Source organism: Pristiophorus japonicus, unplaced genomic scaffold (assembly GCF_044704955.1).
Source record: "Pristiophorus japonicus isolate sPriJap1 unplaced genomic scaffold, sPriJap1.hap1 HAP1_SCAFFOLD_92, whole genome shotgun sequence".
Taxonomy (NCBI): Eukaryota; Metazoa; Chordata; class Chondrichthyes; family Pristiophoridae; genus Pristiophorus; species Pristiophorus japonicus.
In genome coordinates this window covers 70660-142748 of record NW_027254846.1, presented here as the reverse complement: position 1 = coordinate 142748, position 72089 = coordinate 70660, and the positions used below count along the sequence as shown (strand labels likewise).

Here is a 72089-nt window from a genome sequence, read left to right as displayed (position 1 = left end):
TTAGCAGCCAACACTTGCCACTTAGCAACCGGTCTCTTCACCCTCAGCCACTGGTCCCTTCGCCCTGAGCAATGTTTCCTCAGCCCTCAGCCACTGGTCGTTTCGCTCTTGGAGGCAAGGCACCTGGCACTTAGCAACCAGTCCTTTGGCCCTAAGCAACTGGTCCCTTGCCCCACAGCAACCAACATTGGCCCATAGCAACCAGTGCCTTGGCCCTCAGCCACCAGTCCCTTCATGCTCAGTCACCCGATCCTAAGCCCACAGACTCCGGTCGTTTCGCTTCTAGCAGCAAGGCACTTGGTGCTTACCAATCAGTCCCTTGGCCTTTGTCAACCGGTGTCTTGGCCCTTACCAACAGGTCTCTTGGCCCTTCGCAACCTGTCCCTTGGCCCTTCGCAACCAGGCCCTCGGCCAGTTGCAACAGCTCCCTCGGCCCTTAGCAACTAGTCTCTAGGCCGTTTGCAACCAGTCTCTTGGCCCTCTAATCATCAGTGCCAAGGCCTTTGGCAACCATTCACTTGGCCATTAGCACCCAATCATTAGCTCTAAGCAACCGGTCCCTTGGCCCTGAACCACCATGGCTTTGCCCTCAGCAACCAGCAGTTTTTCCCTCAGCCACCAGTCCCTTGGCCCTCAGCCACCAGTCCATTGGCCTTTACCAACAGCTCCATTGTGCCTTTACAGCTGGTCCATTGGCCCTGAGCAACCAGGCCCTTGGCACTTAGCAACCAGGCCCTTGGCCTTTAGCAACTGTTCTCTTTGCCCTCCCAACTTGTCTCTCGGCCCTTAGCAACCGATCTCTTGGCACTCTGCCACCAGTTCCTTGGTCCTCAGCCACCGATCCCTTGGGCCTTCAGCCACCGGTCCCTTGGCCCTCAGCCACCGGTCCCTTGGCCAGCTGGTCATTTGGTCTGTGGAACTGGTCATTTGGCCCTTAGCAAATCGTCATTTGGCACTTAGCAATCGGTCTCTTGGCCCTTAGCAACGGGTCACTTCAACCTGAGCAGCGGGTCCCTTGGCCCTTAGCAACTGGTCCCTTGGTGCTTAGCAACGAATACCTTTGCCTGAGGATACTGGTCCCTTGGCCCTAAGCAACAGGTCCCTTTGTCCTGAGCAACCGGTCCCTTGGCCCTCAGCCGCCGGTTCCTTCGTCCTGAGCAACAAGTCCATTCGTCCTTAGCAACTGGTTCCTTGGCCTCCAGCAACCAACATTTGGACCTTAGCAACTGGTGCTTTGGCCCTCATTGACAAGTCCCTTGACACTCAGCCGTCTGATCATTAGCCCTCTGTCACTGGTTGTTTAGCTCTTAGCATCCAGTCCCTTAGCCCTCAGCAACCTATCCCATGGCCCTCAGCAACCAGTCCCTTACCCCTCAGCAACCGGTTCCATGGCCTCAGCAACCTGTCCCTTGGCACTCAGCAACCGGTTCCATGGCCCTCAGCAACCGGTCCCATGGCCTCCGCAACCGTTCACTTGGCCCTGAACAACTGGTCCCTTGGTACTAAGCAGCCAGCCCCTAACCCTTAGCAGCCAACTCTTGCCACGTAGCAACCAGTCCCATCTCCCTGAGCAACCGTCCTTAGCCCTCAGCAACTGGTCCCTTGGCCCTCAACAACCGGTCCTTTGGTTCTCAGCAACCGGTGCCTTGGCATTTAGGAATCAGTCCCTTGGCCCTAAGCAACCGGTCCCTTGTCTCTGAGCAACCGGTGCATTGGCCCTCTGCCGCCAATCCTTTGCCCTTAGCAGCCGGTCCCTTGGCCCTTAGCCACAGGTTCTTTGGCCCTTAGAAAACGGTCCTTGGTACTTTGAAACCGGTCGCTTGGCCCTTAGCAACTGGTCACTTGGCCCCTAGCAGTCGGTCCCATGGCCATTAGCAACCGGTCTCTTGGCGATTGGCAACCGATCCCTTGGCCCTTAGCAACCAGTCTCCTGACGCAAAGCAACTTGTCTCTTGGCCCTCAGCAACCGGTCTCTAGGCCATTAGCAGCCAATTCTTGCCACTTAGCAACCAGTGGCTACTCTTCGCCCTCAGCCACTGGACTCTTCGCCCTGAGCAAGCGGACTTCAGCTCTCATCACCGGTCGTTTCGCTCTTAACATCAAGGCACTTGGCCCTTCACAAAAAGTACCTTGGCCCTTACCAACCGATCCCTTGGCCCTTAGCAACCAGGTTCTTGGCCCTTAGCAACTATCCTGTTGGTCCTTAACAACCAGTCTGTAGGCCCTTGGCAACCAGTTTTTTGGATCTCTGTCACCAGTGCCAAGGCCCTCGGCAACCGGTCACTTGGCCCTGAGCGCCCAACCCTTGGCTCTAAGAAACCAGTTCCTTGACCCTGAACCACCATTGCTTTGCCTCAGCAACCGACCGTTTTTCCCTCAGCATCCGGTTCCCTTGGCCCTCAGCCACTGGTCCCTTAGCCCTGAGCCACCAGTCTTTTTGCCCTGAGCAACTGTTCCCTTGGCCCTCAGCCACTGGTCCCTTAGCCCTGAGCCACCAGTCTTTTTGCCCTGAGCAACTGGTTCCTTGGCCCGCAGCCACTGGTCCCTTAGCCCTGAGCTACCAGTTTTTTTGCCCTGAGCAACTGGTTCCTTGGTCCACAGCAACCAACATTTGGCTTTTACAAACCTGTGCTTTGGCCCTCAGCGACAAGTCCCTTAATGCTCTGCCGCCGATCATTAGCCCTCAGTCACCGGTTGTTTTGCTCTTAGCAACCGGGCTCTTGGCCCTTATCAACCAGTCCCTTGGCCCTTATCAACCAGTCCCTTGACCCTTAGCAACTGGTCCCTTGGTGCAAAGCAACTGGTCCATTGGTCTTCAGCAACTGGCCCATTTGCCGTTAACAGCCAACACTTGCCACTTCGCAACCGGTCTCTTCGACCTCAGCCACTGGTCCCTTCGCCCTGAGCAACGTTTCCTCAGCCCTCAGCCACTGGTCGTTTCGCTCTTAGCGGCAAGGCACTTGGCACTTAGCAACCAGTCCTTTAGCCCATAGCAACCAGTCCCTTGCCCCACAGCAACCAACATTGGCCCATAGCAACCAGTGCCTTGGCCCTCAGCCACCAGTCCCTTCATGCTCAGTCACCAGATCCTAAGCCCACAGACTCCGGTCGTTTCGATCCTAGCAGCAAGTCACTTGGCGCTTACCAACCAGTCCCTTGGCCCTTACCAACAGGTCCCTTGGCCCTTAGCAACTAGTCTTTAGGCCATTAGCAACTGGTCTCTTGGCCCTCTGCCACCAGTGCAAAGACCCTCGGCAACCATTCACTTGGCCATTAGCACCCAACCATTGGATCTAAACAACCATTCCCTTGGCCTTAACCACCATGGCTTTGCCCTCAGCAACCAGTAGTTTTGCCCTCAGCCATCAGTCCCTTGGCACTCAACCACCGGTCCCTTTCACCCTCAACCACCGATCCCTTGGCCCTCAGCCACCGGTCCCTTGGCCCTCAGCCTCCGGTCTCTTTGGTCCTCAGCCACCGGTCCCTTGGCCCTTAGCAACTGGTCATTTGGCCCATAGCAACTGGTCATTTGGCCCTTAGCAACTGGTCATTTGGACCTTAGCAACTGGTTATTTGGCACCTAGCAATCAACCTCTTGGCCCTTAGCAACTGGTCCCTTGCTGCATAGCAAACAGTCCCTTTTCCCGAAGGAACACGTCTCTTGGGCCTAAGCAACAGGTCCCTTTGTCCTGTGCAACCGGTCCCTTGGCCCTCAGCAACTGGTCCCTTGGTGCATAACAAGCAGTCCCTTTGCCCGAAGGAACACGTCTCTTGGGCCTAAGCAACAGGTTCCTTTGTCCTGAACAACCGGTCCCTTGGCCCTCAGCAACTGGTCCCTTCTCCCTGAGCAACAAGCCCATTTGCCCTAAGCAACTGATTCCTTGGCCTCCAGCAACCAACACCTGGCCCTTAGCAACCGGTGCTTTGGCCCTCAGCGACAAAACCCTTGACACTCAGCCGCCAAATCCTTAGCCCTCAGTCATCGGTTGTTTGGCTCTAAGCATCCAGTCCATTGGCCCTCAGCAACCAATCCCTTGGCCTCAGGAACCGCTCACTTGGCCCTGAACAACCTATCCCTTGACACGGAGCAGCTGGTCCCTTGGGCATTAGCAGCCAACTCTTGACACGTAGCAACCGGTCCATCTCCCTGAGCAACCAGCCCTTAGCCCTCAGCAACTGGTCCATTGGCCATCAACAGCCGGTCCTTTGGTTCTCAGAAACCGGTTCCTTGGCCCGAAGGAACCGGTCCATTGGCCCTAAGGAACTAGTCCCTTGCGCGAAGGAAACGGTCCCTCGCCCTAAGGAACCGGTCCCTTGCCTGAAGCAACCAGTCGCTTGGCCTTAAGCAACATGTCCCTTCTCTCTGAGCAACGGGTGCTTTGGCCCTCAGTCACCAGTCCCTTATCCTTTAGTAACCAGTCCCTTGGCCCTTAGTAACCAATCCCTTGGAAATTAGCAACGAATCCCTTAGCCCTCAGCAACCAGTCCCTTACCCCTTAGCAACCAGTCCTTTGGCCCTTAGCAACCGGTCCCTTGGACCTTACCAACAGGTCCTTTGGCACTTTGCTTCTAGTCCCTTTTCTATTAGCAAACAGGCCTTTGGCCTTTAGCAACCAGTCCCTTAGCTCTTAGCAAACAGTCCCTTAGCAGTTAGCGACCAGACCTTTAGCCCTTTGCAACATGTCCCTTGGCACTGAGCATCCGATCCTTTGGCACTTAGGAAATGGTCCCTTGGCCATTAGCAACATGTCCCTTGGCCATTACCAAAAGGTCCTTTGGCCATTAGCACCGGTCCATTGGCCATTAGCAACCAGTCTCTTGCCGCTAAGCAACCGGTCCCTTGCCGCTAATCAACCGGTCCCTTAGCCCTTAGAAGTCAACACTTGCCACTTAGCAACAAGTCTCTTTGCCCTCAGCCACTGTTCTCTTCGCCCTGAGCATCCGGACCTCAGCTCTCAGCCATCGGTTGTTTTGCTCTTAGCAGCAAGGCACTTGGCCCTCAGCCACCGGTCACTTTACCCTCAGCCACTGGTCACTTGGGCCTCAGCCACCGGTCGCTTGGCTCTCAGCCACCGGACGCTTGGCCCTCAGCGACTAGACCCTTGGCCCTCAGACACTGGTCACTTGAGCTTCAGCCACCGTTCCATTGGCCCTCAGCAAATAGACCCTTGGCCCTCAGCCACCAGCCCCTTGGCCCTCAGCCACCGGTCCCTTGGCCCCCAGCCACCGGTCCCTTGGCCCTCAGCAACTAGTCCCTTGGTCCACAGCCACCAGTCCCTTGGCTCTCAGCGACCGGACCCTTGGCTCTCAGCGACTGGTCCCTTGGCCCTCAGCCACCGGTCCCTTGGCACTGAGCAACCGGTCACTTAGCCCTCAGCCACCGGTCCCTTGGCCCTCAGCCACCGGGTCCTTGGCCCTCAAACACCAGTCCCTTGGCAGTGAGCAACCGGTCATTTGGCCCTCATCCACCGGGTCCTTGGCCCTCAGCTATCGGTCCCTTGGCACTGAGCAACCGGTCACTTGGCTCTCAGCCACCGGTCCATTGACCCTTAGCCACCAGTCCCTTGGCCCTCAGCCACAGGGTCCTTGGCCCTCAGCCACCGGTCCCTTGGCCCTCTGCCAACAGTCTCTTGTCCCTCAGCCACCAGTCTCTTGGCCCTCAGCCACCGGTCCCTTGTCCCTCAGCCACCAGTCTTTGGCCCTCAGCCACAGGTCGCTTGACGCTCAGCCACTGGTCCCTTAGCACTCAGCCACCAGTCTCTTGGCCCTCAGCCACAGATCGCTTGACGCTCAGCCACCGGTCCCTTGTCCCTCAGCCACCAGTCCCTTTGCCCTCAGCCACCAGTCCCTTGGCACTGAGCCACCGGTCCCTTGGCCCTCAGACACCGGTCCCTTGACTCTCAGCGACGGGTCCCTTGGCCCTCAGCCACCGGTCCCTTGACCTTCAGCCACCAGTCCATTCGTCCTCAGCCACCAGTCCCTTGGCTCTCAGCGACCGCACCCAAGGCCCTCAGCCACCAGTCCCTTGGTCCTCAGCCACCAGTCCCATGGCTCTCAGCGACCGGACGCTTGGCCCTCAGCCACCGTTCCCTTGGCCCTCAGCCACCGGGTCCTTGACCCTCAGCCACCAGTCCCTTGGCCCACAGCCAACGGTCCCTTGGCCCTCAGCCACCAGTCCCTTGGCCCTCAGCCACCGGTCCCTTGGCCCTCAGCCACCAGTCCCTTGGACCTCAGCCACCGGTCACTTGGCTCTCAGCCACCGCGTCCTTGACACTCAGCCACCAGTCCCTTGGCCCTCAGCCACCAGATCCTTGACCCTCAGCCACCAGTCACTTGGCCCTCAGCCACCGGGTCCTTGACCCTCAGCCATCGGTCCCTTGACTCTCAGCAACCATTTATTTGGCCATCACAACTTGTCCCTTGGCCCTCAGCAACCGGTCATTTAGCATTTAGCACCTGGTGATTTAGCCCTCAGCAATTGTTCTTTAGGCACTTCGCAATTGGTCCCTTGGCCCTCAGCCACCGGTCCCTTGGCTCTCAGACACCGGTCCCTTGGCCCTCAGCCACCGGTCCCTTATCTCACATTCAATCCATTTGGAGTATGCATCAACAACCACTAGGAACATTTTACCCAAAAACTTGCCTGCATAGTCGACATGGACCCTGGAACACGGCTTGGAGAGCCAAGATCATAAACTTAGTGGCTCCTCCCTGGATGCATTGCTTAACTGTGAGCATGTGTTACATTTGTGCACGCAGGCCTCTAAGTTCACATCGATACCGGGCCACCACACGTGGGATCTGGCTATCACTTTCATCATTACAGTGCCTGGGTGAATACTGTGGAGATCACTGATGAAGGATGAATACGAATGCATCGGCCCGCATTCTGAGATGGGCGCTCACATTTTTTTTTTTAAATTCGTAGCCAATCGTTCCAATTCTTTGTCAAATCACAAACGCCAGAGGTCACCTTGCACATGCCAAGGATCACTCTGCGCCAATGCTCTTAGCCAAAAGGCCTAGAGCCACTGCACCGTTCCTGGAAGTACTGCAATACCAGGTTCGTGCCATGGAGGTGGATGGGTCAAGTGTTGATTGCTGTGGGCCAAGCCACCATTTGCGGAGGGCCAAGGGACTAGTTGCTTCGCGGAAGAGGCCGTTTTTTTAAGGGCCACGAGACCGGTTGCTGTGGGCAAAGTGTCCGGCTGTTAAGAACTAAGTGACTGGTGGCTGACAGTCAAGGGGCCAGTGGTCGAAGGCGAAGGGGCTGGTGGCAGAGGGTCAAGGGGCTGGTTGCTGAGGGCCTAGAGACTGGTTGTCAAGGACCTTGAGAACAGTAGCTGAAGGGTTTGGAAACAGTTCCCTAGGGACTTGGCAACGGATGCCAAGGGCCACGGGACTGGTGGCTGACGGCCAAGTTTCTGAAGGCCAAAGGACTTGTGTCTAATGGACCTGTTGCTGACGGCCAAGGGTCGGGTGCTAGGCTGCAAGGATCCGGTTGCTGAGGCCCAAAGCATCGGTTGCTGAGGGCCAAGGGACCGGTGGCTGAAGGCCAACGGACCGGTTGCCAATGCCCAACTGACCGGTTAATCAGGGCAAAAGACCGGAGGCTGAGGGCCAAGGGACTGGTGGCTATTGGCCAAGGGACCGGTGGCTGAGCATCAAGGGACCGGTGGCTGAGCGTCAAGGGACCGGTGGCTGAGTGCCAAGGGACTGGTGGCTAATGGCCAAGGGACTGGTGGCTGAGTGTCAAGCGACCGGTGGGTGAGGGCCAAGCGACCGGTGGGTGAGTGCCAAGGGACTGGTGGCTGAGTGTCAAGAGACCGGTGGCTGAGTGTCAAGAGACCGGTGGCTGAGTGTCAAGGGACTGGTGGCTAATGGCCAAGGGACTGGTGGCTGAGTGTGAAGCGACCGGTGGGTGAGGGCCAAGGGTCTGGTGGCTGAGTGTCAAGGGACTGGTGGCTGAGTGTCAAGGGACTGGTGGCTGAGTGTCAAGCGACCGGTGGCTGAGTGTCAAGGGACTGGTGGCTAATGGCCAAGGGACTGGTGGCTGAGGGCCAAGGGTCTAGTCACTGAGGACCAAGGGACCGGTTGCTGAGGCTGTGCCCACTAGTTCTAGTCTTCCCGACCAGTGGAAACAACCTCTCTGCCTCTATCTTGTCTATACCTTTCATTATTTTAAATGTTTCTGTAAGATCACCCCTCATCCTTCTGAACTCCAACGAGTAAAGACTCAGTCTACTCAATCTATTATCATAAGGTAACCCACTCATCTCCAGAATCAGCCTAGTGAATTGTCTCTGTACCCCCTCCAAAGATCGGATATCCTTCCTTCAGTAAGGTGACCAAAACTGCACGCAGTACTCCAGGTGTAGCGTCACCAATACCCTATATAGTTGAAGCAGGACCTCCCTGCTTTTGTACTCCATCCCTCTCGCAATGAAGGCCAACATTCCATTCGCCTTCCTGATTACCTGCTGCACCTGCAAATTAACTTTTTGGGATTCATGCACATGGACCCCCAGGTCCCTCTGCACCACAGCATGTTGTAATTTCTCCCCATTCAAATAATATTCCCTTTTACTGTTTTTTTTCCCCAAGGTGGATGACCTCACATTTTCGTCCATTGTATTCCATCTGCCAAACCTTAGCCCGTTCGCTTAACCTATCTCAATCACTTTGCAACCTGTCTGTGACCTTTACACAAGCCGCTTTCCCACTAATCTTTGTGCCATCTGCAAATTGTGTTACACTACATTCTGTCCCCTCTTCCAGGCCATCTATGTATATTGTAAACAGTTGTGGTCCCAGCACCGATCCCTGTGACACACCACTAACCACCGATTTCCAACCCGAAAAGTATCCATTTATCCCGACTCTCTGCTTTCTGTTAGCCAGCCAATTCTCTATCCATGCTAATACATTTCCTCTGACTCCGCGTACCTTTAGCTTCTGCAGTAACTTTTTGTGTGGCACCTTATCGAATGCCTTTTGGAAATCTAAATACACCACATCCATCGGTACACCTCTATCCACCATGCTCGTTATATCCTCAAAGGATGGCAGTAAATTAGTTAAACATGATTTCCACTTCACGAATCCATGTTGTGTCTGCTTGATTGCACTATTCCTATCTAGATGTCCCGCTAATTCTTCCTTAATGATAGCTGTAAGCATTTTCCCCACTACAGATGTCAAACTAACCAGCTTATAATTGTCTGCCCCCTTTTTTAAACAGAGGCGTTGCATTAGCTGCTTTCCAATCCGCTGGTACCTCCCCAGAGTCCAGAGAATTTCGGTAGATTATAACGAATGCATCTGCTCTCACTTCCACCATCTCTTTTAATACCCTGGGATGCATTTCATCAGGACCAGGGGACTTGTCTACCTTGAATCCCATTAGCCTGTCCAGCACTCACTCCCAAGTGATAGTTATTGTCTCAAGGTCCTCCCTTCCCACATTCCCGTGACACGCAATTTTTGGCATGGGTTTTGTGTCTTCCACTGTGAAGACCGAAGCAAAATAATAATTAAGGTATCAGCCATTTCCACATTTCCCATTATTAAATCCCCCTTCTCATCTTCTAAGGGACCAACATTAACTTTAGTCACTCTTTTCTGTTTTATGTATCCGTAAAAGCTTTTACTATCTGTTTTTATGCTAAGGGACTCGATGCTATGGGCCAAGGGACTGGTTGCTCCGGGTTAAGGGACTCGTTTCTAAGGTCCAAGGGACTGGTTGCAAAGGGCCAAGGGACTGGTTGCTAAGGGCTAAGGGACTGGTTGCTGAGGGGTAAGGGAATCGTTGCTAACGGCCAAGGGACTGGTTGCAAAGGCCCAAGGTACTGGTTGCTAAGGACCAAGGGACTGGTTATTAAGGGTTAAGTGACTGGTGGCAGAGGGCCAAAGCACCTGTTGCTCAGAGGCAAGGCACCGGTTGATAAATGCCAAGGGACTGGTTGCTAAGGGCCAAGTGCCTTGCCGCCAAGAGTGAAACGACCGGGGGCTGTGGGCTTAGGATCAGTTGACTGAGCATGAAGGGACTGGTGGCTGAGGGCCAAGGCACTGGTTGCTATGGGCCAATGTTGGTTGCTGTGGGGCAAGGGACTGGTTGCTACGGGCCAAAGGATTGGTTGCTAAGGGCCAAGTGCCTTGCCGCCAAGAGTGAAACGACCAGTGGCTGAGGGCTGAGGAAACGTAGCTCAGGGTGAAGGGACCAGTGGCTGAGGGCGAAAAGACCAGTTGCTAAGTGGCTAGTGTTGGCTTCTAATGGCAAATGGGCCTGTTGCTAATGTCCAAGGGACTGGTTGCTAAGGGCCAAAGGACTGGTTGCTAATGGCCAAGTGTTGGTTGCTGTAGGCTAAGGAACCAGTTGTCGAGAGCGAATGGACTGGTTGCTCAGGACAAAGGGACCGGTGGCTGAGGGCCAAGGGACCGGTTCCTTCCGGCAAAGGGACTGGTTGCTAAGCACCAAGGGACAAGTTGCTAAGGGCAAAGGGACTATTTGCTGAGGACAAAGGACCGGTGGCTGAGGGCCAAGGGACTAGTTGCTAAGCACCAAGGGACAAGTTGCTAAGGGCAAAGGGACTAGTTGCTAAGGGACAAGGGACCAGTTGATAACCGCCAAGTGTCTTGCAGCTAGGATCGAAATGACCGGAGGCAGTGGGCTTAGGATCGGGTGACTGAGCATGAAGGGACTGGTGGCTGAGGGCTAAGTCACTAGTTGCTCTGGGCCAATATTGGTTGCTGTGGGGCAAGGGACCGGTTGCTATGGGCCAAAGAACTGGTTGTTAAGGGACAAGTGCCTTGCCAGTAAGAGCGAAACGAACAGTGGCTGAGGGCTGAGGAAACGTTGCTCAGGGCAAAGGGATCAGTGGCTGAGGGCGAAGAGACTGGTTGATAAGTGGCAAGTGTTGGCTGATAACGGCAAATGGCCCAGTTGCTAAAGGCCAAGGGACTGGTTGCTTTGCACCAATGAACCGGTTGCTCAGGGCCAAGGGACAGGTTGCTAAGGGCCAAGGAACTGGTTGCTAAGGGCCAAGTGACTGGTTGCTAAGGGCAAAACAACCGGTGACTGAGGCCTAAGGATCAGGCGGCTGAGTGTCAAGGGACTTGTCACTGAGGGCCAAAGCACAGGATGGTAAAGACCAAATGTTGGGTGCTGTGGGCCAAGGAACCAGTTGCTAAGGGCGAAAAGACTGGTGGCTCAGGGTGAAGGGACCGGTGGCTGAGGGCCTTGGCACTGATGACAGGAGCCAAACAACCAGTTGAGAAAGGGCCTACAGACTAATTGCTAAGGGCCAACAGAACAGTTGCTTCGGGCCAAGAGCCAGGTTGCTAAGGGCCAATGGTCTTTTTGTTAAGGGGCAAGTACAATGCTGCTATGCATGAAACGACCGGTGGCTAAGGGCTAAGGATCGGGTGGCTGAGCGTGAAGGGACTGGTGGCTGAGTGCCAAGTGCCTTGCTGCTAAGAGCAAAACAACCGGTGGCTGAGAGCTGAGGTCCGGATGCTCAGGGCGAAGAGACCAGTAGCTGAGGACGAAGAATCCGGTTGCTAAGTGACAAGTGTTGACGGCTAATGGCCAAGGGACCTGTTGCTTAGAGGCAAGAGACTGGTTGCTAATGGCCAAGTGATCAGTTGCTTAGAGGCAAGAGACTGGTTGCTAATGGCCAAGGGATCAGTTGGTAATGGCCAAGGGACAGGTTGCTTAGCGGCAAGAGACTGGGTGCTAACGGCCAAAAGACCGGTTGCTAATGGCCATGGGACCCATTGCTAAGTGCCAATGGACTAGTTACTAAGTGCCAAGGGAACGGATTCTAAGTGCCAAAAGACTTGTTGCTAAGGGCTAAGGGACTGGTTGCAAATGGCCAAGGGACTGGTTGCTAAGGGCCAAAGGCCTGGTTGCTAAGGGACAAGGGACCAGTTGCAAAATGCCAAAGGACCTGTTGGTAAGGTCCAAGGGTCCGGTTGCTAAGGGCCAAGGGACTGGTTGCTAAGGGCTAAGGAACTGGTTGCTAAGGGCTAAGGGACTCATTGTTCAGGGCGAAGGGACTGGTTGCTAAGGGCCAAGGGATTGTTCCTAAGGGCTAAGGGACTGGTTGCAAAGTGCCAAGGGACTGGTTGCTAAGGGCCAAGAGATTGTTGCTAAGGGCTAAGGGACTGGTTGCAAAGTGCCAAGGGACTGGTTGCTAAGGACCAAGGGATTTGTTGCTAAGGGCTAAGGGACTGGTTGCAAAGTGCCAAGGGACTGGTTGCTAAGGGCCAAAGGCCTGGTTGCTAAGGGACAAGGGACCAGTTGCAAAATGCCAAAGGACCTGTTGGTAAGGTCCAAGGGTCCAGTTGCTAAGGGCCAAGGGACTGGTTGCTAAGGAACTGGTTGCTAAGGGCTAAGGGACTCATTGCTCAGGCCGAAGGGACTGGTTGCTAAGGGCCAAAGGACTGGTTGCTAAGAGCCAAAGGACTGGTTGCTAAGGGCTAAGGGACAGGTGGCTGAGGGCCAAAGCACCGGTTGCTCAGAGACAAGGGACCGATTGCTAAGGGCTAAGGGACTGGTGGCTGAGGGCCAAGGAATTGGTTCCCTAGGGCCAAGCTACTGGTTGCTTGGGCAAGGCACCGGTTCCTTAGGGCAAGGGACCATATCCTTTGGGCAAGGGACTGGTTCCTTAGGGCCAAGGGACCGGTTCCTTAGGAGCAAGGGACTGGTTCCTTAGGGCCAAGGGACCGGTTCCTTAGGAGCAAGGGACTGGTTCCTTAGGGCAAGGGACCATTTCCTTTGGGCAAGGGACTGGTTCCTTAGGGCCAAGGGACCGGTGGCTGAGGGCCAAGGGACCAGTTGCTCAGTGCAAAGGGACCTGTTGCTCAGGGCCAAGGGACTGGTTCCTTCGGGCAAAGGGACTGGTTGCTCAGCACCAAGCGACCAGTTGCTAAGGGCAAAGGGACCCGTTGCTCAGGTTGAAGTGACCCGTTGCTCAGGGCCAAAAGACTGATTGCTAAGGGCCAAATGACCAGCTGCTTGGGGCCAAGGGACCGATTGCTCAGTACAAAGGGACTGTTTGCGCAGCACCAAGGGACCAGTTGCTAAGGGCAAAGGGACCCGTTGCTCAGGTGAAGTGACCCGTTGCTCAGGGCCAAGAGACTGATTGCTAAGGGCCAAATGACCAGTTGCTTGGGGCCAAGGGACTGGTTGCTGTTGGCCAAAGGGACCAGTGGCTGAGGGCCAAAGGGACCGGTGGCTGAGGGCCAAAGGGACCGGTGGTTGAGAGCCAAGGTACTGGTGGCTGAGGGCCAAAGGGACCAGTGGCTGAGGGCCAAAGGGACCGGTGGTTGAGTGCCAAGGTACTGGTGGCTGAGGGCCAAAGGGCCAGTGGCTGAGGGTCAAAGGGACCAGTGGCTGAGGGCCAAAGGGACCGGTGGTTGAGGGCCAAGGTACTGGTGGCTGAGGGCCAAAGGGCCAGTGGCTGAGGGCCAAAGGGACCGGTGGTTGAGGGCCAAGGTACTGGTGGCTGAGGGCCAAAGGGCCAGTGGCTGAGGGCCAAAGGGACCGGTGGTTGAGGGCCAAGGTACTGTTGGCTGAGGGCAAAGCCATGGTGGGTCAGGGGCAAGGGACCAGTTGCTTAGAGCCAATCGTTGGGTGCTAATGGCCAAGTGAATGGTTGCCGACGGCCTTGGCACTGGTGGCAGAGGGCCAAGAGACCAGTTGCTAATGGCCGAGAGACATAGAAACATAGAAACATAGAAAATAGGTGCAGGAGTAGGCCATTCGGCCCTTCTAGCCTGCACCGCCATTCAATGAGTTAATGGTTGAACATGCAACTTCAGTACCCCATTCCTGCTTTCTCGCCAAACCCCTTGACTCCCGAGTAGTAAGGACTTCATCTAACTCCTTTTTGAATATATTTAGTGAATTGGCCTCAACAACCTTCTGTGGCAGAGAATTCCACAGGTTCACCACTCTCTGGGTGAAGAAATTCCTCCTCATCTCGGTCCTAAATGGCTTCCCCCTTATCCTTAGACTGTGTCCCCTGGTTCTGGACTTCCCCAACATTGGGAACATTCTTCCTGCATGTAACCTGTCTAACCCCGTCAGAATTTTAAACGTTTCTATGAGGTCCCCTCTCATTCTTCTGAACTCCAGTGAATACAAGCCCAGTTGATCCAGTCTTTCTTGATAGGTCAGTCCCGCCATCCCGGGAATCAGTCTGGTGAACCTTCGCTGCACTCTCTCAATAGCAAGAATGTTCTTCCTCAGGTTAGGAGACCAAAACTGTACACAATACTCCGGGTGTGGCCTCACCAAGGCCCTGTACAATTGTAGCAACACCTCCCTGCCCCTGTACTCAAATCCCCTCGCTATGAAGGCCAACATGCCATTTGCTTTCTTAACCGCCTCCTGTACCTGCATGCCAACCTTCAATGACTGATGTACCATGACACCCAGGTCTCTTTGCACCTGCCCTTTTCCTAATCTGTCACCATTCAGATAATAGTCTGTCTCTCTGTTTTTACCACCAAAGTGGATAACCTCACATTTATCCACATTATACTTCATCTGCCATGCATTTGTCCACTCACCTAACCTATCCAAGTCGCTCTGCAGCCTCACAGCATCCTCCTCGCAGCTCACACTGCCACCCAACTTAGTGTCATCCGCAAATTTGGAGATACTACATTTAATCCCCTCGTCTAAATCATTAATGTACAGTGTAAACAGCTGGGGCCCCAGCACAGAACCTTGCGGTACCCCACTAGTCACTGCCTGCCATTCTGAAAAGTCCCCATTTACTCCTATTCTTTGCTTCCTGTCTGACAACCAGTTCTCAATCCATGTCAGCACACTACCCCCAATCCCATGTGCTTTAACTTTGCACATTAATCTCTTGTGTGGGACCTTGTCGAAAGCCTTCTGAAAGTCCAAATATACCACATTAACTGGTTCTCCCTTGTCCACTCTACTGGAAACATCCTCAAAAAATTCCAGAAGATTTGTCAAGCATGATTTCCCTTTCACAAATCCATGCTGACTTGGAACTATCATATTACCTCTTTCCAAATGCACTGATATGACATCCTTAATAATTGATTCCATCATTTTACCCACTACCGATGTCAGGCTGACCGGTCTGTAATTCCCTGTTTTCTCTCTCCCTCCTTTTTTAAAAAGTGGGGTTGCATTGGCTACCCTCCACTCCATAGGAACTGATCCAGAGTCAATGGAATGTTGGAAAATGAATGTCAATGCATCCACCATTTCCAAGGCCACCTCCTTAAGTACTCTGCGATGCAGTCCATCAGGCCCTGGGGATTTATCGGCCTTCAATCCCATCAATTTCACCAACACAATTTCCCGACTAATAAGGATTTCCCTCAGTTCCTCCTCCTTACTAGACCCTCCGACCCCTTTTATATCCGGAAGGTTGTTTGTGTCCTCCTCAGTGAATACCGAACCAAAGTACTTGTTCAATTGGTCCGCCATTTCTTTGGTCCCCGTGATGACTTCCCTTGATTCTGACTGCAGGGGACCTACGTTTGTCTTTACTAACCTTTTTCTCTTTACATATCTATAGAAACTTTTGCAATCCGTCTTATTGTTCCCTGCAAGCTTCTTCTCGTACTCCATTTTCCCTGCCCTCATCAAACCCTTTGTCCTCCTCTGCTGAGTTCTAAATTTCTCCCAGTCCCCGGGTTCTCTGCTATTTCTGGCTAATTTGTATGCCACTTCCTTGGCTTTAATGCTATCCCTGATTTCCCTAGATAGCCACGGTTGAGCCACCTTCCCTTTTTTATTTTTACGACAGACAGGAATGTACAATTGTTGCAGATCATCCATGCGGTCTCTAAATGTCTGCCATTGCCCATCCACAGTCAACCCCTTCAGTATCATTCACCAATCTATCCTAGCCAATTCACGCCTCATACCTTCAAAGTTACCCTTCTTTAAGTTCTGGACCATGGTCTCTGAATTAACTGTTTCATTCTCCATCCTAATGCAGAATTCCACCATATTATGGTCACTCTTCCCCAAGGGGCCTCGCACAACGAGATTGCTAATTAATCCTCTCTCATTACACAACACCCAGTCTAAGATGGCCTCCCCCCTAGTTGGTTCCTCGACATATTGGTCTAAAAAACCAACCCTTATGCACTCCAGGAAATCCTCCTCTATCGTATTGCTTCCAGTTTGGTTAACCCAATCTATGTGCATATTAAAGTCACCCATTATAACTGCTGCACCTTTATTGCACGCACCCCTAATTTCATGTTTGATGCCCTCCCCAACATCACTACTACTGTTTGGAGGTCTGTACACAACTCCCACTAACGTTTTTTGTCCTTTGGTATTCTGCAGCTCTACCCATATAGATTCCACATCATCAAGTTAATGTCCTTCAGAAATATTGCCTTAATTTGCTCCTTAACCAGCAATGCTACCCCACCTCCTTTTCCTTTTATTCTATCTTTCCTGAATGTTGAATACCCCTGGATGTTGAGTTCCCAGCCCTGATCATCCTGGAGCCACGTCTCCGTAATACCAATCACATCATATTTGTTAACATCTATTTGCACAGTTAATTCATTCCACTTTATTGCGGATACTCCTTGCATTAAGACACAAAGCCTTCAGGCTTGTTCTTTTAACACCCTTTGTCCTTTTAGAATTTTGCTGTACAGTGGCCCTTTTTGTTCTTTGCCTTGGGTTTCTCTGCCCTCCACTTTTCCTCATCTCCTTTCTGTCTTTTGCTTTTGCCTCCTTTTTGTTTCCCTCTGTCTCCCTGCATTGGTTCCCATCCCCCTGCCATATCAGTTTAAATCCTCCCCAACAGCACTAGCAAACACTCCCCCTAGGACATTGGTTCCGGTCCTGCCCAGGTGCAGACAAGTTGCTAAGGGTCAAGGGAGCAGTTGCTAAGTGCCACCGGCCTGGTTGTTAAGGGCCAAGTGACCAGTTGCTAAGTGCAAAGGAGCTGTTGGTAAAGGCCAATAGTCCAGTTGGTCAGGGCCAAGCATCTTGCTGCCAAGAGCGAAACGACCGGAGGCTGTGGATTTAGGATCATGTGACTGAGCATGAAGGGACTGGTGGCTGAGGGCCAAGGCACTGATTGCTACGGGCCAATGTTGGTTGCTATGGGGTAAGGGACCGGTTGCTATGGGCCAAAGGACTGGTTGCTAAGGTCCAAGTGTTGTGCCATTAAGAGTGAAACGACCAGTGGCTGAGGGCTGAGGAAACGTTGCTCAGGGCGAAGGGACCAGTGGCTGAGGGCGAAGAGATGGGTTGCCAAATGGCAAGTGTTGGCTGCTAATGGCAAATGGGCCAGTTGCTAATGTCCAAGGGACTGGTTGCTTTGCACTAAGGGACCGGCTGCTAAGGGCGAAGGGACCGCCTGCGAAGGACTGAGGGACTGGTTGCTAAGGGCCAAGGGACTGGTTGCTCAGGGCCAAGGGACTCGTTGCGAACGGCCAAGGGACTGGTTGATCAGGGACAAAAGACTGGTTGCTCAGGGCCAAGGGACTCGTTGCTAACGGCCAAGGGACTGGTTGCGAAGGGCCAATGGACTGGTTGCTCAGGGCCAAGAGACTGGATGCTAAGGGCCGAGGGACTGGATGCTCAGGGCCAAGAGACTGGATGCTAAGGTCCAAGGGACTGGTTGCTATGGGCCAAGGGACTGGATGCTAAGAGCAAAACAACCGGTGACTGAGAGCTAAGGATCGGGCGGCTGACTGTCAAGGGACTTATCGCTGAGGGCCAAAGCACAGGTTGGTAAATGCCAAATGTTGGTTGCTGTGGGCCAAGGAACCAGTTGCTAAGGGCGAAAAGACTGGTGGCTCAGGGTGAAGGGACCGGTGGCTGAGGGCCAAGGGACCGGCTGCTGATTGAAAAACAGCTGGTTGTTGAGGGCAAAGCAATGGTGGTTCAGGGCCAAGGGACTGGTTGCTTAGAAAAGGGTTGTGTGCTAAGGGCCAAGCGACGGGTTGCCGAGGGCCTTGGCACTGGTGACAGAGAGCCAAACAACCAGCTGCCAAGGGTGAACAAACTGGTTGCTAAGGTCCATCAGAACAGTTGCTAAGGACCATGAGATGAGTTGGTAAGGTACAAGGGACTTTTCGTTAAGGGTCAAGTGCTTTTCTGCTCGGAACGAAACGACCGGTGGCTGAGGGCTAAGGATCGGGTGGGTGAGCGTGAAGGGACTGGTGGCTGAGGGCCAAGTGCCTTGCTGCTAAGAGCGAAATAACCGGTGGCTGAGAGCTGAACTCCGTTTGCTCAGGGCGATGAGACCAGTGCCTGAGGGCGAAGAGACTGGTTGCTAAGTGGCAAGTGTTGCTCATGTCATGTCTCAAATTAATAATATATTCGTCAAAAGGATAACATTTGCTGGACTATGGCGAGGGGGACTAATTAGATAGGTCTCTGAGGGAAAACACAAGCACCATGGGTCTAATATCATTTCTCACTACCGCCAGAATCTGAGAGCTGCGCTTTTCACTGCCGGTGGCTCGTTGGTCTAGGGGTATGATTCTCGCTTCGAAATGATCACATTTGAAATGCGAGAGGTCTTGGGCCAAATCCCGTACGAGCCCCAGCCATTTTTTACTCAAAGTTCCGCTTCTCACTGCCGCTCGACATGTGAGTAAACAGACATATTTTACATTAAAACGTCCAAATCCCAGAGCAAAGTGAACCCCGCCAAACTGAGTAAAGTTAAAGTATCTGAGAGGTACTCGGCTCTGTGACACGTTGGATAACCTAAAGCCTTGTTTGGTTTAGGCCAATAGTTGATCAGTATATCTTCCTGTCTGTAAGCATAAGCTCACCTCAATTGGGATAAGCATACATTCAGCGTCAATCTCCACCTCTGACCTGAATATGAATGCGTCCTGTTTCTCTAGATCTGAAAAGATGAGAGAAGCTAGCTTTTGAATTAGTCCCTTGGCTGCCGATTTCAAAGCGGACAGGAAATCAATCCGGGCTGGCCAAGCTGGCTATCTGATTAAAAGGCGGTGACACCCTACATTGTAGGCATGTTCTCGTCTTCTGGCTCAACATTAGGTTCAACGTATCGGATGATAAGCACCTCTCCCATTGTCTGGTAATGATTCTGCTGTTCCCACTAACACCTCCTCTGGACCATCCTTTGTTACGTTATTGCCCGATTACCACCCACTTTGCCTTTCTCCATTGTGCCATGTATTATTTAATCACTCCTGCGTTCCACTGTATCACAGACGTTCCCATTTGACCTTTCTTGCTGCATATTTTTTTCAGGCGCTATTTTTGTTGAAAAACTCTGTAATCTTTAATATTTCCTAAAATATCAGAATGATCATCCGACAGAACGTGAAACCGGATTCTTTCTCCACAGAATCTGCACGACCTGACAAGTTTTACAGATTTATCTGATTTTATTCATTCTATTTCCGTGTCCCTTTTAAGGGGATGTACTGTCTGTCCGAGATCATTCTCTGTCTGTTTAAAATGGTGTGCTATCAGACCCGCATCATTCTGTGTCTGTTTAAAAGGGATGTGCTGTCTGTCCCGGATTTCCAATTTCAAATTTCAAAAACTGCGTTTGGAGGGTGCAGGAATTTTAGATTGTTTGTGTGTTTGTGTAATCCAGAGCATGTGCAAACGTGCTGTGCGATCTTACTGTCATGTGAGAAAAATGCATTACATGCAACTTGAAACCGTACTGATTTGATTGAACACTCCTTCGTGGACTCTCTGACGGTAGGAGACTCTTGTGTGGGATTTTGCTATTCCACATCTGCAAGAAGGGAAAATGCACAAGTTAGAAATGTAGCGATTCTAGCGAGGGCTGTGTGACATGATGACATCCTCCATCCCCATTTTCTAATTCAAATCAAATCAAATCTAGACAAGACAAGACATGACTGACTGACTGACTTTGTTTATACATGTATATATATATGTGTATATTTATATATGATCCCAAATTTTTAACTTCCAAAATAAATATGCGTTTTCTGTTCTGCCTGTACCGGGCTCTATTACATTTGACCTCTTTTAAGCACAAGTAGCTGCTTTCAGATCCAGTATAAAGACATACGCGACTTTAAAAAATCGCCTTTGCAGCCCACATCTTCCCTCGTGGCTTGTCTTCCACCATGGGCTTACTGTGTTTGGGTATTTATTGACTGCACCCATTTCCAATGAAATTCTTCCAGTCACACAGCCTTCTTTCAATCAAAAAATATATAGAGTATGAATCAATGATTCATTTGTTTAAAACAAAACAAATTAAATTTTTTGAAAATAAAATGTAAATGCATTTATTTTCTTAAATTGTTAAATATATATATATATTTCAGTCTAGGCTGGTTTTACCTCCCTCCCTGCTTCCTGCTTGTCTATCACCTGTGGCTTCAATAACCGTCTCTGCCCCGCGTGGTCCTGAGCCCCACTGCAAAATTGCCTTCAGGGATGATAGAAATCTCACTTTATTCTATTAAAAGGGAACTGCTGTCAGTCAAGGGTCATTCTGCATCTGGGTAAAAGGGATGTTATTGCAGTACCGGATCATTCTGTGTCTGTTTAAATGGGCTGGTTGTCAGTTCCGGTTCATAATCTTTCCCTTTAAAATGGATTTTCTCATAAACCCGGGTGATCCTGTATTGTTTGAGAAGGAGTATGATTTCAGCTGCAATGACCGAATTGTTAAACGGTTGTGTTCCAATTTACATTGGGGTTGCCTGCGCCGGTGCGCACCCAGATCGCAGTGCATCTGTTCATTCACTCAAAATATGCTCATCTTTTCCGAAATTCACTCCTTGATATTGCAGTTGCCCTGAATTTGCGCCCAATATAAACAACAACACAATGGCTAATGATGGCGGAGGTCGCGTGGCCTAATGGATAATGCGTCTCACTTCAATCATAACCGCGAAGTTATCAGATAATTCCAGGCTCGAGTCCTGCCGCAGACGACTTCGCTCAATGCGTGAAATTTTATATCCTTTGTTGCGATTCTGCCGAGAAAGCAACCATCTCTTCCAGTCACTCACCTGAAGAAAAGGAAGGCTGTTATTGAAGGAATCTAATGCAACGTTTTCATCATTGTCCATCTGCATGCACGGACAGAGCAAGCTGTGAAGTGGACATTCTTGCACATTATTTCTATTTGGAAATAAAAAGCAGGAGATTGAATGGCTGACGATGGGCCAGCGAAGAGACGAAGTGGCCGAGAAGTTAAGGCGATGGACTACTAATCCATTGTGCGCTCCACGCATGGGTTCGAATCACATCTTTATTGTCGTTGTCTTCCAGCTTTGACCTCCTTGGTCATTCACATTTAACCTCATCGCCAATTTCCCCTTTTACTTAGAAGGATGCTGTACTTTGCTCATGTCATGTCTCAAATTAATTATATATGCGTCAAAAGGAGAACAGTTGCAGGACTATGGCGAGGGGGACTAATTAGATAGGTATCTGAGGGACAGCACAAGCACGATGGGCCTAATATCTTTTCTCACTACCGTCAGAATCTGAGAGCTGCGCTTTTCACTGTCGTCGGCTCGTTGGTCTACGGGTATGATTCTCGCTTAGGAATGATCACATTTGAAATGCGAGAGGTCTCGGGCCAAATCCCGTACGAGCCCCGTCATTTTTTAGTCGAAGATCCGCTTCTCACAGCCGCTCGACATATGAGAAAACAGACATGTTTCACGTTAAAACGTGTGATTTTGCGCCGGTGTCCCCACAGCCTCCAAATCCCAGAGCAAAGTGAAACCCGCCAAACTGAGTAAAGTTAAAGTATCTCAGAGGTACTCGGCTCTGTGACTCGTTGGATAACCTAAACCCGTGTTTAGTATCCGGCCATTACTTGATCAGTATATCTTCCTGTCTGTACGCATTAGCTCACCTCAATTGGGAAAAGCATACATTCAGCCTCAATCTCCACATCTGCCCTGAATATCAGTGCGTCCTGTTTCTCTAGAGCTGAAAAGATGAGAGAAGCTAGCTTTTGAATTAGCCCCTTGGTTGCCGAATTCAAAGCGGACAGGAAATCAATCCGGGCTGGCCAAGCTGCCTGGTCTGATTAAAAGGCGGTGATACCCTATATTGTAGGCATGTTCTCGTCTTCTGGCCTCAACATTAGGTTCAACGTATCGGATGATAAGCACCGCTCCCATTGTCTGGTAATGGTTCTGCTATTCCCACTAACACCTCCTCTGGAACATCCTTTTTACGTTATTGCCCGATTACCACCCACTTTGCCTTTCTCCATTGTGCCATTTATTATTTAATCACTCCTGTCTCACAGACGTTCCCATTTGACCTTTCACGCTGCGTATTTTACCAGGTGCTATTTTTGTTGAAAACATCTGTAATCTTTAACTTTTTCCTAAAATATCGAAATGATTATCCGACAGAACGTGAAACCGGGTTCTTCATCCACAGAATCTGCACGACCTGCCGAGTTTTACATATTTATCTGTTTTTATTCATTCTATTTCCGTGTCCCTTTTAAGGGGATGTGCTATCTGTCCGAGATCATTCTCTGTCTGTTTAAAATGGTGTGCTATCAGACCCTCATCATTCTGTGTCTGTTTAAAAGGGATGTGCTGTATGTCCCGGATTTCCTTTTTCAAATTTTAAAAACTGCCTTTGGAGGGTGCAGGAATTTTAGTTTGTTTGTGTGTTTGTGTAAGTCAGAGTTTGTGCAAACCTGCTGTGCGATCTTTCTGTCATGTGAGAAAAATGCATTACATGCAACTTGAAACCGCACTGATTTGATTGAACACTGTTCGTGGACTCTCTGACAGTAGAAGATTCTGCTGTGGGATTTTGCTATTCCACATATGAAAGAAGGGAAAATACAAAAGTTAGAAATATAGCTATTTTAGCCAGGGCTGTGTGACATGATGACATCATCCATCCTCATTTTCAAATTCAAATTCAAATCAAATCAAACCAACACAAGACAAGACATGACTGACTGATGGACTTTGTTTATACATGTGTATATTTATATATAATCTCAAATTTTTAACATCCAAAATAAATATGCGTTTTCTGTTCTGCCTGCACCGAGCTCTATTACATTTGACCTCTTTCAAAGCTCGAGCAACTGCAGTCAGATCCAACAGAAAGACACACACGACTTTAAAAAATCGCCTTTGTAGCCCACACCTTCCCTCGTGGCTTGTCTTCCACCATGGGCTTACTGTGTTTGGGTATTTATTGACTGCATTCAATGAAATTCTTCTAGTCACAAATTCTTCGTTTAATCAAAAAATACATAGATTATGAATCAATTATTTATTTATTTAAAACAAATCAAATTCAATTTTTTAAAAACAAAATTTAAACCTATTTGTTTTCTTAAAATGTTAAAAATATATATATTTCAGTCTGGGCGGGTTTTAGGTCGCTCCCTGCTTCCTGCCTGTCTATCACCTGTGGCTTCAATAACCGTCTGAGCCCCGCGTGGTCCTGAGCCCCACTGCACAATTGCCTTCAGGGAAGATAGAAATCTCACTTAATTCTTTTAAAAGGCAACTGCCGTCAGTCAAGGGTCATTCTGCATCTGGGTAAAAGGGATGTCCCTTGTAGTCGCGGATCATTCTGTGTCTGTTTAAACTGGCCGGTTTTCAGTTCCGGTTCATAATCTTTCCCTTTAAAACGGATTTTCTCCTCGGGGTTGCCTGCGCCGGTGCGCACCCAGATAGCAGTGCGCCTGTTCATTCATTAGAAATATGCTCATCTTTTCCGAAATCCACTCCTTGATATTGCAGTTGCCCCGAATTTGCTCCCAATATACACAACAGCACAACATACGCTAATGTCAGAGGCCGCGTGGCCTAATGGGTAAGGCGTCTGACTTCGATCGCAAATCACAAAATTATCAGAATAGTGCAGCTTCGAGTCCTGCCGCGGTCGTATTCGCTCACTGCCTGAAATGTTATATTCTTTGTTGCGATTCTACTGAGAAACCAACCATCTCTTCCAGTCACTCACCTGAAGTGAAGGAAGGCTGTTTGCTGATGGAATCTAATGCAACGTTTTCATCATTGTCGATCTGCATGCACGGACAGAGCAAGCTGTGAAGTGGACTTTCTTGCACATTATTTCTGTGTGGATACAAAAAGCAGGAGATTGAATCGCTGAAGATGAGCTATGGAGTGGACGAGGTGGCCGAGAGGTTAAGCCGATGGCCTGCTTATTCATTGAGCTCTGCACGCATGGGTTCGAATTCCATCCTCGTCGTCGTTGTCCTACAGCTTTGACCTGAATGGTCGTTTTGTCATTCACATTTAACCTCATCGGCAAATTGTCCTTTTTCTTACAAGGATGCTGTACTTTGCTCATGTCATGTCTCAAATTAATAACATATTCGTCAAAAGGATGACATTTGTAGGACTATGGCGAGGGGGACTAATTAGATAGGTCTCTGAGGGACAACACAAGCACGATGGGTCTAATATCTTTTCTCACTACCGGCAGAATCTGAGAGCTGCGCTTTTCACTGTCGGCGGCTCGTTGTTCTCGGGCTATGATTCTCGCTTACAAATGATCACATTTGAAACGCGAGAGGTCCCGGGCCAAATCCCGGACGAGCCCCGCCATTTTTTACTCAAAGTTCCGCTTCTCACAGCCGCTCGACATGTGAGAAAACAGACATATTTCATATTAAAACGTGTGATTTTGCGCCGATGTTCCCACAGCGTCCAAATCCCAGAATAACGATTTAATCGCCTTCCCACTGAATACTGCGGACAGACATGGTCACCTTGGTAAAGGAATGGTCATTCTGACTTCTGACATCATTTTCTAAACAATAGCACGCAAGACAATGGGTCATCAATAAATGGCAAATGAATTAAACACTCTGCAATTACATTGTAAATGATCGATAATAAAATGCTGGATAATAACTGGTGCAGATAATAGCTTATCTCTAGCAAAGATTAAGAATAATGTGTTTTGCTTACACACACACACGCACATAGCAAGGACTCAGTGTGCATTCTTTTCAGTTGTTCTTCTTAACCTGATGCAATTGTATTTCTTAGGTCTTTAGGAACCTGCGGGAACCCATCCCGCGGTGTTTGCTGTGTCAGTATCTCAAGAGATAGCGCGCTGTTGCTGCTCCCATTGCTCTGGGGAATGGGGTAGCTATTTAAAGGGACAGGGACTCTCTTTTCTCTGCCTATTTATACCTAAAGGTACAGTCCAGTTTATCTCAGAGTGTCGGCGGACTTCACGAACCGAGCTCCCATTAACATTCGCTCCCTTCTGTATTGTGCTGTGATTGTGAAGCTGTCTATTCCAGTGACTTGAGCCTTTCTAAAATGGCACATTGTTTTTATAATCCATTTGACTTGCTTGTTTAATTTGGAAAAAATTCAGAATTGTGCAATGTGACGAAGGTTTTGTTTAAAGTTGAAGTAAAATTTGTTTCAATATATTATTTCCAACCCTCCCTCAAGCCCCCAAATTTTGGAACACTCTGCAATACTGACTGGGATGTTCCCAAGTTCGATCCTTGATCTGGGCTGTTAGTTGATCTCAGCCAAGGCAGCAGTTCAGGGGTTATAATTGTCCTCAGTACCACTGCGCTAATTATGAGTAAAAGTTAGCCACTGCCCTTGCTCTTGATACTGATCCAGTGACATCAATTGGGAGGTCTGTGGATGTCATTAGTGTGTAGGATTGGATTCGGCTCTGATGCCTACCACAGTGGAAATCCTGCTGACACTCACTGAGTCGACTGATGGTGAAGCACCAGAGGTTAACACATTTCTGTGGAATTGCACCCAGCCAGATTCAGCACTTCCTGGAGAAAGTAATTCGCAGTTGATTTTGGACAATAAGGATGGAGGGAGAGTGTCTAGAATAAGGCTTTTACAGCTTCGGAGGGACAGGAGGGGGACAGAATGTCCGATAGAAACTAGAATTGTCTGTTCTGAATTTCTATCCTGTACTTAAAGTAACAGCTTTTGTAATCTACATTTGCAGGATATTAGAAGGGGAGAATCTGCAGCTTGGTAACTCAAACATAACATCACATCAAGATTTGAGAGATTCTCTGGATTCATCAGGATCATGTTATCATCAGCCTTTGGAAAAACACCAATCACAGCGGTGACAAACAGTACACATGTTCTGTGTGTGGATAGAACTTCAACCATTCGTCAACCTGTGAGACTCATGTGCCCAGCTGAACAAACACTGTAAATGTGGGGACTGTGGGAATGGATGCAGATGTGCGTTCAGTGGAAACACGTCAGGGAGAGGCCATTTACCAACTGAGTGTGGAAAGAGATTCAGTCTCTCGTCTCACCAACTGACAATTGAGGACTTAGATAACAGACTTTCTCCTGTGAATATCGAGCTGTGTTATTGGGCCGCGATGTTTTTAGTTGTCCATCTAGTTGACTGTAAACCTTTGCCAATTAGTTGAAGTGATTAGTTTACTTGTAGATATTTAAAAAAAATACATTTACTGAGTGGATTCAAATTTAAATTGAAACCAGCTTTCCAGGGGTGATACTCTATTCACACATTGAAGGTGAGAGAGATGCTGTGGACACTCGAAAATTCCAGTATGTGTAAGTGAGTAACAGACTGGATTTTGTGTTTAATGATCCTGGGCGTGTTAGCTGCCCCTACCCTGGACATCAAGGCACTCTGGACGGTATGGGGAACTGTGACTTGTCCTGAGAGAAACCAAAGGTCTGAGAACTGATACAATCTAGAGTCAGAAAGGAGTAAAGGCGCAAAATGAAGCTTTCGATAACATGACATCAATTTGTCAACTCTTATCATGGAGACATCAAGTATCGACACACTGTGTTATTTGAAATATCAAAATATTGAACTCCAGCCCAGTTTTATGGGTGATTAACATCAGCAGAAACAATTCCCAACTCACAGAATGAACACGAGTCAGTCAGGATGTGATTAACAGCAGTACTAACAGTAGAACCCAACCCCTGCAGTCACTTGCGAACTCGCAATTCAAATGACTGAGTAACTTCCTTCCCACACTTCCCCAGTGTGAACTCGCTGGAGTTTCAGCAGATCAGATGACTGAGTGAAACCTTGGCCACACACAGAGCAGGTGAATGGTCTCTCCCCAGTGTGACTGTGATGATGAATTTCTAGATCAGACGGGGAACTGAATCCCTTCCCACAGTCTCCACATTTCCATGATTTCTCCATGGAGCAGGTGTCATTGTGTCTCTCCAGGTTGGACGATCAGTTGAAGTTTGGTCCACACACAGAACACGTGTAGTTTCTCACCGCTGTGAATGGTGCGATGTTTTTCAGGCTGTGTAACTGGTTGAAACTCTTTCCACAGTCAGTGCACTGGAACAGTCTCACTCGGACAGGGTATGTGTGTCTCGCTGCTTTTCCAATCACACTGATGTTTGAAATATTTTTCCACAGACAGAACTGAAAAATGTTTCTCCTTCCACATGCAAAGGCAGATGGTATTCATAATTTCCAGTTTACATGGTTGGGTAAGTACGCAAAGTGAGAATAAAATAAATGAGCTGCTGATTTTCTCTGTTGATCACTGGGCGTTTTGTGCTGGCCCAATAGGGTGAACCCGGGCTGGCCTAATAGGATGTGCCTGGGTGACCCAATAGGGTGAGCCCGGTCTGGCCCAATAGTGTGAGCCCGGGCTGACCCAAGGAGATGAGACTGTGTTGGCCCATTAGGGTGAGCCTGGGCTGGCCCAATAGGGTTAGCTTGGGCTGGTCTGACACAATAGGGTGAGGCGTGCTGCCCAGGGTCACCAGACAACTATCAGAACAACAAGGCTCCCTTTCAGGGGCCACTGAGCTGGACATAAACATGTGACCAATCAAAAAGACAGACATCCTGAAGCACCGCCCACCCTTTGTCCCTGCACAAAGGACCGTGCATGCGCCGTGTGACCGCCCTGACCAATATGGCGGCCGCTGAGCACTCTCCCACCACCGGGGGAAACAGTTTTACTCGTTGGAGTTCAGAAGGATGAGGGGTGATCTTATAGAAACATTTAAAATAATGAAAGGGATAGACAAGATAGAGGCAGAGAGGTTTATTCCACTGGTCTGGGAGACGAGAACTAGGGGTCACAGCATCTAAATACGGGGGAGCCAATTTAAAACCGAGTTGAGAAGGAATTTCTTCTCCCGGACGGTTGTGAATCTGTGGAATTATCTGCCCAAGGAAACAGTTGAGGCTAGCTCATTGAATGTATTCAAGTAACAGATAGATAGATTTTTAACCAATAAGGGAATTAAGGGTTACGGGGAGCGGGGGGTAAGTGGAGCTGAGTCCACGGCCAGATCAGCCATGATCGTGTTGAATGGTGGAGCAGGCTCGAGGGGCTAGAAGGCCTACTCCTGTTCCTAATTCTTATATTCTTATGTTCTTATTCGATACTGCCAAGAAAGGCGCCAAGAAAACGGTCACTAAAACACCACCGAAGAGCAGCAAGAAGCGCAGAAAGTCGAGGAAGGAGAGTTACTCCATTTACATCTACAAAGTGATGAAGCTGGTTCACCCCGACACCGGCATCTCCTCCAAGGCCATGGACATCATGAACTCGGTTGTGAACGATATTTTGGAGTGCATCGCAGGTGAGGCTTCCCGCCTGGCCCATTACAACAAGCGCCGCGCCATCAGCTCCCGGGAGATCCAGACCACCGTGCGCCTGCTGCTGCCCGGGGAGCTGGCCAATCACGCCGTGTCGGAAGGGACAAAGGCGGTGCCCAAGTACACCAGCTCCAAGTAAAACTGCGCGCAGTCCTGAGAGATCAAACCCAAACACAACGGCACTTTTAAGAGCCACCCACAATTTCTCTGAAAGAGCTGCACAAACGCATCTCCCTTTAAACTTAACTCACTAATTATTTCCTGAACAATTGTGTGAGAACCTTTGGAGTTCCAGCTGTAGATTTAGTTTTGAATTCTCAGATAAGCAGCTTCACTCTCAGACCTGTTCATTTACACCGCCTGCCGAATTAAAAGCATGTTTAGTGGCTGAGACTCAGATTTCAGTCACACATTCTCTCTCGCAAGTACTTATCAAATTTATTTTTCAATTCCTATTGCGTCAGTCCGTTTATTAACCCGACACTCCCCGCAGTGTAACAATGCAGAATGGGAGTTCTTATATAGACCATAACCAGGGCAGTTTGAACCCTCTGTCTAATATGTCCTTACTATACAGTATAAATGTACAGGAGGCCCATACTTGAGAGAATGTCACTCTGTGGCCAGTAACAATTATTAGCCAGCACTGAAGTGATGATAATGGGTGGAGCTTCCCCTTTTATACCTGAAAGTCCAGGTTAGGAGTGTCTCCCACAAGTGCACACCCTTATGGTCAATGTTCTCACGGTGTCCAAATTAGGTCAGTTTATACATGGGTTACAATGACAGTTGAATGCATGACATCACCTCTCCCCAAAGTCTTATTGGAATCATTGGTTAAGTCTCTTTGGTGGTTTACGCTCCCTTATAGAGCGCCTGAGTTGGGGATCCAGTTGTTGGGCGTTGGCCTGAGTGTCTGCTGTTTGCGGTGCCTCAGGCCTGTCCGGAGTGCCCACAGTGACTGGGCTCTCCTCCGCTTGATTCCGAAGTTCGGTTACCTATGGAGGAGTGAACTCTATATCGTGTTCTTCCTCTGCTTCTTCTATGGGGTTGCTGAACCCCCTTTTTGTTTAATCCACGAGTTTGCGGCAGATTTGTCCATTGGTAAGTTTAAATATCAGAATCCTATTCCCCTCTTTGGGCAATCACAGTGCCTGCAAGTTATTTAAGCCCTGCAGCATAGTTGAGGACAAAGACAGAGTCATTGACATCAATACATCGCGCCCTCGCATTCCCATCATGGTAGTCACATTGTGACTGGCGCCTGCTCTCAACAATTTCTTTCATGGTGTGGTGTATAATGGATCACCTGGTTTTGAGTGTCCTTTTCATTAGCAGCTCTGCGGGTGGAACCCCTGTGAGCGAGTGTGGTCGGGATCTATTGGACAACAGGAGGCATGATAAGCGGCTTTGTAGGGAACACCTTTGGATTCTGAGCATCCACTGTTTGATTATCTGCACTGCTCGTTCCACCTGACCATTTGAGGCTGGCTTGAACGGTGCCGTTCTGACATGGTTGATATCATTTCCTGCCATGAAGTCCTGGAAGTCAATGTTTGTAAAGCACGGGCCATTGTCGCGGACCAAGGCGTCCGGTCGACCATGGGCAGCGAACATTGCACGTTGACTTTCTACCTTGGCGGAGGATGTGCTTGAATTGAGAATGTCACATCGATCCATTTGAAGTAGGCGTCTACTGCAACCAGAAACTTTTTTTCTCATGAAAGGACTTGCGTAGTCCACATGGATACATGACCATGGTTGGCGGACCAGGACCAGGGGCTAAGGGGAAACTTTCCTGGGCGCATTGCCCAGCTGGGAATACGTGTTGCATCTGTGAACACAAAATTCCAGGTCGGCATCTATCCCTGGCCAGCAAACGTGTGACCTGGCAATTGCCTTCATCATGACAATGCTCGGGTGCTCATTGTGGAGTTCTCTTTTGAACATCTCTCTGCCCATCTGGGGCATGACTAAACGGTTTCCCCATAATAGGCAATCGGCCTGAATCGAGAGTTCATCTTTGCGTCTGTGAAATGGTTTGAATTCCTCAGGGAATGTCCCGTACGTGGCTGCCCAGTCCCCATTTAGGACACATTTCTTGACTAAAGACAGTAGTGGGTCTCTATTTTCCCAGATTTTGATCTGACGGGCTGTCACAGGTGAACCTTCGCTTTCAAAAACTTCAACAGCCATGACCATCTCAGCAGCATGCTCGGTTGGCCCCTCGGTGGTGGCTAGTGGGAGCCTGCTGAGTGCATCGGTGCAGTTTTCAGTGCCCGGTCTGTGATGAATTGTGTAGTCATAGGCGGCTAACCTGAGTGGCCCGTCTGTATGGGGGTCAATGCATTTGCATTTATAGCCTTGTTGTCGGCCAAAAGGGACGTTCGGGGTTTGTGATCTGTCTCCAGCTCACACTTCCTGCGAAACAGGTACTGGTGCATTTTTTTTACAGCATATATCCATGCAAGCGCTTACTTCTCTACCATCCCGTAGCCCGTTCTGCCTGGGACAGATATCTGGAGGCATAAGCTACTGGCTGAAACTGACCATTGGCATTCACATGCTGCAACACACACCTGGCCACATAGGACGATGCATCGCATGTTCAATCAAGTTTCTTACATGGGTCATATAGCGTTAACAGATTGTTGGAGCATAACAAATGTTGCGTTAAATCAGAAGCCCTTTCCTGGCTGTCCCCCCAGAACCATTCACGACCTTTGTGCAGGAGCACGTGTAGCAGCTCTAACAGCGTGCTCAATTTGGGAAGAAAGTGAGCAAAATAATTCAGCAGCCCCAGTAATGAATGCAACTCCGTCGTGTTACGCGGTCTGGGTGCTCTCTGGATCGCTTCCGTTTTGGACACAGTAGGTCTGATCCCGTCTGCTGCTACCCTCATCCGCATGAATTCTACCTCTGGAGCTATGAAGATGCACTTCACCTTTTTCAGTCGCAGACCAACCCGGCCATCGCAATCGTGGTAAGTTTACCGCATCGCAGGCCAGAAATGATTTATGGTACCTTACAGCAGGATTTTATAACAGCAAACCTGTTGCACTGTCTGTCAGCAGTGACCAGTTTAGAACCGACAATGTCTGACGGTCATTTCTGATCAGGAAACTAACCGCTTAATTGCAGAGATTCAAAGTTAATTTAGATCTGGGACAATTGTGATCCAGAGAGCATTAACCTGCCCTTACATTGATACTGTGGGTGGCTCGGAAAAGAGCCTTTGGTTTATTAGATTAAATCCTGTCCGCTTTACTTGCTCTTGGACACACTGGTGGTTTTCTTGGGCAGCAACACAGCCTGTATATCAGGCAGCATCCCGCCCTGAGCGATGGTCACCTTTCCCAGCAGCTTGTTGAGCTCCTGGTCGTTGCGGATGGCCAGCTGCAGGTGTCTGGGGATGGTGCGCGTCTTCTTGTTGTCGCGGGCCGGTTTGCCGATCAGCTCCAGGATTTCAGCCGGTCAGATACTCGAGCACAGCAGCCATGTAGACCGGGGCTCCGGCACCCACACGCTCAGCGTAGTTCCCCTTCCGCAGGAGCCTGTGAACACGGCCCACAGGGAACTGCAGTCCGGCCCGGGAGGAGCGAGACTTGGCCTTGGCCCGAGCTTTACCGCCGGTTTTTCATCTTCGAGACAGTTCCACAATCTACACTATCATGGAAAGAATGAGAAACTCCTCCCACATCTGCCTTTTACCTTCTGGAGGAATGCAGGGAGCTAAGTTGTGATTGGTCGCTCTGTGGTGAATTTCATTGGTCCTTTCGGATGACCAATCGCAGGCTGTTTAGCCCACCAAAGAAACCTGGGCGGAAATGACTGTTCTGAACAGTCAGTCTTCGAAGGATTTAGAAATTCAAAAATCCCGCCAATAATTGTTAAAATTGCGGATTATGTTAGTAACTTCCCCATTAGCCACATATTTCCAAACACTTTTTTGTTTCCCTTTGTCTTAATCCACATTTCACTTGTAAATTCCAGGCTGTTACAATCAGGATTAAATTTGGGTTCAGTTTCAAACTATATGTAATGGGAGGGAATCACTCCCCACTTATTCTGTAACGGGACACAATCCACTCAATCTTTGTAAAAGTTGGATTACATAGATTATCGATCGATCCCCCGCACAGGCAGCAGTGAGACCAGAACTGGGAGTCCTTCTGTGAAAAGGGAAGAGGGTCAGAGTGTTCAAACTGCCCCGGTTCTGGTCTCTCTAAGAATTCCCATTCTGGGTTGTTACACTCGGATTCGAAGGTTAATAAACTGATTGACTCCTAAGTAGAATGTTCTTTTGAATTGAAGAAGGCGTGAGAGAGAACGAGGTGGCTAAAGTCTGAGTATCGCCCTAAAACAAGTTTCTAATTCTTTGTCAGGCGCTGCAAATGAACGGGTCTGAGAGCAAAGGAAAAGGGCGACCAGGGACCGTGTTTGTAGTTTAAGGCGGGAAAAGGAAGAACCGGACAGTAACATCAGTTATCTGAGAAATTAAAACTAAATCTACAGCTGGAACTGCAAAGGTCCCCACACACTTGTTCAGGAATGATTACAGTAAATTGAGTCTAAAGGGAGATGGGTTTGTGCAGCTCTTTCAGAGAGGTTGTGTGTGGCTCTTAAAAGAGCCATTGTGTTTGGGTTTGATCTCTCAGGACAGCGTGCAGTTTGACTTGGAGCTGGTGTACTTGGTCACCACCTTTGTCCCTTCCGACACGGCGTGCTTGGCCAGCTCCCCGGGCAGCAGCAGGCGCACGGCGGTCTGGATCTCCCGGGAGCTGATGGTGCGGCGCTTGTTGTAATGGACCAGGCGGGAAGCCTCACCCGCGATGGGCTCCAAAATATCGTTCACAACCGAGTTCATGATGCCCATGGCCTTGGAGGAGATGCCGGTGTCGGGGTGAACTTTGTAGATGTAGATGGAGTAACTCTCCTTCCTCCACCTTCTGCTCTCGTTGCCGCCCTTCGGTGATGTTTTCTTGATTACTTTCTTGGTGGTAACTTTTTCCCAGGCGGGGAGCGGGCTCAGCGGCCGCCATCTTGGTCAGGGCGGGCCTCACGGCGCATGTGTGGTCCTTTGTGCAGGGACAACGTGTGGGCGGGGCTTCAGGGTGTATGTCAGTTTGATTGATCACATGTTTGTGCCCAGGTCAATGGCCCCAGAAAGAGAGCCTTGCTGTCTGATTGTTGTCTGGTGACCCTGGGCCTGGGCTCATCCTATTGGTCCAACCCTGGCTCACCCTATTGGGCTAACCCATGCTCACCCTATTGGGCCAGCACAGGCTCACCCTATTGGGCCATCCAAAGCTCACCCTATTCATCATCAGCATAGGCAGTCGCTCGAAATCGAGGATGTCTTGATCCAACCCTAAAAGTGAGTTCTCAGGTGACTGAACAGTCCAATACGGGAATTACAGTCTCTGTCCCAGTTGGGATGGGACGGTGGTTGAAGGAAAGGGTGTGTGGGACGTGTTTGCTGCACGCTCCTTCCACTGCCTGTGCTAGATTTCGGTATGCTCTCGGCGATGAGACTCGAGATGCTCAATGCCCTCCCGGATGCACTTCCTCCACTTAGGGTGGTCTTTGGCCAGGAACTCCCAGGTGCCGGTGGGGATGTTGCACTTTATCAGACAGGCTTTGAGGGTCCTTGAAACGCATCCGCTGCCCACCTTTAGGATCGCATGCCATGTCGGAGTTCCGACTAGAGCATTTGCTTTGGGAGTTTTGTGTCAGGCTTGTGAACAATGCGGCCCGCCCTGCGGACCTGGTCGAGTGTGGTCAGTGCTTCAATACTGGGGATGTTGGCCTTGTCAAGGACGCTAACGTTGGTGCATCTGTCCTCCCAGGGGATTTGCAGGATCTTGTGAAGACATCGTTGATGGTATTTCTCCAGCAATTTAAGTTCAAAGCTTTCAGCAAGCACATGGTCTGCTGGGCTGTGTAATACACCCCCTCTGTATGGCTCAGAGGTGTGGACGCTATACAGAGGACATCGCACCCTATTGGGCCAGCACTGATGCACCCTATTGGGGCAACCCAGCCTCACCCTCTCGGGCAAGCCCAGGCTCACCCCATTGAGCCAGCACAGGCTCACCCTATTGGGCTAGCCCGGCCTCACACTATCGAGCCAATCCAGGCTCGCACTATCGGGCCAGCTCAGACTCACACTATCGGGCCAGCACAGTCTCACACTATCGGGCCAGCACAGTCTCACACTATCGGGCCAGCACAGGTTCACACTATCGGGCCAGCTCAGACTCACACTATCGGGCCAGCACAGGTTCACACTATCGGGCCAGCACAGTCTCACACTATTGGGCCAGCACAGTCTCACACTATCGGGCCAGCACAGTCTCACACTATTGGGCCAGCACAGTCTCACACTATCGGGCCAGCACAGTCTCACACTATCGGGCCAGCACAGGTTCACGCTATCGGGCCAGCACAGTCTCACACTATTGGGCCAGCACAGTCTCACACTATCGGGCCAGCACAGTCTCACACTATTGGGCCAGCACAGTCTCACACTATCGGGCCAGCACAGTCTCACACTATCGGGCCAGCACAGTCTCACACTATCGGGCCAGCACAGTATCACACTATCGGGCCAGCACAGTCTCACACTATCGGGCCAGCACAGTCTCACTCTATCGGCCCAGCACAGTCTCACACTATCGGCCCAGCACAGGTTCACACTATCGGCCCAGCACAGGTTCACACTATCGGGCCAGCACAGGTTCACACTATCGGGCCAGCACAGTCTCACACTATCGGCCCAGCACAGGTTCACACTATCGGGCCAGCACAGTCTCACACTATCGGGCCAGCACAGTCTCACACTATCGGGCCAGCACAGTCTCACACTATCGGGCCAGCACAGTCTCACACTATCGGGCCAGCACAGTCTCACACTATCGGGCCAGCACAGTCTCACCCTATCAGGCAGCACAGTCTCACACTATCGGGCCAGCACAGTCTCACCCTATCAGGCAGCACAGGCTCACACTATCGGGCCAGCACAGTCTCACACTATCGGGCCAGCACAGGTTCACACTATCGGCCCAGCACAGTCTCACACTATCGGGCCAGCACAGTCTCACACTATCGACCCAGCACAGTCTCACACTATCGGCCCAGCACAGTCTCACACTATCGGCCCAGCACAGGCTCACACTATCGGGCCAGCACAGTCTCACACTATCGGGCCAGCACAGGTTCACACTATCGGCCCAGCACAGTCTCACACTATCGGGCCAGCACAGTCTCACACTATCGACCCAGCACAGTCTCACACTATCGGCCCAGCACAGTCTCACACTATCGGCCCAGCACAGTCTCACACTATCGGCCCAGCACAGGTTCACACTATCGGCCCAGCACAGTCTCACACTATCGGCCCAGCACAGGTTCACACTATCGGCCCAGCACAGTCTCACACTATCGGCCCAGCACAGGTTCACACTATCGGCCCAGCACAGTCTCACACTATCGGCCCAGCACAGGTTCACACTATCCGGCAGCACAGTCTCACACTATCGGGCCAGCACAGGCTCACAGTATCGGGCAGCACAGTCTCACACTATCGGGCCGGCACAGTCACACCCTATAGGCCCAGCACAGGCTCACCTGATCGGCCCAGCAGAGCTTTACACTATTGGGCCGGCACAGTCTCACCCTCGCGGGCAGCACAGGCTCATCCTATTGGGCCAGCACAGGCTCATCCTATTGGGCCAGCACAGTCTCACCATATTGGGCCAGCACAGTCTCACCCTATCGGGCAGCACAGGCTCATCCTATTGGGCCAGCCCAGGCTCAGCCTATCGGGCAACACAGTCTCACCCTATTGGGCCAGCACAAAAGACCCAGTGGCCAGCAGAGAAAATCAGCATCTCACTGATTTTATTCTCACTTTGCACACAGCTGGTGCAGGTCTGAACCCAACCATGTAAGGTGGAAATGGTCAACATCCTCGGCCTTTGAATGTGGAAGCAGGAATGTTTGTCTCTTCTCTCTGAGGGAAAATATTTCAAACATCTGGGAAAGCACCACGACACACAAACATCTGCGTGAGATTGTTCCAGTGCACTAGAAAGAGTTTCAACCAGTTACACAGCCTGAAAGAACTTCGCACCATTCACAGCGGAGAGAAGCTACTCGTGTTGTGTGTGTGGACAAATCTTCAACTGATCGTCCAACCTGGAGAGACACAAGGACACCCACACCATGGAGAAACCTTGGGAATGTGGAGACTGTGGGGAGAGATTCAGCTCCCCGTCTGATGTAGAAATTCATTGGCACAGTCACACCGGGAAGAGGCCGTTCACCTGCTCCGTGTGTGGGTAGGGTTTCACTCCATCATCTGCTGAAACTCCAGCGAGTTCACACGGGGGAAGTGTGGGAAGAGATTCATTCAGTTATCTGAATTGCGATTTCTCAAGTGACTGCAGGGGTCGGGTTCTACTGTTATTACTGCTGTTAATCACATTCTGAATGAATCGTGTTCGTTCTGTCAGTTGGGATTTGTTTCTGCTGATGTTAATCATTCTGAAAACTGGGCTGGAGTTTAATATTTTGATATTTCAAATTACACAATGTGTCAATATTTGATATCTCTATGATAAGAGGCGACTATTGATGTCCTGCTACCGACTGCTCCATTTGAGGCCTTTTCTCCTTCTAACTCTCGATTGTTTCCGTTCTCATGCTTTTGATTACTCTCAGAGACAAGTTCCAGTTCCCCACACCTTCCAGAGTGCCTCTCTTTGCCGTGGTGTCCAGGTTAGGGATAGCGAACACGCCCGAGATCACTGAACACAAAATCCAGTCTGTTAATCACTTTCATTGACAGAACTTAGCATGTGCATACAGCAGTTGTTGAGATAAGCGACTGCATCTCTTTCCACACTCAGCTGGTAAACGGCCTCTCCCTGATGTGTTTTCACCCGAGGCGCATCTGCATCCATTCCCACTGTCCCCACATTTACAGTGTTGAGTCAGCTGGGCACACGAGTCTCACAGGCTAGACGACTGGTTGAAGGTACATCCATACACAGAACATATGTCCTGTTTCTCCTCGCTGTGATTGGTGTTTTTCCAAAGACTGATGATAAGGTGATCCTGATGAAACTGATGATTCCCTCAAATACTGACGTGATGATTGGTTTGAGTTTCCAAGCTGCAGATCCTCCCATTCTAATACCCTGCAAATGGAGGTTACAAAAGTTGTTACTTTAAGAACAAGATATAAATTTCCACTGTGATAGGCATCAGAGCCGAGTTCAATCCTGCCCTCAAGTGACATCCACACACTTCGCAGTTGATGTCACTGGATCGGTATCAAGAGCAAGGGCACTGGATAATTTTTACTTATATTTAACCCAGTGATAGTGAGGACAATTAGAACCCCTGAATTGCTGCCTTGACTGAGAACAACTAATAGCCCAGATCAAGGACCGAACTTGGGAGCTTCCCAGTCAGTATTGCAGAGTGTTCTAAAATTTGTGGGGTTGGGGGAGGGTTAGAAAGAATATTTTCAAACAAATTTAAATCCACCTTTAAACAAATCCTTCGTCACAATGCACAATTCTTAAATCCTTTCAAGTGAGAAAAGCAATTCAAATGGATCATCAAAAACAATTGAGACATTATAGAAAGGCTCAAGTCACTGAAAATAAACAGCTTTACAATCACTGCACAATACAGAAGGGAGCGACTGTTAATGGGAGCTCGGCTTGTGAAGTCCTCCGACACTCCGAGATAAATTGGACTGTTCTTTTAAGTATAACTAGGCAGAGAAAAGGGAGTCCCTGTCCCTTTAAATATCTGCTCCATTCCCCCAGGCAGCGGGAGGAGCAATAGCGTGCGGTATCTTTATATCCTGACGCAGCAAGACCTAATAAAACATATTGCATCAGCTTAAGCACAACAACTGAAAAGTGTGTACACAAAGTCTTTGCTATATATATATGTGTATGTGTGTGTGTGTGTGTGTAAACTAAACACATCATTCGTATTGTTAGCTCGTGAATTTCACAGAGATAAGCTATTATCTTCGCCAGTTATTTTTCAGCATTTATTTCCTATTATTTACAATGTAATTGCAGAATGTTTAATCCCTTTACCATTTATTGATGACCCATTGTCCTGTGTGCCCTTGTTTAGAAAGTGATGTCACAATGACCATTCCGTTACCGAGGTGACCATCTGTGTGCTGTATTCAGTGGTAAGGGGATTAAATCTCACCGAGGGTAATGAGCAGCCTCCCACCAGACTCTGCACTTTATTGTCCAGTGATCACCTCACCATCACACAGACGCTCCTCAGATTTACCTCCAGTGTGGATGACTTGTGTAAGTGATGTTGAAAATGAAATTGTCGGGGTGAAAGAGGAGTTGGAGGAGGGATTTGGAGAGAAGGGTGAAAGAGGAGTTGGGGTGAGGGTTTGAAAGAAATGTGGTGATAGAGGAGTTGGGTGAGGGGTTTGGAGAGTAGGGGCGAAAGAGTAGTTGGCGAGGGGGAGTTGGAGAGTAGAGGTGAATGAGTTGTATGAGTGAGGGGTATTTACTGCCCAATAATCGCCTTTCTTGAGCTTTGATGGGTTTCCTTTTTCTTTAAAATGTTTGGTATTGTGTATTCCACCGAAGCTAAATGCGGGGCTGCAGTTCTTTGCAGGCACGGGGCTGTTTCTGGTGAATTAATATGGGTAGTGTTAATTGGGAATAGATTTTAGTGGGATCATTCTGTGCTGAATGCGTTGCTGGTCTGCGGGGTTGTCCACAGGTGCTGTTGACAACAAATCCAGGCTTCCCTTACATAGTGACACCAAATCCAGGGACCAGTTACATTGTGACACCAAATCTGATATGTCCTTACGATACTCTATAAATGCACACGAGGCCCATACTTGAGAGAAGGTCACTCTGTGACCAGTTACCTTTTTTACCAATACCTCAAGTGATGAAGGTGGGTGGAGCTCCTCCTTTTATACTTGAAAGTCAAGGTTAGGAGTGTCTCCCACAAGTTCACCCCATTGTGGTCAATGTTCTCAAGGTGTACAACTTCGGTCAGCTTATACATGGGTGACAATGATAGTTGAATACATGACATCACCTCCCCCCAAATTCTTATTGAGATCACAGGTTAAGTCTCTCTGGTGGTTTACACTCCCTTGTAGAGCGCCTGAGTTGGGGTTCCGGTTGTTGGGCGCTGGCCTGAGTGTCTGCTGTTTGCGATGCCTCAGGCCTGTCCGGACTGCCCACAGTTACTGGGCTCTCCTCCACTTGGTTCCGATGTTTGGTCACCTGGGGTGGAGTAAACTCTACGTCGTGTTCTTCCTCTGCTTCTTCTATGCGGTTGCTGATCCTCCTTTTAGTTTGATCCACTAGTTTACGGCAGATTTGTCCATTGGTAAGTTATCTACCAAAACCCCAATTCCCCTCTATGGCAATCACAGTGCCTGCAAGCCATTTGGGCCCTGCAGCGTAAATAAGGAAAAAAACAGTGTATTGACATCAATACATGGCGCCCTCGCATTCCTGTCATAATAGTCACATTGTGACTGACGCCTGCTCTCAACAATTTCTTTCATAGTGGGGTGTATTACGGATAACCGCGTTTTGAGCTTCCTTTTCGTTAGCAGCTCTGCGGGTGGAACCCCTGTGAGTGAGTGTGGCCGGGATCTATTGGCCTACAGGAGGCGTGATAAGCGGCTTTGTAGGGAACCCCCTTGGATTCTGAGCATCCCCTGTTTGATTATCTGCACTGCTCGTTCCGCCTGGCCGTTTGAGGCCGGCTTGAACGGTGCCGTTCTGACATGGTTGATTCCATTGCCTGCCATGAAGTCCTGGAATTCAGTGCTTGTGAAGCACGGGCCATTGTAGCTTACCAAGACATCCGGTACATCATGGGCAGCGAACATTGCCCGTATACTTTCTACGGTTGCAGAGGATGTGCTTGAATTTAAAATGGCACAATCAATCCATTTAGATTTGGCGTCTACTACATCCAAAAAATGTTTTCCCATGAAAGGACCTGCGTAGTTCACATGGATGTGTGACCATGGCTTGGTGGGCCAGGACAAGGGGCTAATGGCGGCTTCCCTGGGTGCGTTGACCAGCTGAGCACACGTGTTGCACCTGCGAACACAATGTTCCAGATCTGCATCTATCCCTGTCCACCAAATGTGTGACCTGGCAATTGCCTTCATCATGACAGTGCCCGGATGCCCATTGTGAAGTTCACTGATAAACACCTCTCTGCCCCTCTGGGACATGACTGCTCGCTTTTCCCATAGCCGATGAAACGGTTTAAATTCCTCAGGGCATGCCCTGTACGTGGCTGCCCAGTCCCCATTCACGACACATTTCTTAACTAAAGACAGTAGGGGGTCTTTATTTGTCCAGACTTTAACCTGACGGGCTGTCACAGGTGAACATTCGCTTTCGAAAGCTTCAATAGCCATGACCATCTCAGCATGATGCTCAGTTGCCCCCTCGGTGGTGGCTAGTGGGAGCCTGCTGAGTGCATCGGCGCAGTTTTCAGTGCCCGGTCTGTGCTGAATTGTATATACATAGGCGGCTAACGTAAGTGCCCACCTCTGTATGCGGGCCAACGCATTCGCATTTATGGCCTTGTTGTCGGCCAAAAGGGACGTTAGGCATTTGTGATCTGTCTCCAGCTCAAATTTCCAGCCAAACAGGTACTGGTGCATTTTTGTTTACTGCATATACACATGCTAGCACTTCCTTTTCTACCATCCCGCAGCCCCTTTCTGCCTGGGACAGACTTCTGGAGGCATAAGCTACCGGCTGTAACTGACCATTGGCATTCACATGTTGCAAAACACACCCGACCCCATCGGACGACGCATCGCACGTTAGAACAAGTTTCTTACATGGGTCATGTAATATTAACAGTTTGTTGGAGCATAACAAGTTGCGTGCTCTATCAAAAGCCCTTTCCTGGCTGTTCCCCCAGACCCAATCGCGACCTTTGAATGGGAGCATGTGCAGGCGCTCTAACAGTATGCTCAATTTGGGAAGAAAGTTACCAAAATATTTCAGGAGCCCCAGGAATGAATGCAGCTCCATCGTGTTACGGGGTCTGGGTGCTCTCCGGATCGCTTCCGTTTTGGACACAGCAGGTCTGATCCCGTCAGCTTCTACCCTCATCCCCAGGAATTCTACCTCTTGAGCTCAGAAGATGCACTTTGTCTTTTTCAGTCGCAGACCTACCCGGTCCAGTCTGCGTAGCACCTCATCCAGTTCATGGAGGTGTTCTTCAGCATCGTGATCCATGATGAGGATGTCGTCCTGAAAAACCACCGTCCTTGGAATCGACTTGAGGAGGCTTTCCATATTTTGCTGAAAGATCACGGCGGCTGAACGAATCCCGAACGGACATCTGTTATACTCAAACAACCCCTTGTGTGTCGTGATGGTGGTCAGGCTTTTCGACTCACTCGCCAGTTCCCGGGTCATGGGAGCTGAGGTCAGGTCCAATTTTGAAAAAAGTTTGCCAGCGGATAGTGTCACAAAGAGGTCCTCCACTCTCGGTAGTGGGTACTGGTGTTGGAGTGACACCCGATTGATGGTGGCCTTGTAAGCGCCACATATCCTGACTGACCCATCCGCCTTGTGCACCGGCACGATCGGGCTCGCCCAGTCACTGAATTCAACTGGCAAGATGATGCCTTCCCTCAGCAGGCGGTCCAATTCGCATTCTATTTTTTCCTGCATGACGTACGGCACCGCTCTGGCCTTGTGGTGTACTGGCCTGGCGTCTGGGTTTATGTGAATCACTACCTTGGCCCCCATGAAAGTGCTGTTGCCGGATTGAAATAATGAGTCAAATTTGTCCAGGACCTGTGAGCATGTTACTTGCTCTAAAGAAGAAATGCATTGACATCGCCCCATTTCCAGTTCATGACAGCAAGCCAACTCCTCCCCAGTAGTGTGGGACCGTCCCCCAGGACAATCCAGTGCGGCAACCTGTTCTCCGAATCTAGCACCGGAATTATCTCCTTTGTATATGTCCGTAGCTGTGCATCAATCGGCAATAATTTTGGCCTCCTGGCCTTGGACACCCACAACCTTTCAAACTAGTTGATATTCATCAAGGACTGGCTGGCCCTCGTGTCTAGCTCCATTAATAATGGGATGCCATTGAGGAGCACTTTCATCATTATTGGTAGCGTCCTGGTATATGAACTGTATATGTGCTCCACATGAACTCGCTGAACTTCAGCTTCCAGTGATTTTCCCCAGTATTCATTTGGCCTTGTAGGGCTAACAGCAGGCCCGCCGTCCTCGTACATTAACCTGGCTGCAGGCTTCCTGCACATACGCGCGAAATGACTACTGACGTTGCAATTTCTGCAGGTATATTGCTGATACCTGCAGGCTCTGGCTGGGTGTTTGGCTCAACACCTCTAGCATGAGCTGGAGGACCCGTTGTTGGAAACAAAATGTCCATTACCAGTCGATCGTCTCTGACTGTCTCTGTAACTGTCCTTAAGTGCACCATTAACAGGTGTTGATTGCCCTATTACTGGCCGCATTGTCCATTGCAATGGCATGATTAACCATTCAGCTAGCCATTGTCTCTGTTGAATTCCCCTTTTGGTTTCTACTGCATGCTGGGACATGTCCGATTGCCCTTGTCTGTCGAGAGAACTGTGCGTGCGTTAACAATGTAGACTCCCTGGTCATTTGCCGCATTCCGGAGATGAGGGGGTTGGTTACCTTATGATGATAGATTGAGTAGACTGGGTCTTTACTCGTTGGAGTTCAGAAGGATGAGGGGTGATCTTATAGAAACATTTAAAATAATGAAAGGGATAGACAAGATAGATGCAGAGAGGTTGTTTCCACTGGTCGGGGAGACTAGAACTAGGGGGCACAGCCTCAAAATACGGGGGAGCCAATTTAAAACCGAGTTGAGAAGGAATTTCTTCTCCCAGAGGGTTGTGAATCTGTGGAATTATCTGCACAAGGAAGCAGTTGAGGCTAGCTCATTGAATGTATTCAAATCACAGATAGATAGATTTTTAACCAATAAGGGAATTAAGGGTTATGGGGAGCAGGCGGGTAAGTGGAGCTGAGTCCACGGCCAGATCAGCCATGATCTTGTTGAATGGCGGAGCAGGCTCGAGGGGCTAGATGGCCTACTCCTGTTCCTAGTTCTTATGTTCTTATGTACTGCAGTTCTACAGGGCCTTGGTGAGGCTTCACCTGGAATATTGTGTACAGTTTTGGTCTCCTAATCTCAGGAAGGACGTTCTTGCTATTGAGGGAGTGCAGCGAAGGTTCACCAGACTAGTTCCAGGGATGGCTGGACTGTCATATGGGGAGAGATTGGATCAACTGGGCCTTTGTTCACTGGCGATTAGAAGGATCAGAGGGGGTCTCATAGAAACGTATAAGATTCTGACGGGACTGGACAGGTTAGATGCGGGAAGAATGTTCCCCATGTTGAGGAAGTCCAGAAGTCCCGATGTTGGGGAAGTCCAGAACCAGGGGACATAGTCTTAGGATAAGGGGTAGGCCATTTAGGACTGAGACGAGGAGGAACTTCTTCACTCAGAGTTGTTAACCTGTAGAATTCCCTGTCACAGAGAGTTGTTGATGCCAGTTCATTGGATATATTCAAGAGGGAGTTAGATATCGCCCTTACAGCTAAAGAGATCAAGGGGGTATGGAGAGAAAGCAGGAAAGGGGTACTGAGGTGAATGATCAGCCATGATCTTATTGAATGGCGGTGGAGGCTCGACGGGCCGAATGGCCTACTCCTGCACCTATTTTCTATGTTTCTATGTTTCTATGTTTCTATTTGAGCCAAGATTTTTGTCATACATCATTCTGGTCTCTTCCTCCCCTGAGTTAAACTCTGGGCTAATCAGAGCCGCCGCTTCCAAGATCAAGTCTTTGGTCTCAATCAGTTTCCTGAAAAACCCAGCACGCCCGATGCCCTCAATAAAAAAGTCTCGCATCATCTCCGCTCTGCCTGCATCTGTGCACTTACATAGGCTCGCTAGTCGTTGGAGATCTGGCATGAAGTCAGGAACGCTTTGCCCTTCTCACCGCCAGTTCATGTAAAACTGGTGTCTCGCTTTGTGCATGCTGCTCGCAGGTTTAAGATGTTCCCCGATCAACTTACTGAGCTCTTCGAATGTCTTGTCTCCGGCTTCTCTGGTGCTAGAAGGGCCTTCATCAGGGAGTACGTTCTGGATCCACAAACCATCAGGAGATGAGCCCTGCGTTTGTCGGCCGAATCCTGTCCCAACCATTCCTCAGTGACAAAACTTTGCTGTAGTCTCTCAATAAAGTCGTCCCAATCATCACCAACACAGTACCTCTCTTCTCTGCTACTAGTGGCTATGCTCACGTGGTTTAAATCCCAGTTTCTCGTCGCCAATGATATGTACTTACTATACAGTATAAATGGACACGAGGCCCATACTTGAGAGAAGGTCACTCTGTGACCAGTTACCTTTATTACCAAGACCTCAAGCGATGAAGTTGGGTGGAGCTTTCCCTTTTATACCTGTAAGTCCAGGTTAGGAGTGTCTGCCACAAGTTCACCGCCTTGTGCTCAATGTTCTCAAGGTGTACAACTTAGGTCAGCTTATACATGGGTTACAATGATAGTTGAATACGTGACAAAATCCAGGGACCACTTACATTAAGACACCAAATCCAGGAACCTCATGCATTGTGACTCCAAATCCAGGGACCACTTGCACTGAGGCATCAAATCGAGGGACCTCTTGCACTGAGGCATGAAATCCATGGACCCCTTACACTGAGGCTCCAAATCCAGGGACCAGTTACAATGAATCATCAAATCCAGGGACCACTTACAATGAGACTACAAAATTATAGAATTACACAGAAATGAGCCATTCGGACGAAACAGTCCATGCCAGTGATTATGCTCTGCTTGGTAATGAGATAGCCTCAGTATGGAGAATGGTCATGCTGGTGAAAGCAGCTCTATTTAGGGGGAATGGTGGGTAATGAATGAAGAGACGATGGAATAATCAGACGGTGACTGGTGAGGCCTGGTGACAGATTATTGTTAGAAGTCTATTTCAGGCAGGTTGATGATTCGATGTAACCTGTGCAACAACTGTATCCATCTGTTATTGTTCCAAAATACCAAAATCTAATGTCACTAATTTATTTTTCCATGAGAAATGTAGAGATTACGATGTGTTGTTGACAGAAAGAAACGAGGCTTGTGCAGGAACGATGGTTCCTTGAATGAACACATTGTGAGGCTGTTTTGTGACTCGGCTCTGTGAGGTTAAAAACATGAAATGGAAAAGAGCATGTCCAATAACACCTATATTGCCAATAGTGCTTTCTAAGTTAATCATTAAATCCTAAGCCGAATCTCCTATTGACGATCCCAATCACTAATCCCAATCTTAACAAATAACCACAAAACACAACCACTAAACTTACATCTAAACCCAGCCCCTAACCAACGCTAAGAATATAAGAAATAGGGGCAGCAGAATCCATCTGGCCCCTTCAGCCCACCCCGCCATTCAATAAGATCTTGGCTGATCTGATCTTGGCCTCAATTTCGCTTCCCTGCCATCTCCTCATAAACCTTGACATCACTCTCTTTCAAAAAGCACGCTATCTGCAACTTAAATATTTTCAATGACCCAGACTCCACTGTTCTTTGGGGTAGAGAATTTCAAAGATTCACGACCCTCTAAGAGAAGAAATTCCTCTTCATTTCCATTTTAATTGGGCGCCCCCTTATGCTCAGGCTTTGCCACCTAGTTGTAGATTCCCCCACAAGAAGAAACAGAGATCAGTGGGGAAGCTAAAGACCTGATAAAGGAAGTATTTAAACAATTATTTTGATGCAAGAAATACTGCAAGGTATGTTAGTAACAAGTAATTGTAATCAACTAACCCATCAAAATTAGCAAAGGCAATTTCAAAGGTCAGAACATTTCAAAGTTGATCACATGCAGCATGTGTGAAGATCTATTAACCACATTCAACAATCGTTAAAAACAGGAAATAACAAATTTACAGTCTTACGCAAGATAGTTCTTTCAAGGGTTGGTTGAAAGGAACGTTAAATGAGTGTAAAGTGAGACACGCCGGTTCAGTCTGAGACATCCACAAGCCGGATACTCAAATGAAACAAGTTTGGGATTTGATGTGGGAAAAGATGAATTACGTGAGAAGTGAAACAATCTAGAGTAAGAAAAGGCCCAAAATGGAAGGGACGGGAACATTAATGAGTCTATTTTTATGGAGAAATCCAATATTGGACACAGGGTGTTTGAAACAATCCTGAGACAGAACATTACTGTCCAGCTCAGGGACAGGGTTATACAGAGCAGCAGGAACAATGACTGAGGGCCAGAATGAACATGTTCAGTGCCCAATGGGGGCCCAGGAAAGCCTGTCCCAGTCACTGAGGTGGTCTTGGGTATGTACCCAGCATTCCTCGCGATGGAGAATGTGCCGAGCCCAGACTACAGGGGCCCAGTGCGCAGGTGCGAGACCGAGCTGTGTTTGGAGCATGCGCGGTGCGTGTAATGGCGGAGCGGCTGTGGTGAAAGTGTTCCGCCAAACAGCTCCTACTCCGCGGGGCGGAGGGGAGTAAAGGACCAGCGGGGAGCCGGGGAGGCTTCAGAAACAACCGGTGCCGGCCGGAAGCCCGGAATAACAACCGGAATATCGGCGGCTGCAGCCTCGAGGCTATCTCCCGGTCACAGGCCCCGGGTAACGGCGGCCATCTTTGTACAGGAAGGCAGGGTCAGTCCTCCGCCATCTTGGTTCAGTGAGCAGCAAAGCGCATGCGCGGCCATCTTGGTAAAGGAACAGCTGAGTTCCTTTGCTCAGATTCTGATAAAAGGAAATTGGATTTTACAGATTGAATTAATACAGAGAGCTGCGCATGCGCGGTTCAGCCCCACCCCCTGTGTCATTCCCAGTGAGCAGAATAGCACATGCACCCTCCCCTGCCCCAGCCCTGCCTGGGATCACCATTCACTCAGTGAGTGGAAGAAGATGGTTTAAAACAGCCGGGATTGGAGACACCACGACCCCAGGGTAAGGCTCAGAGATCAGCATTGAGTCCGGGGGGAGTTCAGGGGGAGTCGGGGGCTGTGTGTAAGGGGCAGAGTGGACCAAGAACCAGTGTCAGTGTGTGGTGTGAGTGGGGGAAGGGAGAGGCCATTCACGGGCTGTGTGTGGACAGTGTGTGTCCAGGGTAAGGGAGACAGAATGGGCAGAACCCGCTATTTACAATCTGCTGCTTTCTCTCTCCAAACCAGTAGTGAACGTTCCTGGTTTAGTTCCCTCGGGGGCTGTGTGTAAGAGGCAGAGTGGAGCAGGAACTAGTTCCGGGACATGGTGTGAGTGGGGGAAGGGAGAGGCCATTCTCGGGCTGTGTGTGGACAGTGTAAGGTAACAGAGAAAGTAAACCACTCGCTCTTTCAAATCATTGCTGCTTTCTTTCCCCACATCAGTAGTGAATGTTCCTGATTCAGTTCCAATCTCACCGTGTCTGTTGTTCTTGGGCAGTGAGCAGTGGAAACACAGCCTGACAGAGAGGATGTGAGGAATTTCACAAAGTGCATCTATTGCAGGTACCAGGAGAGAAGTGTGGGAGAAGATATTTTAAAGACGGGTTATATTGTTTCGGTGAGCTGAGTTCTCCAGAAACGCGTTGCTGATGATCGAGAGATACATTGTCACTCCCTCAGATACATCGTATTGTCCCCCGAATCCATATCTTAGAACTAATTTTGTTCTCGTATTATTATTCTCACAGCAAAATTCTTCAACCAGCCACAACAAATGAGATCTTTCCTCCACCCAGAATACAAGGAACAGTGCAGGCAGCTCCTTCTCACACACAGTAAGTAGATTATCACTCACAGAGCGCAGACACACAGAACTGGCCTCAATCCTATTGTCACAGGCAGCAGAAGCTGTCAGTCCCACAGTGATCCGAAGTGACAGAGTTACATTGTGAATCTTACAGCCACATGGAGCAGTATAATCACATGCTGTTTCATCATTGAAACAGATCACACTGACAGGTACATTAAACACCCACACTCACTTGCCAGAAACTGGCAGGTAGAGAATAAAAGACAATCATCTATCAGAAAAAATGTCAAACAGAAAGTATAAACCACACTCGCATATCAGAAGCTGATGGGTACAGAGCAAAAGCCATATTCATGTTTCAGAATCTGACGGATTCAGTATTTAACCCCCCGAACATACCAGAAGATGACAGGTGCAGAATAAAACCCACATTCCCGTACCACAGACTGACATACAGTATACAACACACACCCACATATATGAAAGTGACAGTAACAGAATAAAATCCCCACTTACATACCAGAGAGTGACAGGTGAAGTGTAAATCCCATGGGCACATATCGGAAAACTGAAAGGCAGTAAATAAAATTATTACTTGCTACGCAGGAACTGATCGGGGCAGAGTAAATCCCACACCCGCACATCTGAACAATGACACGGAGAACGCTAAATCTTCACTCACATATCAGAGAAATACAGGTAAAAATTAAAATTGATTCTCACGTTCACATACCAGAGACTGGAAAATACAGATTAAACTCAGACCACCGCAGCAGAAACTGAGAGGCACAGATTAAACCGCAACACACACCAAAACCTGACAATTACAGAAAAATACACACACTTGCATATCAGAGACTGAGTGATACAGTATAAAACCCACACTCACATATGAGAGACTGAGTGATACAGTATAAAACCCATACTCACATATCAGAGACTGAGTGATACAGTATAAAACCCACACTCACATATCAGAGACTGAGTGATACAGTATAAAACCCATACTCACATATCAGAGACTGAGAGATACAGTATAAAACCCATACTCACATATCAGAGACTGAGTGATACAGTATAAAACCCATACTCACATATCAGAGACTGAGAGATACAGTATAAAACCCACACTCACATATGAGAGACTGAGAGATACAGTATAAAACTCACACTCACATATCAGAGACTGAGAGATATAGTATAAAACCCATACTCACATATCAGAGACTGAGTGATACAGTATAAAACCCATACTCACATATCAGAGACTGAGTGATACAGTATAAAACCCACACTCACATATGAGAGACTGAGAGATACAGTATAAAACCCATACTCACATATCAGAGACTGAGTGATACAGTATAAAACCCATACTCACATATGAGAGACTGAGAGATACAGTATAAAACCCATACTCACATATCAGAGACTGAGTGATACAGTATAAAACCCATACTCATATATCAGAGACTGAGTGATACAGTATAAAACCCACACTCACATATCAGAGACTGAGAGATACAGTATAAAACCCATACTCACATATCAGAGGCTGACATCTTAAAATCCATATTCCCTGAACATAAATTGACATACAGTGACATGCCCAGACTCACGAACCAGTAATTGACAGGTACAGGGTAAAGATCTCTCTTTCATTCCAGAAACTAACAGGTACAAAGGAAAGTCCACTGACAATTAAACAGAAACTGGCAGGTATAGAGTAAGGCCCACAATCACAGATCAGAACTTGACAGGTACAGAATAAAACCCAGGCTCCCATAACAGAAATGGAGAGATACAGATAAAAGCCCACACTCACATACCAGAGACAGATAGATACAGAGTAAAACTCAGACTCATTTACCAGAGACCGACAGATTCAGCAGAAAACTCACCTCCATAACACAAATTGACAGTTGGAAAGTAAAACCAATACTCTATCAGGAATTGGTGGTACACAGTAAAACAATACTAACATACTGGAGAATGACGGGTATGGAGTAGAGCTAACGTTCACATAACAGAAATGGACAGATACAGCGCAGAAAACACTCACACACCAAGAATGGAAAGAAACATCGAAAATAGGTGCAGGAGTAGGCCATTCGGCCCTTCGAGCCTGCACCACCATTCAATCTGATCATGCAACTTCAGTACCTCACTCCCGCTTTCTCTCTATACCCCCTGATCCCCTTAGCCGTAAGGGCCACATCTAACTCCCTCTTGAATATATCCAACGAACTGGACTCCACAACTTTCTGTGGTAGAGAATTGCACAGGTTTACCACTCTCTGGGTGAAAAAGTTTCTCCTCATTTCAGTCCGATATGGCTTATCCCTTATCCTTAGACTGTGACCCTGATTCTGGACTTCCGCAACATCAGGAACATTCTTCCTGCCTCTAACCTGTCCAGTCCCGTCATTATTTTATATATTTCTATGAGATCCCCTCTCATTCTTCTAAATTCCAGTGAGTGTAAGCCTAGCTGATCCAGTCTTTCTTCATATGTCAGTCCTGCCATCCCGGGAATTAGTCTGGTGAACCTTCGCTGCACTCCCTCAATAGCAAGCAAGTCCTTGCTCAGAATAATAGATCAAGACTGCACACAATACTCAAGGTGTGGCCTCACCAAGGCCCTGTACAACTGCAGTAACACCTCCCTGCACCTATACTCAAACCCCCTCGCTATGAAGACCAGCATGCCAGTTGCTTTCTTTACTGCCTGCTGGACCTGCATGCCTACCTTCAGTGACTTGATGTACCATGACACCCAGGTCTATTTGCACCTCCCATTTTACTAATCTCTCACCATTCAGATAATCTGCCTTCCTGTTTTTGCCACCAAAGTGGATAACCTCACAATAATCCACATTTCCTGCATCTGCCATGCAATTGCCCATTCACCTAACCTGTCCAAGTCACTCTGCAGCCTCTTAGCATCCTACTCACAGCTCACACTGCCACCCAGCTTAGTGTCATCTGCAAACTTGGAGATATTACCTTCAATTCCATCGTCTAAATCATTAATATATATTGTAAATAGTTGGGATCAATGCACTGAACCTTGCAGCACCCCACTAGTCACTGCCTGCCATTCTGAAAAAGACCCGCTTATTCCTACTCTTTGCTTCCTGTCTGCCAACCGGTTCTCTATCCACGTCAATACATTACCCCCAATACCATGTGCTTTAATTTTGCACACTTAATCTCTTGTGTGGGACCTTGTCAAAAGTCTTTTGAAATTCCAAATACACCACATCCACTGGTTCTCCCTTATCCACTCTACTAGTTACATCCTCAAAACACTCTCGAAGATTTGTGAAGCATGAATTCCCTTTCATAAATCCATGCTGACTTGGACCGATCCTGTCATTGCTTTCCAAATGCTCTGCTATTACATCTTTCATAATTGATTCCAGCATTTTCCCCACCACCGATGTCAGGCAAACCGGTCTATAATTCCCTGTTTTCTCTCCCCCTCCTTTTTTTAAAAAGAGGGGTTACATTAGCTACCCTCCAATCCATAGGTACTGATCCATAGTCCATGAAATTCAGGAAAATGACCACCAATGCATCTTCTATTTCTAGGGCCATTTCTTTAACTACTCTGGGATGCAGACTATCAGGCCCTGGGGATTTATCGGCCTTCAGTTCCATCAGTTTCCCAACAACTATTTCCTGACTAATAAGGACTTCCCTGAGTTCCTCCTTCCTGTTAGACCCTCGGTCCCCTAGTAATTTTGGGAGGTTATTCGTGTCTTCCTTCGTGAAGACAGAACCAAAATATTTTTTCAATTGGTCTGTCATTTCCTTGTTACCTATTATGAATTCACCTGATTCTGACTGCAAGGGACCATGTTTGTCTTCATCAATCTTTTTCTCTTCACATATCTATAGAAGCTTTTGCAGTCAGTTTTTATGTTCCCTGCAAGCTTATTCTCATACTCTATTTTCCCCCTCCTAATTAGACCCTTTGTCCTCCTCTGCTGAATTCTAAATTTCTCCCAGTCCTCAGGTTTGCTGCTTTTTCTGGCCAATTTATATGCGTCTTCCTTGGATTTAACACTGTCCCTAATTTCCCTTGTTAGCCACGGTTGAGCCACCTTTTCGGTTTTATTTTTATGCCAGACAGGGATGTACAATAGTTGTAATTCATCCATGTGATCTTTAAATGTCTGCCATTGCCTATCCACCGTCAACCCTTTAAGTATCATTCGCCAGTTTATCCGAGCCAAATCACGTCTCATACCATTGAAGTTTCCTTTAAGTTCAGGACCCTAGTCTCTGAGTTAACTGTGTCACTCTCCAGCTTAATGAAGAATTCTACCATATTATGGTCACTCTTCCCCAAGGGGCCACGCATGACCAGATTGCTAATTAATCCTCTCTCGTTACACAAGACCCAGTCTAGGATGGCCTGCTCTCCAGTTGGTTCCTCAACATATTGGTCTAATCATCCCTGAGGCACTCCAGAAAAACCTCCTCCACAGTATTGCTAAGTTTGGTTAGCCTAATCAATATCTAGGTTAAGGTCACCCATGATAACTGCTGTACCCTTATTGCACGCATCCCTAATTTCCTGTTTGATGCCATCCCCAACCTCCCGACTACTGTTTAGTGGTCTGTACATAACCCCAACTAACGTTTTCTGCACTTTGGTGTTTCACAGCTCTACCCATATAGATTCCACATTATCCCAGCCAATGTCCTACCTTACTATTGCATTAACCTCCTCTTTAACCATTAACACTATCCCACCTCCTTTTCCTTTCTGGCTATCCTTCCTGAATATTGAATACCCCTGGATGTTATGTTCCCAGCCTTGGTTACCCTGGAGCCATGTCTCAGTAATACCAATTACATCATATCCGTTAACAGCTATCTGTGCAGTTAATTCATCCACCTTATTACGAATGCTTCTTGCTTTGAGACTCAGAGCTTTCAGGCTTGTTTTTTTTAAACACTCTTATTGTTGTAATGTGGCCCTTTTTGTTACAGAATGAAACCCACAGACAATTACCAGAAATTGACAGGTACTGGATAAAACCCACACTCTCGTATCAGAAACTAACATACAGAGTAAAACCCTCATCCACATACCAGAGATGGACAGATACAGAATCAAATCCACACTCCCATACCAGACACCCACTATATAAGAACATAAGAAATAGGAGCAGGAGTAGGCATACGGCCCCTCGAGCCTGCTCCACCATTTAATACGATCATGGCTGATCCGATCATGGACTCAGGACCACTTCCCTGCCCGCTCCCCATAACCCCTTATTCCCTTATCAGTTAAGACAATGTCTATCTCTGTCTTAAATATATTCAATGTCCCAGCTTCCACAGGTCTCTGAGGCAGCAAATTCCACAGGTTTATAACCCTCTGAGAGAAGAAATTCCTCCTCATCTCAGTTTTAAATGGGGGCCCCTTATTCTAAGATTATGCCCCCTAGTTGTAGTCTCCCCGATCAGTGAAAACATCCTCTCTGCTACCACCTTATCAAGCCCCCTCATTATCTTATACGTTTTGATAAATCACCTCTCATTCGTTCTTCTGAATTCAATGAGTAGAGGCCCAACCTCCTCAATCTTTTCTCATAAGTCAACCCCCTCATCTCCGGAATCAACCTAGTGAACTTTCTCTCAACTTCCTCCAAAGCAAGTATATCCTTTTATAAATATGGAAACCAAAACTGCACGCAGTATTCAAGGTGTGGCCTCACCAATAACTTGTATAACTGTAGCAAGACTTCCCTGCTTTTATACTCCAGCCCCTTTGCAATAAAGGCCAAGATTCAGTTGGCCTTCCTGATCACCTGCTGTACCTGCATACCAACCTTTTGTGTTTCATGCACAAGTACCCCCAGGTCCCGCTGTACTGCAGCACTTTGCAATCTTTCTCCATTTAAATAATAACTTGCTCTTTGATTTTTTTTCTGCCATAATGCATGACCTCACACTTTCCAACATTATACTCCATCTGCCAAATTTTTGCGCACTCACTTAGCCTGTCTGTGTCCTTTTGCAGATTATTTGTGTCCTCCTCACGCATTGCTTTTCCTCCCATCTTTATATCGCCAGCAAACTCTCTGTTGTCTGTTAGTTAGCCAAACCTCGATCCATGCTAATATATTACCCCCAGCCCGTGAACTTTTATCTTGTGCAGTAATCTTTAGATGGCACCTTGTCAAATGCCTTCTGGGAGTCCAAATACACCACACCCACTTTATCCACCCTGTTCATTACTTGCTCAAAGAATTCCAGCAAATTTGTCAATCTTAACTTCCCCTTCATAAATCCATGCTGACTGCCTGACCGAATTATGCTTTTCCAAATGTCGTGCTAATGCTTCTTTAAGAATGAACTCTTCAACATTTTACCAACCACAGATGTTAGGCAAACTGGTCTATAGTTTCCTGCTTTTTGTCTGCCTCCTTTTTAACCAAGTGCTGCTCTCAGTCCCCGGGCAACACCGAGTGTGGCTCTCAGTCCCCGGGCAACACCGAGTGCGGTTCTCAGTCCCCGGGCAACACCGAGTGTGGCTCTCAGTCCCCGGGCAACAGCGAGTGTGGCTCTCGGGGGCCCGGGCAACACCGATTGTGGCTCTCAGTCACCGGGCAAGGCCGAGTGCGGCTCTCAGTCCCCGGGCAAGGCCGAGTGTGGCTCTCAGTCCCCGGGCAAGGTCGAGTGTGGCTCTCGGTCCCCGGGCAACACCGAGTGTGGCTCTCAGTCCCCGGGCAACACCAAGTGTGGCTCTCGGTTCCCGGGCAACACCGAGTGCGGCTCTCGGTCCCCAGGCAACACCGAGTGTGGCTCTCAGTCTCCGGGCAACACCGAGTGTGGCTCTCGGTCCCCAGGCAACACCGAGTGCGGCTCTCAGTCTCCTTGCAACACCGAGTGTGGCTCTCGGTCCCCAGGCAACACCGAGTGAGGCTCTCGGTCCCCGGGCAAGACCGAGTGTGGCTCTCAGTCCCCGGGCAACACCGAGTGCGGCTCTCAGTCCCCGGGCAACGCCGAGTGCGGCTCTCAGTCCCCGGGCAACACTGAGTGCGGCTCTCAGTCCCCAGGCAACACCGAGTGCAGCTCTCAGTCCCCGGGCAACACCGAGTGTGGCTCTCAGTCCCCGGGCAACACCGAGTGCGGCTCTCGCTCCCCGGGCAACACCGAGTGCGGCTCTCGCTCCCCGGGCAACACCGAGTGCGGCTCTCAGTCCCCGGGCAACACCGAGTGAGGCTCTCAGTCCCCGGGCAACACCGAGTGCGGCTCTCAGTCCCCGGGCAACACCAAGTGCGGCTCTCGGTCCCCGGGTTCCCTTCCCTGAAGGACAGTACTGACCCAGATGTGTTTTTATGACAATCCGGCAGCTTTCATGGTCACTTTTTTCTAGTGCCGGCCCCACAAATGACCAGATTCCTTAAGCTCCATTTCACAACCTGCCTTTTTGTTTTTGTGGGTTCTCTCTCACACTCCCTTTTTCCTGTTTGAAATTCACTTTACAGGGTGTTAAAAGGGGAGGATTTGCAGACTGGAAGCTCAAACCAAACATCACCTCAAGATCTGACAGTCACGCGATACATCGGGACTGGAATATCATCAGCTTTTGACCATGGAAGCAGAAGGCACCGTTCACAGTGGGGAGAAACGGTACACGTGCTCTGTGTGTGGACAAGGCTTCAGTCAATCATCCAAACTGGAGAGACACAAGTGCAGTCACACTGGGGAGAAACTGTGTAAATATGGGGATTGTGGGAAACGTTTCAACTACCCGTCCCAGCTGGAAACACATCAGCGAGTTCACACTGGGGAGAGGCCATTCACCTGCTCTGACTGTGGGATGGGATTCACTGCATCATCCAGCCTGCTGATACACCAGCGAGGTCACACTGGGGAGAGACCGTTCACCTGCTCCGACTGTGGGAAGGGATTCACTCGGTCATCCAACCTGCTGATACACCAGCGAGTTCACACTGGGGAGAGACCGTTCACCTGCTCCGACTGTGGGAAGGGATTCACTACATCATCCAACCTGCTGACACACCAGTGAGTTCACAAGTGAACGCAGGGGTTGGATTCTGCTGCTAATCATATTCTGGACTGCATTGACTTCATTTTGATAGTTGGGGTTTATAACTCCTGTAACGCTGATGTTAATAAATCCTGTAACTGGAAAGGGGTTTAATATTTGGGATACAGACATATAAATTAGTGTTGCTTTAAACACATTGCTGTGGTTTTTTGTCTTTCCCACCTGAGGGTTTAGCATCACGTGGCTGGAGTTGAGAAAGGACAATCTATGGGGAGGATCTTACAGGGGGGAACAGAACATCAGCCTGGACACAGTCCTTCAGGGACACACTGAGATCACCTCATTCTTCTGAACTCCAATGTGTATAGGCCCAACCTACTCAACCTATCGTCATAAGTCAATCCCATCAACTCCGGAATCTGCAGCAGACATGAGCTAGGACCTGAGGCTCATTAAAAGACACATATTTCATTTCAGACAAGGTTACCCTGGGAGAAATGTTCAATTAGAACATGAGAACATAAGAAATAGGAGCTGGAGTAGGCCATTTGGCCCCTCGGGCCTGCTCCGCCATTCAATAAGGTCATGGATGATCTGATCATGGACTCAGTTCCACTTCCCTGCCCACTCCCCATAAGCCTTTACTCACTTATCGCTCAAACATCTCTCTATCTCCGCCTTAAATATATTCAAAGACCCAGCCTCCACAGCTCTCCTGGGCAGAGAATTCCATTGATTTACAACCCTCAGAGAAGAAATTCCTTATCTCAATTTTAATTGGGTGGCTCCTTATTTTAAGACTATGTCCCCTAGTTTTAGTTTCCCATATAAGTGGAAATATCCTGTCTGCATCCACCTTGTCGAGCCCCCTCATTATCTTATGTTTCGATAAAATCACCTCTCATTCTTCTGAACTTCAATGTGCTGAGGCCCAACCTATTCAAGCTATCTTCATAAGTAAATCCCCTCATCTCCGGAATCAACCTCGTGAACCTTCTCTGAACTGCCTCCAATGCAGGTATATCCTTCCTTGGAGACCAAGATACGGAGTCCATTACAGGCAAAATGCCAATCAAACCAGTAGCACACTGGCACCTTAACAGTGTCTCATTGGCCTACAGGCTTTTCTTAAATAGATTTGCTGAGTGGTATAAACTTAAACCAGGTTTACAGGCGTGATGCTCTATTCACATATTGAAGGTAGAAGAGATGCTGTGAGACACATGCTAAGTCCAGTAGCTGAAAGTGATTAACAGACTGGGTTTTGTGTTTACTGATCCCAGGCGTGTTACCAATACCAGCAAAATCGAAGCCCATGGAATAATGGGGACAGTGGCAACATGGATATGAAAGTGGCTAAGTGATACAGAGAGAGTAGTGGTGAACGGTTGTTTTTCAGACTGGAGGAAGTGGTGTTCCCCAGGGGTCGGTATTGGGGCCACTGCTTTTTTTGATCTATATTAATGACCTAGACTTGGGTGTACAGGGCGCAATTTCCAAATCTACAGCTCACACAAAACTTGGAAGTACAGTGAACAGTGAGGAGGATGGTGATAGACTTCAGAAAGACATAGACAGGCTGGTGGAATGGGCAGATGTCGCAGATGAAATTTAATGGAGAAAAGTTTAAAAGTGATACATTTTGGGAGGAAGAAAGAGGAGAGTAAATATAAACTAAAGGGGTGCGTGAACAGAGAGACCCAGGAGTATATGTGCACCAATCACTGAAGGTGGCAGCACTGGTTGAGAAAGTGGTTACAAAAACTTAAGTGACCCTCGGCTTCATGAATAGAGGTATAGAGTACAGAAGTGTGGATATTATGTTGAACCTGCAGAAAACTCTGGTTCGGCCTCAACTGGAGTATTGTGTGCAGTTCTGGGTCATCATCATCATCATCATAGGCAGTCCCTCGGATCGAGGAAGACATGCTTCCACTCTAAAAATGAGTCCTTAGGTGGCTGAACAGTCCAATACAGGAGCCACAGTCCCTGTCACAGGTGGGACAGATAGTCGTTTAGGGAAGGGGTGGGTGGGACAGGTTTGCCGCACATTCTTTCTGATGCCTGCGGTTGATTTCTGCATGCTCTCGGCGATTAAACTCGAGGTGCTCAGCGCCCGCCCGGATGATCTTCCTCCACTTAGGGTGGTCTTTAGCCAGGGACTACCAGGTGTCGATGGGGATGTTGCACTTTATCAGGGAGACTTTGCGGGTGTCCTTGTAACGTTTCCTCTGCCACACCTTTGGCTCATTTGCTGTGAAGGAGTTCCGAGTGGAGTGTTTGCTTTGGGAGTCTCATGTCTGGCATGCTGACAATGTGGCCTGCCCAGCAGAGCTGATCAAATGTGGTCAGTGCTTCAATGCTGGGGATGTTGGCCTGGTCGACAACGCTAACGTTGTTGTGTCTGTCCTCCCAGGGAATTTGCAGGATATTGCGGAGAAATCATTGGTGGTATTTCTCCAGCGACTTGAGGTGTCTACTGTACATAGTCCATGTCTCTGAGCCATACAGGAGCGTGGGTATCACTACAGCCCTGTAGACCATGAGCTGGGTGCTGGGGGTGATATACCTACTGTACATGGTCCATGTCTCTGAACCATACAGGAGGGTGGGTATTACTACAGCCCTGTCGACCATGAGCTGGGTGCTGGGGGTGAGATACCTACTGTACATGGTCCATGTCTCTGAGCTATACAGGAGGGTGGGTATTACTACAGCCCTGTCGACCATGAGCTGGGTGCTGGGGGTGATATACTTACTGTACATGGTCCATGTCTCTGAGCCATACAGGAGGGTGGGTATTACTACAGCCCTGTAGACCATGAGCTGGGTGCTGGGGGTGATATACCTACTGTACATGGTCCATGTCTCTGAGCTATACAGGAGGGTAGGTATTACTACAGCCCTGTCGACCATGAGCTGGGTGCTGGGGGTGATATACCTACTGTACATGGTCCATGTCTCTGAGCTATACAGGAGGGTGGGTATTACTACAGCCCTGTAGACCATGAGCTGGGTGCTGGGGGTGAGATACCTACTGTACATAGTCCATGTCTCTGAGCCATATAGGAGGGTGGGTATTACAACAGCCCTGTAGACCATGAGCTGGGTACTGGGGGTGATATACCTACTGTACATGGTCCATGTCTCTGAGCCATATAGGAGGGTGGGTATTACAACAGCCCTGTAGACCATGAGCTGGGTGCTGGGGGTGATATACCTACTGTACATGGTCCATGTCTCTGAGCTATACAGGAGGGTGGGTATTACAACAGCCCTGTAGAACATGAGCTGGGTGCTGGGGGTGAGATACCTACTGTACATAGTCCATGTATATGAGCCATACAGGAGGGTGGGTATTACTACAGCCCTGTAGACCATGAGCTGGGTGCTGGGGGTGATATACCTACTGTACATGGTCCATGTCTCTGAGCCATATAGGAGGGTGGGTATTACAACAGCCCTGTAGACCATGAGCTGGGTGCTGGGGGTGAGATACCTACTGTACATGGTCCATGTCTCTGAGCTATACAGGAAGTGGGTATTACTACAGCCCTGTAGACCATGAGCTGGGTGCTGGGGGTGATATACCTACTGTACATGGTCCATGTCTCTGAGCTATACAGGAGGTGGGTATTACTACTGCCCTGTAGACCATGAGCTGGGTGCTGGGGGTGATATACCTACTATATATGGTCCATGCATCTGAGCCATACAGGAGGTGGGTATTACTACAGCCCTGTAGACCATGAGCTGGGTGCTGGGGGTGAGATACCTACTGTACAAAGTCCATGTCTCTGAGCTATACAGGAGTGTGGGTATTACTACAGACCTGTAGACCATGAGCTGGGTGCTGGGGGTGAGATACCTACTGTACATGGTCCATGTCTCTGAGCTATACAGGAAGTGGGTATTACTACAGCCCTGTAGACCATGAGCTGGGTGCTGGGGGTGAGATACCTACTGTACAAAGTCCATGTCTCTGAGCTATACAGGAGGATGGGTATTACTACAGCCCTGTAGACCATGAGCTGGGTGCTGGGGGTGATATACCTACTGTACATGGTCCATGTCTCTGAGCTATACAGGAGGGTGGGTATTACTACAGACCTGTAGACCATGAGCTGGGTGCTGGGGGTGAGATACCTACTCTACATAGTCCATGTCTCTGAGCCATACAGGAGGTGGGTATTACTACAGCCCTGTAGACCATGAGCTTAGTCGCAAATTTGAGGGCATGCTCTTCAAACCCTCTTTTCCTCAGGCGGCCGAAGGCTGCACTGGAGGCGGTGTTGACTCTCGTCATCAATGTGTGCTCTTGTTGATAGGAGGTTCCTGAGGTATGGTAAATGGTCCACGATGTCCAGGGCCGCGCCGTGGATCTTGCTGACTGTGGAGGGGGGGGGGGTCGGGAGTGCTGTGTGGTAGATTACAGGTTGGTGGAGGACCTTTGTCTTACGGACGTTTAGTGTAAGGCCCTAAACATCCGTAAATATGTTGACTATGACTTGGAGTTCAGCCTCTGTATGTGCGCAGACACATGTATTGTCAGCGTAAGGTAGCTCAACGACAGAGATTGGGGTGGTCTTGGACATGGCCTGGAGAAGATGAAGGTTGAACAGGATCCCACTGGTTCTGTAGTTTAGTTCCTCTCCAGCGGGGAGCTTGTTGACTGAGGTCGAGAAATTCTGGTTACGGCATTTTAGTAAGTATACGAAGGCCTTTTGAGAGCGTGTAGAAAAGATTTATGAGAATGATTCCAGGGATGAGGGACTTCAGTTACGTGGATAGTCTGGAGAAGTTGTGGTTGTTCTCAGAACAGAGAAGATTGAGAGGAGATTTGACAGAGGTGTCCAAATCATGAGAGGTCTGGACAGAGTAGCTAGAGTGGGATTAGTAGAAGCTCTTGTAGATAGCCGGCATGGGCTCGATGGGCCAAATGGCCTCCTTCCATGTTGTAACCAGTCTCTCATTCTATGATGATGAAAAATGTGTTGCCCAGGATGCTCCATCTCCCGGGCACTGGGACCCAGTTGGGAACAGAGACCCTGAAGCCCCACCCACTCACTGTTCCTGAACCAAGATGGCCGTGCATGCGCCCTGATCCCGCCATGTGCAAGATGGACGCCAGTGACCCCGCTCACCTGGGCCGGTCACCACGGGGCCTGTGGGCTCTAATTCGGGGCCTGAGATTTATTCTGTATCTAAGCCGTGCTGTACCTGCTGTACATGCCCTGGGATTGTTTGATGAGATAGTGTAGAGGTGCTTTACTTTGAACCTAATCAGTGCTGTACCTGCCCTGGGATTGTTCGATGGGACAGTGCAGGGGAAACGTTTTAATACATACGATAAGTGATGCACAGGTAAAGACCATCTGGTCCATCAAGCCTGTCACAGCGTATACACTCCACTCCACCCGAGTCCATGTGATCTCCTGGGAGAGGCAAAAGTACTGATTAAAAACAAACTTCGGACAATTTGGGAAAATAAAATGTTGGAAATTCCTCTTCAAGTCATCTAAGTGATCGAAACTAGTCCAGGAGATCACTCTGGCCATTAAATTCCCTGCAGTACCTACCTTCTGTAAGTGTTAATCTCCGCCGCAGCCAGAAACAAATCCAGCTTTTACTTGAAGGAATTCAGTGAGTCTGTATCCACCACATGAGAGGGCAGCTTGTTCCAGAGGTCTACTGTTCTCTGGGAAAAGAACCACCTCCTGATGTCTAACCTAGATCTAGCATTGTGCATCTGAAATTTGTATCCCTGATCCTGTCTAACCTACTTAATTGAAATAAACGGTCAGCTGGAACACTCTCTTTCACCTTCAATATCTTATAAACCGCAATCATATCGCCCTAAGTCTACGCTGCTCTCAGGTAAACAGTCCCAACTCTTTTAACCTACCTTGATAACTAAGATGCTTTAGACTTGGAATTAGTCGAGTGGCCCTTTCCAGAACCTCAATATCACCCACCATGTGAGGAGACCAAAACTGGACACAACATTCCAAGTGTGGCCTGACTAAGGTCTTGTACTCAGACAAAACAGTACGCCCACCTTATACTCAATTGTCCTATGGATACACCCAAACATCCTATTTGCTCTAACTGTCGCTACACTGCATTGCTCGTGTACCTTTAAAGATGTATTCACTAAATCTCTTTCTATCTCCACCATCTTTAATGCCTTTCCCTGGAGTGTGTATGAATGTTGAGCATTTGCCCTGCCCATATGCATAACACTGAACTTATCTAAGTTATACATCATTTTCCAGTCATGAGGCCTGTGTCCCAACACTTTAAGATCTGCCTGAATTAGACGAGCCACTTCTACAGTTCGAGCACTCGCACAGATCTTGGTATCATTTCAAAATTGTGCCCCCAACCCCAAAATCCAGATCATAAATAAAAATAGTAAAAAGCAACGGTCCCAGCACTGATTCCTGCAGGCCACCACTGGTGACTGTACTCCAAACAGATCCATATCCATCTATAATTGCTCTTTACCTACATCCTGCCAGCCAGTTCTGTATCCAGCTCAATATATTTCACGAATACCAGAGGCTCCAATCTTATCGAGAAGCATCTTGTGCGGTACCTTGTCAAAAGGGTTTTGAAAATCGAAGTCGACAATGTGTACTGGGCTTCCCTCATCCACCAACTTTGTAACTTCTTCAAAAAATACAATTAGAGTTGTGAGATATGAACTTTTTTTTTAATGAAGCCATGTTGGGTGTCCCTAATATGTCCCCCCCCCCCCCTATCCAATTAATGTATTGCATCCCTTATGATTCTTTCAAGCATCTTACCTATTACTGATATTAAACTGATGGACCTATAGTTATCCAGGTCTGCCTTGTCACATTGTTCGAAAAATGGGGATTACTTTAACCTCCTTCCGATCTGTAGGAACCATTCCAGAGTGCAGTGAGCTATTAAACATATCGGCCAGGGGCTCGCACAGCACATGTCCCATCTCCCGGAGGACCCTCACACAGCACATGTCCCATCTCCCGGAGGGGCTCACACAGCACATGTCCCATCTCCCGGAGGGGCTCACACAGCACATTTCCCATCTCCCGGAGGATCCTCACACAGCACATGTCCCATCTCCCGGAGGACTCTCGGGTGGCTGCTCTATATACGTTTAAGTTCTTAATTTTTTCAAAAACAATATGCTTATCTTTGTTAATGTTACTGAGAAAAACTAGCATTATTAAATTCTAATATTTGAGCATCATCTTCAAGGGTGAAGACTGATGCAAGGTATTTCCGCCATACTCAGAGAGTGCTTTGTAACCTGTCCTTGAACACCCTTCAGTGGCCCAATACAGTCTTTGATAGTTCTCAGGCTCACTACTAAACACCACATCCAAAATATAATTTTCCTCAGTTACTTCATTAACATGTTCAGTCAGGAAACAGTCCTGTATATTTTCAATAAATAAGAACAGAAGAACATAAGAAATAGGAGCAGGAGTAGGCCATAAGGCCCCTTGAACCTGCTCCACCATTTAATATGATCGTGGCTGATCCAATCATGGACTCAGCTCCACTTCCCTGCACGGTACCCATAACCCCTTATCCCCTTATCGCTTAAATAAATTTAGACAGAAATAGTCAGTTTCTTAATATCCCAGCTTCCACTGCTCTCTGAGGCAGCGAATTCCACAGATTCACAACCCTTTGAGAGAAGAAATTTATCATCTCAGTTCTAAATGTGCGGCCCCTTATTCTAAGATTATTCTCTCTAGTTCTAGTCTCCCCCATCAGTAGAAACATCCTCTCTGCATCCACCTTGTCAAGCTCCCTCATAATCTTGTACGTTTCTATAAGATCACCTCTCATTCTTCTGAATTCCAAAGAGCGGAGGCACAACCTATTCAACCTTTCATCTTAAGTCAATCCCCTCATCTCTGGAATCAACCTCGTGAACCTTCTCTGAACTACCTCCACAGCAAGTATATCCTTTCGTAAATATGGAAACCAAAACTTCACACAGTATTCCAGGTGTGGCCTCACCAATACCCTGTACAGTTGTAACAAGACTTCCCTGCTTTTATACTCCATTCCCTTTGCAATAAAGGCCAAGTGTCCATTGGCCTGCCTGATAGCTTGCTGTACCTGCATACTATCCTTTTGTGTTTCATGCACAAGTACCCCCAGGTCCCATTGTACTGCAGCACTTTGCAATCTTTCTCCATTTAAATAACAACTTGCTCTTTCATTTTTTTCTGCCAAAGTGCATGACCTCACACTTTCCAACATTATACTCCATCTTCCAAATTCTTGCGCACTCACTTAGCCTGCTTATGTCCTCCTGCAGTCTCTTTATGTCCTCCTCACACATTACCCTTCCTCCCATCTTTGTATCATCAGCAAACTTGGCTACGTTGCACCTAGTCCCATCTTCCAAGTCGTTAATATAGATTGTAAATAGTTGGGGTCCCAGCACTGATCCCTGCGGCACTCCACGTGTTACTGATTGCCAACCAGAGAATGAACCATTTATCCCGACTCTCTGTTTTCTGCTTGTCACCCAATCCTCTATCCGTGCTAATATATTACCCCAAACCCGTAAACTTTGATCTTGTGCCCATGCACAGATGTTAGGGTCCAGCTGCACTGCCCCCAGCAGCAGCTAAAGCCCCGTACCCCTGAATGTCAGGCCAATGACAAAGAGCTTCCCTCAGATCCATTCTCACTCCCCCCACACACACTGCCTGAGCTCTCAGGCTGACTGTTCCCAGCACCTTCTCTCTTTATTCTCTCACATTGAAGCATTCCTGCTGCTGGGCTCAGGGGTTGTGTGGGCGGGGCCGGGACAGCGAAGAAAATGTCGCGGTGTCAGGTCTGAGGCTTTCTATCACACACCCAGGGACTGTAAACTAACAGTAAGGGGCTGTAACTGAGCGGGGAAAGCGAGCCGCTTACTGTCAGCATCACATCCCGGCTCACAATACAGGGCACGGCCCAGGGATGGAGGGAGGGCGGGGGCCCAGTCTGCAGCTGGCAGAGAAAGTGGCGCAGTAAAATCCCGGCCGCACCGCTCAAAATGTGCAATCTCAGGCGGGGAGCCGGGATTTTACTGTGAACGGAAACCCAGAACTTAACACAGGCCCGGAGCTGGGGCTTTGGGACATGTGGGAGATACTGATACTATCACTGGGCCCAGACATTGTGTAACCCGGGGCCCAGGGAGATCAGACAGTGTGTAACCCGGGGGTCCCATGGAATCAGACAGTGTGTAACCCGGGGGCGGGCCCAGTGAGATCAGACAGTGTGTAACCCGGGGGTGGGCCCAGTGAGATCAGACAGTGTGTAACCCGGGGGTGGGCCCAGTGAGATCAGACAGTGTGTAACCCGGGGGTGGGCCCAGTGAGATCAGACAGTGTGTAACCCGGGGGTGGGCCCAGTGAGATCAGACAGTGTGTAACCCGGGGGTGGGCCCAGTGAGATCAGACAGTGTGTAACCCGGGGGTGGGCCCAGTGAGATCAGACAGTGTGTAACCCGGGGGTGCGCCCAGTGAGATCAGACACTGTGTAACCCGGGGGTGGGCCCAGTGAGATCAGACAGTGTGTAACCCGGAGATGGCCCCAGTGAGATCAGACAGTGTGTAACCCGGGTGTGGGCCCAGTGAGATCAGACAGTGTGTAACCCGGGGCTGTGCCCAGTGAGATCAGACTGTGTAACCCGGGGGTGGGCCCAGTGAGATCAGGCAGTGTGTAACCCGAGGGTGGGCCCAGTGAGATCAGGCAGTGTGTAACCCGGGGGTGGGCCCAGTGAGATCAGACAGTGTGTAACCCGGGGGTGGGCCCAGTGAGATCAGGCAGTGTGTAACCCGGGGGTGGGCCCAGTGAGATCAGACAGTGTGTAACCCGGGGGCCCAGTGAGATCAGACAGTGTGTAACCAGGGGGTGGGCCCAGTGAGATCAGACAGTGTGTAACGCGGGGGTAGGCCCAGTGCGATCAGACAGTGTGTAACCCGAGGATGTGCCCAGTGAGATCAGACAGTGTGTAACCCGGGGGTGTGCCCAGTGAGATCAGACAGTGTGTAACCCGGGGGTGTGCCCAGTGAGATCAGAGAGTGTATAACCCGGGGGTGTGCCCAGTGAGATCAGACAGTGTGTAACCCGGGGGTGGGCCCAGTGAGATCAGACACTGTGTAACCCGGGGGTGGGCCCAGTGAGATCAGACAGTGTGTAACCCGGGGGTGGGCCCAGTGAGATCAGACAGTGTGTAACCTGGGGTGGGCCCAGTGAGATCAGACAGTGTGTAACCCGGGGGTGGGCCCAGTGAGATCAGACAGTGTGTAACCTGGGGGTGGGCCCAGAGATCAGACAGTGTGTAACCCGGGGGTGGGCCCAGTGAGATCAGACAGTGTGTAACCCGGGGGTGGGCCCAGTGAGATCAGACAGTGTGTAACCCGGGGGTGGGCCCAGTGAGATCAGGCAGTGTGTAACCCGGGGGTGTGCCCAGTGAGATCAAACAGTGTGTAACCCGGGGGTGGGCCCAGTGAGATCAGACAGTGTGTAACCCGGGGGTGGGCCCAGTAAGATCAGACAGTGTGTAACCCGGGGGTGGGCCCAGTGAGATCAGACAGTGTGTAACCCGGGGGTGGGCCCAGTGAGATGAGACAGTGTGTAACCCGGGGTTGGGCCCAGGGAGATCAGGCAGTGTGTAACCCGGTGGTGGGCCCAGTGAGATCAGACAGTGTGTAACCTGGGGGTGGGCCCAGTGAGATCAGACAGTGTGTAACCCGGGGCCCAGTGAGATCAGACAGTGTGTAACCCGGGGGTGGACCCAGTGAGATCAGACAGTGTGTCACCCATGAGCAAAGTGAGATCAGACAGTGTGTAACCCGGGGGTGGGCCCAATGAGATCAGACAGTGTGTAACCCGGGGGTGAGCCAAGTTAGATCAGACAGTGTGTAACCCGGGGGTGGGCCCAGTGAAATCAGACAGTGTGTAACCCGGGGCTGGGCCCAGTGAGATCAGACAGTTTGTAACCCGGGGGTTGGCCCAATGAGATGTGACAGTGTGTAACCCGCGGCTGGGCTTGTGAGATCAGACAGTGTATAACCCGCGGGTGGGCCCAGTGAGATCAGACAGTGTGTAACCCGGGGGTGGGCCCAGTGAGATCAGACAGTGTGTAACCCGGGGGTGGGCCCAGTGAGATCAGTCAGTGTGTAACCCGGGGGTGGGCCCAGTGAGATCAGACAGTGTGTAACCCGGGGGTGAGCCAAGTTAGATCAGACAGTGTGTAACCCGGGGGTGGGCCCAGTGAAATCAGACAGTGTTTAACCCGGGGCTGGGCCCAGTGAGATCAGACAGTTTGTAACCCGGGGGTGGGCCCAATGAGATGTGACAGTGTGTAAACCGCGGCTGGGCTTGTGAGATCAGACAGTGTATAACCCGGGGGTGGGCCCAGTGAGATCAGACAGTGTGTAACCCGGGGGTGGGCCCAGTGAGATCAGTCAGTGTGTAACCCGGGGGTGGGCCCAGTGAGATCAGACAGTGTGTAACCCGGGGCCCAGTGAGATCAGTCATTGTGTAACCCTTGGGCCCAGTGAGATCAGACAGTGTGTAACCCGGGGGTGGGCCCAGTGAGGTCAGACAGTGTGTAACCCGGGGGTGGGCCCAGTGAGATCAGACAGTGTGTAACCCGCGGGTGGGCTTGTGAGATCAGACTGTGTAACCCGGGGGCCCAGTGAGATCAGACAGTGTGTAACCCGGGGGTGGGCCCAGTGAGATCAGACAGTGTGTAAACCATGGGTGGGCCCAGTGAGATCAGACAGTGTGTAACCCGGGGGTGGGCCCAGTGAGATTCTACAATGTGTAACCCGAGGGCCCAGTGAGATCAGACAGTGTGTAACCCGGGGGTGGGCCCAGTGAGATCAGACAGTGTGTAACCCGGGGGTGAGCCCAGTGAGATCAGACAGTGTGTAACCCGGAGCCCAGTGAGATCAGACAGTGTGTAACCCGGGGCTGGGCCCAGTGAGATCAGACAGTGTGTCACCCGGGGCCCAGTGAGATCATGAGAATCTGTATCACTGTAGCTACCAACTTTATATGTATTATCCGTACTAATTTCAAATGTATTAACTCTTTCTAAAATGGCTGCTCATGTTATTGCTGACTCTTTCGATCTCAGTGTCGGGGAAAACCATGAGTGACTTTTCTTTGTTAAACAACCTTGAGGAACCGTCTGATCATGGGAATGTAGCAACAGATGTAGGAGCTAAACTGTGGGAAATCCCAGAGAAGCAGAACTGTGTCTTCCTTGACTGCAAAACAAAGATAAGCTGGAGATGACTTAATCTTCTCTCATGATTAGGGGCATTGCTTAATTAACTGTGTAAATAACTAATTTAGCTTGTATCTATGCCACGGTAGCTGATGTGATAGGACAAATAAAAAGGGGTGGTACCATTCACGAACTTTATTAATGTATTGAATTTGTAATGATTTTTGCTTGCTCTGATGGATTTGACAGACTCATTAAGTCGGTGCCCCTTTATCAGAGCAAGACCCTTCATCGAGGAAGTCTGAATAACGTCAGTCTGAACGAAACTTTAAAGTGTTCGAATCAGTGCATTCGCTAAAACAGATTGAGGGAAAAGAATCCGTATCACCAATTGGTGTCAGAAGTGGGATCCCAACGGACGACTGCCGGAAGCTTGGGAATTAAGAACCGAACTAGCCTTGGATGAGACGGGAGGAAAATGGCCACATGAGTGAGTATTCATTAAATACCACTTCGGTTTTCTCGCGTCCAAAAGTTTGAGGAACGTTTGGCCACTCGTTGGTTCTCACGTAGCGTCTGAATGAGATCCAGGTCAATCTGTCGAATACCTCTTAAACTTAGAAAATAAGTGTCCAAGTCAAGTACGACGTCGACCTTGTATATCACTTGGACCGCCTCGGCTCTGGATAAGATAAACTACCTTTTTACCGCGGGGCGACGCGAGTAATGTGTAAAACTAAATCGCGGGGCGACGCGAGGAATTGTGTAAAACTAAATCGCGGGGCGATGCGAGAAATTGTGTCAGGATAAAAGGAATTGTGTAAGGATAACCTATTTCTTTACCGCAGGGCGATGCAGGAATGGGCAATCATGGACCCAAAAATAGAGCCGGCCAAAGAAAAAAAATAATTAATAAGCTTTGTTGAATGAAGAGAGACTTTTGTGAATGTTTGTCGTTGAGTGAGAGTCCTTGTGTGATTTTTTGACTGCGGAATGAATTTTTATCTTTTCATGTTTTTTAAAAGCCTGTTTGGAAAAGTGGTGCAGCTGCTTATTAATGTAGGATCTTCCCACTTCTCGAAACAGAGTGAAAGTTTTTTTTAACCCTTTGTAGTGTTGTCCTGTATGTGGGAAGTTTTGAGACATTTTAAGTTGGGAACGCAGGTGTGGATATATTTGGATGATAAGTTACGGAGCTAGGAAATGCACAAAGGATAGGTTTGTTGACTAAAAGGTAAAAAATACATGGTCCTGGTGGTTGAAAAAAATAATTTATTTGACATGCTCACTTACTTGTTGAAAGAAAACATGCAATGATTGATTACATTGGGTTGAAAGACATAAATTTAGTCTAGGAATGAGATAAAGAATGACTTTTAAAAAAAAAGTTTCCAGCTCAAAAATAAAGTTTTAAATAAATATTGAAATTACAAAATTTGAATTGGGATTTTGAGATATTAAGAGAAGGCACAACAAAATATTGAGGTGAATTGAAAAAAAAATTATTAAATTAAATCTGAGCTCTTAAAGAAAAAAGGAGATATAAAACTAATAGGTTTGGAAACAATTTAGAAATACCTTCAGGGATCAGGTCAAACTCCTGGGCGAGTGGCGAGCTATCTGCGAAGGTCTAAAAAGGACTTTTGAAAAATGTTAAAAACAGCAAGCTTTAGCAGTTTAGACGAGACATTTTAACGACTTTGAAACTGGAGATTTTGAGATAATGAAAAGCAGCCCTCAAAGCCGACGTTGCGATGGAAAGACATACGAGTTGATATCGGCTGTGAAAAAGATATTGGTTTAATTGGAAAAAAAAAAGAATTTGAAGTAGTAAAAGACAAACTCCATTGATAATGATTTTAAATTACGAGAAAGCTTCACTGCAGTTTGAAAGATTTCTAAAATGGACGTTGTTTATCAAGAAAAGTCCCGAACAGTCTAGACAAGCAGGAGGGTTTTGAAAATAACGAAGAGAAAAGATCTAAGCTATGCAAACTCAGCACAGAAAAAAAACTGGGAATTAATGAATCTTACTAAATTTTTAAATTCTTATAGAAAATGGAACTGGCACAGATGTTTAGATTTTGTGCTGAGAGAGAAAAAAACCCCACACGATTTGCCCAGTGAACGGGACTGTAAAATAAAAAAAAAAATTAGAATGTACACAGCGTGTGTGAAAATTGGATTTCAGTAAACACAATAGCTATTAAAAATGTGTGGTCTCGTTTTAAATCAATCAAAAAAAATCTTTGGCAATTGGAAGAAAACATTGGAGTTTACTCTAAAATGCCGCCTTTCCTGATGAGAAGACTTTTATTATGACGGCTTTACTAATGATTTCTGCTGTTTTAACCGATTCCGAATTTCTAAGCAAGTTTTGAAGGCACAAAGACTTTAAAAAAAAAATTCCGGATGATTACGCGAAGTCACGTAATGACATCTGCTCTTCTTACAAACCTGTAAAGGAGTTAACCCTTTCCATTGACAGCTGTTTTATACTGGACATTATTAATTTGGATTTCTTAATAGAATAAAAAAGACTCACCTAACAGAGGAAATGGTAGGATAGTCAGAATAAAAACAAAAAAAAACTAGCCTATGTAATAATACTCGCCTGATACAAATCAAAGAAAGATGTTCAAACAAAACAAATTCAAGAGTTAAAAGCTAAGATAAATAAGATGGAAGAGATTTTTTTTTAAAATGTGACCAGACTGATAGTGCAGTGCGCAGCCATAGCACCATCACCTCTGGCAATAGAGCCAATGTAACCCACGGTGGGTAAGTGTAGTCTACAAACCCAACCTAATCTTACCTCCGATTTCACAGAGTGACCGCAACATGCATGGATAAAAGATGAGTAGACCAGAACCTAACACCTGGTGACGACCAGGCTATATGTTTAAAATTTGCAGATAAAACACTCACCAAGATGTGACCGCAGCGGCTACTTCGACTCTGGAGACTCAGGATACTGGGAACTTTAAGGCCCCCACAAGCACTGATAATACAGATGGACTACGAGAGATATAGCACACGCAGGAAAGACACAACTACATGAACTAGCTTTGTTTAATTTGACTGTCGAAATATGCATCCCAGCAGCCAAGGACTGGAGCAAGGACAGAACTTATATTAACGCATGGCTATGTATCGTGTATTAAGTAAGGTTGTAATGTAGCAGGCTGCCGATGCCATGGGCGCCAGTAGATTCCGAGGAAAGGAGCAAGTTCATCGGACCAAAAGGGGAAGGGCGCAGAAATCCAACTGGATGGAATTTCAGTTCTAGAAGCTCATGCCAGGGCGGACCAAGCTGCA

The 72089-nt window shown here is 48.7% G+C and overlaps 1 protein-coding gene, 1 non-coding gene and 1 pseudogene across 6 annotated transcripts; 2 read left to right on the top strand and 1 right to left on the bottom strand.

Annotated features, from left to right (window-relative positions):
* Positions 1–23809: 23809 nt before the first annotated feature.
* On the top strand, positions 23810–23899 carry trnar-ucg (transfer RNA arginine (anticodon UCG)). The gene is given in 2 exon segments: positions 23810–23846; positions 23864–23899. It is a non-coding gene; the product is annotated as a tRNA-Arg (tRNA).
* A 7977-nt stretch (positions 23900–31876) lies between these two features.
* On the bottom strand, positions 31877–33654 carry LOC139257853 (histone H2A-like; annotated as a pseudogene).
* Positions 33655–47091: 13437 nt separating this feature from the next.
* On the top strand, positions 47092–69186 carry LOC139257856 (zinc finger protein 239-like). Of its 5 annotated transcripts, XM_070874654.1 has the most exons (4): positions 47170–47700; positions 48425–48511; positions 53491–53525; positions 55998–56720. In XM_070874654.1, exon 4 carries the CDS (start codon positions 56105–56107, stop codon positions 56540–56542), a length of 438 nt encoding a protein of 145 aa, XP_070730755.1. In that variant the 5' UTR covers positions 47170–47700; positions 48425–48511; positions 53491–53525; positions 55998–56104; the 3' UTR covers positions 56543–56720. The 5 variants fall into 5 exon arrangements, 4 of the variants coding, with proteins under 4 accessions (XP_070730756.1, XP_070730755.1, XP_070730754.1 ...); XM_070874655.1 differs by lacking the exons at positions 47170–47700; positions 53491–53525 and adding an exon at positions 47092–47141; XR_011592330.1 differs by lacking the exons at positions 53491–53525; positions 55998–56720 and adding an exon at positions 69049–69186.
* The last annotated feature ends 2903 nt before the right edge of the window (positions 69187–72089 follow it).

What these genes read in the sequence shown, in the direction of transcription:
- LOC139257856 (XM_070874655.1), top strand. Translation starts at nt 56,105, where the DNA reads ATGGAAGCAGAAGGCACCGTTCACAGTGGGGAGAAACGGTACACGTGC.